Source organism: Lactuca sativa, chromosome 5 (genome assembly GCF_002870075.4).
Source record: "Lactuca sativa cultivar Salinas chromosome 5, Lsat_Salinas_v11, whole genome shotgun sequence".
Taxonomy (NCBI): Eukaryota; Viridiplantae; Streptophyta; class Magnoliopsida; order Asterales; family Asteraceae; genus Lactuca; species Lactuca sativa.
This window is the reverse complement of record NC_056627.2, coordinates 255862031-255934119: the sequence shown is the minus strand read 5'-3', so window position 1 is coordinate 255934119 and position 72089 is coordinate 255862031. Positions and strand designations below refer to the sequence as shown.

General features: G+C 36.0%; 2 protein-coding genes across 2 annotated transcripts in view; both read left to right on the top strand.

Moving 5' to 3' along the window:
• Positions 1 to 13484: 13484 nt before the first annotated feature.
• LOC111913303 (MADS-box transcription factor 23) lies at positions 13485 to 46626 on the top strand. The gene is made up of 9 exons (XM_023909025.2): positions 13485 to 13553; positions 13799 to 14013; positions 19538 to 19616; positions 45398 to 45459; positions 45570 to 45669; positions 45838 to 45879; positions 45959 to 46039; positions 46124 to 46233; positions 46314 to 46626. The coding sequence occupies exons 2-9, from the start codon at positions 13832 to 13834 to the stop codon at positions 46339 to 46341; spliced, it is 684 nt and encodes a 227-aa protein (XP_023764793.1). The 5' UTR covers positions 13485 to 13553; positions 13799 to 13831; the 3' UTR covers positions 46342 to 46626.
• Positions 46627 to 69914: 23288 nt separating this feature from the next.
• LOC111913289 (uncharacterized) overlaps positions 69915 to 72089 on the top strand; it is a 4299-nt gene continuing 2124 nt past the window's right edge. The window contains exons 1-6 of the mRNA XM_023909013.3: positions 69915 to 70305; positions 70450 to 70551; positions 70645 to 70804; positions 71106 to 71285; positions 71593 to 71810; positions 71897 to 71990. Coding sequence (XP_023764781.1) covers positions 70034 to 70305; positions 70450 to 70551; positions 70645 to 70804; positions 71106 to 71285; positions 71593 to 71810; positions 71897 to 71990 — 1026 coding nt within the window. The 5' untranslated portion in view covers positions 69915 to 70033. The remainder of the gene's footprint in view (positions 70306 to 70449; positions 70552 to 70644; positions 70805 to 71105; positions 71286 to 71592; positions 71811 to 71896; positions 71991 to 72089) is intronic.

Below are 72089 nucleotides of genomic sequence, written 5' to 3'. Positions count from 1 at the left end.
AGAGGGTGTGTTGGCCTTCAGCACAAAGCAGGGCCTCCTCAACCCAACCAACAAGCAACTAACCATGTACGCATACTATCATATACTGGCATGTATACATACCAAACATTTCCATATCATTGGTCATCAATCAAAGAGTTCACTCATAACTAGAGTATCGACCTAACAGGTCACTAACCAACCAATCCTCACTGATCATAAAAGCATAACATAATATCTATCCTGATTCTGATCCTATAGATCAGAATCTTATGCAGCATACCATAACTACCGACCTCTAGTATAACAACCATCCTAACAGTATAAATTCCAACAAAGCAATAACATAACACCTATCCTAAACCAGGATGAAATCTAACATGGTAATAACAAAGCAACCATCCCAACCCAGGATGTAATTCATAAAGGACCGGCCTTGGCGCCATAGTCCCTATAGATATAGTGAGGGTAACTCACCTCGCAGATGTTGATAGGAATGCAAACTCCAACTATCGGATCACTTGACACCGGCTCCACCACCTATAACCATAGCGTGATATACTCATATGTTCTTACCCTTATGGGACACCCCATAACCTCATAGAACTTCCTGATCAAGGTCAGAGTCCTCAGTCAAATTCAACAGCCCATGTTGACCTCTACTCGCCGAGTGCACTCGGCCACTCGCCGAGTGCATGGAGGACACTCCAACTCGCTGAGCCACCAGAGTGAGTCGTCGAGTTCCTTCGAATCCCGATCGATCCTTAAGGGCCACCCGTCACGTTTCCCTCCTGCAACTCGGCGGGTACACACACAAGTCTATCCAAGGGAAAAGTCATCTGACTCACCGAGTTGTTCTTCAACTCGTCGAGTTTTATGGCGATCTTCATCGGACTCGCCGAGTTGTTCATCCAACTTGCCGAGCTCAATGACCATATTCATGGGACTCGCCGAGTCACCCTTGCGACTCGCCGAGTCCATTCAGTCCTCTTTCCATACAGATTTGTTTTGAGCCATGCAACGGCTCCAAATCATAGATCCAAGCTTCTAGGGCATACTTATCACGTAAAGTTGCAAACTTTACGTACATGCATGGCTATAAGGGCTCCAAAAATCTATTTTAAGTTCTTAATGGAGCTTCTAGTCCAAGAGGGACTTCTTCTACAGCCAATACAACAACTTTATGACTCTAGCACCTAAGGGGGGTTCAGATCCGAAGTTACAACTTCGGATCTAGCCTATAACTCAACATCCCAACTTGAAAACCCATAAAAAGCCCTAGAACTCAACAAGAGGATAGAAAAGGAAGTAAGAATGGCACTTGGATACCTTCAAAAGATGCTAGCTGAGGCAAAAACCCATTTCCCCTTCCTTTCTTGCTTCAATTTCATTTGCACTCTTAACTCCGTTCCTCCAGGATCCTCTTTTCCAAGCTTCAAAACCACTCCAAGGCACACACACACGAATTAGGGTTTATAAGGGCTCTCAAAGAATGTAAGGAAGCCTAAAGGTGGCTGAGGCTCCTTTAAATAGGGTGCAAACCCTAGGATTTAGGGTTTCATCTGCCAGCTCCTACTCGCCGAATCCAAATAGTGGACTCGCCGAGTAGGTCACTAAACACGCGTTCTCACCCCGCTCCTACTCAACGAGTAAGTTGACCAACTCGTCGAGTAGAGCTTAATCCAGAATATCATAATAATGAAATACCTGAGGATCGGGGCGTTACAATTCTCCCCCACTTGAACTAGACTTCGTCCTCGAAGTCCGCTGAGGCAAAAACCCATCTCCCCCTCCTTTCTTGCTTCAATTTCCTTTGCACTCTTAACTCCCTTCCTTCAAGATCCTCTTTTCCAAGCTTCAAAACCACTCCAAGGCACACACACACACAAATTAGGGTTTATAAGGGCTCTCAAAGACTATAAGGAAGCCCAAAGGAGGCTGAGGCTCCTTTAAATAGGGCGCAAACCCTAGGATTTAGGGTTTCATCTGCCAGCTCCTACTCGCCGAATCCAAATAGTGGACTCGCCGAGTAGGTCACTAAACACGCGTTCTCACCCCGCTCCTACTCAACGAGTAAGTTGACCAACTCGTCGAGTAGAGCTTAATCCAGAATATCATAATAATGAAATACCTGAGGATCGGGGCGTTACAATTCTCCCCCACTTGAACTAGATTTCGTCCTCGAAGTCCGCTGAAGAAAACAATGTCGGGTAGTGTTCGTGCATTTCCGCCTCCGGCTCCCATGTCCACTCGGATCCCCTCCGATGCTCCCACTGCACCTTTACTAAAGGTATTTCCTTATTCCGCATAATCTTCTTCTTCTTTTCTAAGATAGCTACAGGCCTCTCCACATAGTTCAGACGCTCATCGACTTGAGTGTCATCCAACGATACCACTGCCTCCTGGTCCATGACACACTTTCGCAATTGTGAATCATGAAATGTGTTATGGATCCGGCTAAGTTCCTCCGGAAGCTCTAGCCTATAAGCCACCTTGCCAACCCTAGCAACAATCCTGAACGGCCCAATGAATTGGGGACCCAATTTTCCCCTCTTCCTAAAACGGATCACACCCGTCTAGGGTGAGACCTTCAGGAGAATCATGTCACCCACCTGGAATTCCAACTCAGATCGGCGTTGGTCGGCATAACTCTTTTGTCGACTCTGGGTGGTCAGCAGCCGCTGTCTAATCTGCTGTATCATCTCGGTAGTTTACAGAACTACCTCCGTCCGACCCATTACCCTGTGCCCAACCTCGCCCCAACAAACTGGCGTCCTACACTTCCGCCCATACAACAGCTCGAAAGGCGGGGCACCAATACAAGAATGATAGTTGTTGTTGTAGGCGAACTCCACAAGTGGTAGGTGGGAATCCCAACTCCCACCGAAATCGATGACGCACGCCCTCAGCATATCTTCGAGGGTCTGAATGGTCCGCTCACTCTGCCCATCAGTCTGCGGATGGAACGCTGTACTGAAATGCGGTCTCATACCTAGTTCCTCGTGGAACTTCTGCCAGAAACGGGAAGTAAATCGGACATCCCGATCGGAAACTATGGAAACTGGAACCCCATGGCGAGAGATGATCTCGCGGACGTATAGGTCGGCCAGCTTCTTCACCGACGAACTCTCCCGAATAGCTAGGAAATGGGCACTCTTGGTCAATCGATCCTCGACAACCCATATAGCATCGAATCCCTTTGCCGTCTTCGGCAACTTGGTAACGAAATCCATCGTAATCCATTCCCATTTCCACATGGGTATTTCCAGGAGCTGCAACTTACCATGCGGCCTCTGATGCTCGGCCTTGACCATTCTGCAGGTCAAGCACCTCTCAACGTACCAAGCGATATCTCGCTTCATACCAGGCCACCAATAACTCAAACTCAAATCTCGGTACATCTTGGTAGCCCCTGGGTGAATAGAAAAAAGTGACTTATGAGCCTCCTCCATCACTGTCTGTCTAACTCCTCCGGTCATCGGAACCCAGACCCGACCATATCGGGTCAGTAGCCCGCGGCTATCCTGAACAAACCGGGCGCTTTCGCCATTAATCCTTTCCAATTTCCTGTTCTCTAGTTTCATACCCTCGATCTGAGCATCTCTGACCAAACCCACCAGTGGGGAATCCACCGCTATCCTAAGACATCTGGCTGGGGTAGAAGACCCAGCTAACTTGCGGCTCAGGGCGTCCGCGACCACATTTGCTTTACCAGGATGGTAAAGGATCTCACAATCATAGTCCTTGACTACATCCAGCCACCTGCGCTGCCTTATATTCAGGTTCAGCTGATCCATAATGTGCCTCAGACTCTTATGATCCGTGTATATGGTACAACGGACCCCGTACAGATAATGCATCCAAATCTTGAGAGGGAAGACCACTGCTCCCAACTCAAGATCGTGTGTGGGGTATCTCGTCTCAAGCGGCTTCAACTACCGTGATGCATAAGCTATCACCCACCCCCTCTGCATGAGGAATGCTCCCAAGCCTGCGATGGACGCATCACAATATACCATGAAATCCTCCACTCCCTCGGGGAGTGTCAACACTGGTGCCTCGTATAACCGCTGTCGGAGGGTCTCAAACGCCCTCTGCTGCTCCGGGCCCCACCGGAAGTCCACTCTCTTTCTCGTTAGACGAGTGAGGGGTACAGCAACCTTGGAGAAATCACAATTGAATCTCCGATAATACCCTGCCAAGCCCAGAAAACTCCTGATGTCTGAGGGATATCTCAGAGCCTCCCACTGCATAACCGCCTCCACCTTGGCCAGATCGACCAAAATCCCATTCTGGTTAACGAGATGTCCAAGGAACTGAACCTCCCGCAACCAGAACTCACACTTTGAGAACTTGACATAAAGCCGTTCTCGTCGCAGCACCTCCAACAGCTCCCTGAGATGCTCCTCATGCTGGTCTCGGGTCTTGGAATACACCAAGATATCATCTATAAATACAATGACCGAGCGATCGAGCATCAGTCTGCAGACTTGGTTCATTAGATCCATGAACACTGCTGGCGCGTTGGTGAGTCCAAACGGCATCACTACGAACTCGTAATGACCATAACGAGTCCGGAATGCAGTCTTCTCCACATCTTCCTCCCTCACCCTGACCTGGTGGTAACCTTATCTCAAATCAATCTTGGAAAACCAAGATGCACCGTGCAGCTGGTCGAAGAGGTCATCTATCCTCGGGAGCGAATAATGGTGCTTTACCGTTAACTTATTCAACCCCCTATAGTCAATGCACATCCTGTGCAAACCATCCTTCTTCCTGACAAATAGGATCGGTGCTCCCCAGGGTGAGCTACTTGGACGAATAAACTGCTTGCCTAGCAGTTCCTACAACTGAGATGACAACTCCTGCATTTCTGGCGGTGCCAAATCGGTACGACGCCTTGGCGATAGGGGCCGCACCTGGCACTAGATCAACCTGCCTCACCGAAGGCACTCCGGGTAACTCCTCCGGAAATACATCAGCAAACTCTCTAACCACAGGGACCTCTAAAACTGAGAGCTGTTCTCTAACCCGTGTATCTACCACATATGCCAAATAACCGGCACACCCGTGCTGAATACGCTGTCGAGCCCTGGCCGCCGAACAAAACCTTGATCCCGACCTGGTGCCCTCACCATATACCACCAGTTCTCCCCCACTTGGGGTTCGAACCACCACCTGCTAACCCTCACAGTCGATCATGGCGCCAAAACGGCTAAGACAATCCATTCCCACAATCACGCATACATCCCCCATGGGGATAGGAATCGAATCTATCAGGAAAGACACTCCGAAAATCTCCAACTTGCATCCCCGGTAGACCGAAGAAGCAGAAACCCCATCCTCATTGGTGATCAAAACTCGCAACGGGCACTGAAGATCATCTATCAGCACACTGAACCCTCAAGAGAAGGTCTGAGATACGAACAACCGACTCGCCCCTAAGTCAAATAAAACCAAAGCAGGCAAAGAATTTACTAAAAACGTACCTGATCATAGGTACAACCAATAAGCATAACACAACTATAAAAACTGAGATAGAGAACAGAAACATACCAGCAACCACATCTGGTGCTGCCTTGGCCTCCTCGGCCGTGAGCTAGAAGGCGCGACCCTGAGCCTTCGGAGGCTCCAACTTGACTGGCCTCCCATCCCCAATCCTCCAAGTAGATGGCGCGGAACCCTGCGCCGACTTCGCGGCGAGCTGCGGACAGTTGGTCTTCACATGACCAACCTGATGACAATGGAAACAAATCCTCATATCTGCTGGAGGGGCGGATTGGCGACAATCCTTGGCATAGTGCCCCTCCTTGCCACACTTGTGGCACCCTCCTCCTGCTCGACAAACCCTTGCATGAGCCTTGCCACACTTTCCACAAATGCGGCTCTGATGACCCCCGGACCGTGTATCATCGGTTTTTGACCACTTAGGCGTCGGCTGAGACTATGTCGGTGCCTGACGCTGCTCCTTCAGCTGCAGCTCTATCTCCAACTCACGCCGCCGCGTGGCTTCCTGTAGATCCAAGAGGGTATCACATCGCTGAGTAGACACAAACTGTCGAATATCCGTCTTGAGCATACTCAGATACCGAGTCATCTGAGACTGCTCAGAAGCAAACTCCGAGCAAAACATAGCCCTCTCCGTGAACATATGGGTAATCTCTATCACAGACTCCCCATCCTGTCTCAAGGTCAAAAACTCCTGAGCAAGCCGCTCCCGTTTCACGCGCGGAACGTAGCGCGTGCGAAACATATCCCGAAACTGCTCCCAGGTAACAGCAGCCCTCTGGTCATCTGTATACAACCCAGCCGTCAGCCTCCACCAGTCCTTCGCCCCAAGCCTCAGCAGGTTCAGGGCACACCTGACCTTTTGGTCAGTGGGACAGGAACACGTGAAGAAACATCCCTCCACGTCAGATAACCACCTCATAGCCTGAATAGCATCCTGTATGCCATCAAATGTTGTGGGCGTCGTATTGTCGAAGTCCCGGTACTGGAAAGCCCTGCCGACTCCTCCTCCTCCATTCCCTGCAGCAGTTACAGCCGAAGTGGCTGCAGTCTCTGCTAGAGCGGCATACCGCTCATCAAATTACTCGATCATCGCAGTCTTAATTGACCCAAACATCTCTGGCAGCTGCGCTCGGAACGCAGCAACAATCTCATCATGCATGATCTCCCGAATCCAGGAATCCAACTCCTCAGTCCCGATCTGAACCACGGGCTCAGGTGCTATCGACACCTCCAATCCTCCGTCTCCTGACCCTGAACCTGATCCGGATCCTGATCCGGTCCCCGAAGCAACACGTCTCGTCACCACCATACTGCAAACAAACTCAATGTCTCAAACAGATCATATAATGACGGAAGACCAATTACCCTCAAACCCTAGGGGTTGTGACTTCCTTGATACACGTATAGGTCTTGTGCTTTCAGTAGTATGGGCCCCTACTACCTTCCAAACCTACCCATATTTGTGTCAAGTATCACCACAACGCCCTAAACTGTATTTAACATAATCCGCTCTCAACCCTCACTAATAGGGGACATCGCCTAACTAGTAACTGCTCCAGCAGTTCCACACCACTCACATATCCATGAAACTTCCATTGCCCCCTGTAGCGCTAGTGTACACTGGTTGCACATAGTGCAGGACCCGATAGACTTTCGAATATCCGATCCTACACTAAGGTTGAATCGGGCATTCTTAGGCTATAAGATCTTGACTATCACAGCCGTGGTGCATACACTAAACATCTACAGTCATGATGTCAATCCCGTATACAGGAAACCCTAGGCTATTAGGTATCATACAATCAGGCCAATCTATCATGCGATTCCTAAAAATACCTAGCCTAGCACTAGCATGCTGTTCTAATCATATCAGAATATCAAATAACTATATAGTATTTTGGGGCTTACTTATAGGCTCCGGCTGATCGTACCTTCTGCATCCTCCATCCTTTATGTTGAAAGCCATTTTTAAAACTTATTTCCCAAAAATCTCCTCGGTTTGAGACTGGATTCACACGAGTGTTCCTCCAATTCGCTCAAACCAAGGCTCTGATACCAACATGTAACACCCATAAAATTTATGCAAAATTTAAACTTTTAATACTAACAAAAGAGTCAAATAGTAATTGTTTTTACAAAACATTTCCAATTCATTTATCATCAGAGTGTCCCAAAAATAGATCATGAGGATGAGGAGCGGTACGGTTACGTCTTCGCCCTCCCTCGCTGTCCTGAAGTACCTGAAACAATAAACTGGAAACTGTAAGCCCGAGGGCTTAGTGAGCTACCCCCAAAATACCAATACCACACAGGCAGAACCATAGCCATAACAATCAATCAAACAACATACATAATGGGCCATCGGCCGGACTGGTCCGCCCTACTGGGCCTACAGTCTATCCGAATCTATCCCGAACCTTCGGCATGACTGGTCCGCCGCGTGGGCCAACAGTCTCCCCGGACCGCTCAGAGGGTGTGTTGGCCTTCAGCACAAAGCAGGACCGCCTCAACCCAACCAACAAGCAACTAACCATGTACGCATACTATCATATACTGGCATGTACACATAGCAAACATATCCATATCATTTGTCATCAATCAAATAGTTCACTCATAGCTAGAGTTTCGACCTAACAGGTCACTAACCAACCAATCCTCACGGATCATAAAAGCATAACATACTATCTATCTTGATTCTGATCCTATAGATTAGAATCTTATGCAGCATACCATAACTACCGACCTCTAGTATAACAACCATCCTAATAGTATAAATTCCAGCAAAGCAATAACATAACACCTATCCTAAACCAGGATGAAATCTAACATGGCAAAAACAAAGAAACCATCCCAACCCAGGATGTAATTCATAAAGGACCGGCCTTGGCGTCGTAGTCCCTATAGATATAGTGAGGATAACTCACCTTGCAGATGTCGATAGGAATGCAAACTCCAACTATCAGATCACTTGACACCGGCTCCACCACCTATAACCATAGAATGATATACTCATACGATCTAACCCTTTTGGGACACCCCATAACCTCATAGAACTTCCTGATCAAGGTCAGAGTCCTTAGTCAAAGTCAACAGCCCATGTTGACCTCTACTCGTCGAGTACACTCGGCCACTCTCCGAGTTCATGGAGCACACTCTAACTCGCCGAGCCACCAGAGTGACTCGTCGAGTTCCTTCGAATCCTGATCGATCCTTAAGGGCCACGCGTCGGGTTTCCCTCCTGCAACTCGGCGGGTACACACGCAAGTCTATCCAAGGGAAAAATCATCCGACTCGCCGAGTTGTTCTTCAACTCGTCGAGTTTTATGGCGATCTTCATCGGACTCGCCGAGTTGTTCATCCAACTCGCCGAGCTCAATGACCATCTTCATGGGACTCGCCGAGTCACCCTTGCGAATCGCCGAGTCCATTCAGTCCTCTTTCCATACAGATTTGTTTTGAGCCATGCAGCGACTCCAAATCACAGATCCAAGCTTCTAGGGAATACTTATCACGTAAAGTTGCAAACTTTACGTACATGCATGGCTATAAGGGCTCCAAAAGTCTATTTTAAGTTCTTAATGGAGCTTCTAGTCCAAGAGGGACTTCTTCTACAACCAATACAACAATTTTATGACTCTAGCACCTAAGGGGGGTTCAGATCCGAAGTTACAACTTCGGATCTAGCCTATAACTCAACATCCCAACTTGAAAACCCATAAAAAGCCCTAGAACTCAACAAGAGGATAGAAAAGGAAGTAAGAATGGCACTTGGATACCTTCAAAAGATGCTAGCTGAGGCAAAAACCCATTTCCCCCTCCTTTCTTGCTTCAATTTCATTTGCACTCTTAACTCCGTTCCTCCAGGATCCTCTTTTCCAAGCTTCAAAACCACTCCAAGGCACACACACACGAATTAGGGTTTATAAGGGCTCTCAAAGAATGTAAGGAAGCCCAAAGGAGGCTGAGGCTCCTTTAAATAGGGCGCAAACCCTGAGATTTAGGGTTTCATCTGCCAGCTCCTACTCGCCGAGTCCCAATAGTGGACTCGCCGAGTAGGTCACTAAACACGCGTTCTCACCCCACTCCTACTCGACGAGTAGGTTGACCAACTCGTCGAGTAGAGCTTAATCCAGAATTTCATAATAATGAAATACCTGAGGATCGGGGAGTTACAAAAGATCATCACTAGCCCAATAGAACCAATCTTATTATCTATAACACTTTATCTTTTTCTAGAATGCTCTAGAAGATTCTAGAACATTATGGAAGACTTTGGAATAAACCGGAAGAGTCTAGAATACTCTAGAACGACATGGAAGACCTTGGAAGGTTATGGATCATTCTAGAAGACACTAGAGCAACCTAGACCTCTCTAGAACATGGTAGAACATTCTAGAAACATATGGAAGCTTATAGAGTATGTTAGATAGTTCTAGATTTATCTAGTAAGTAGTAAGTGTATACTAGTATGTAGAACCTTCCTAAGAGGCCTATAAATAGGTGTGGAACTCATTTTCTCCAAACCATCCGGGAAAAGCCTCAAAGAAAGAAAAGTGTCCAGTAATCTCTCAAAGTATAAAGTTCTTCTTAAGTGTCTTAATAAAAGTATTGTTGTTTCCCATATAAAGAGTCGTGTTCAACATGTGCTAATGTAAATGTGTTACAAATAGCTTTTTTTATAGTTCATTCCTCTTTTCTCTATATTTAGTGTGATGGCTTTCATCATTGTATTTTCTTCTTTAGCACAAGAGAATGCATTTTGGATCACTTTTATATTTTAACCAAGTCTATTTTTTTCAAAATGACGATTTTGGTCATTTTCGTCATTTCAATGATGTGAAACATATCCGGTTTGTATTATGTTCATTTTGAACTCATCTTCATCTTACAAAATGATGTATTTGGACCTTTTTTTTTTGTCATTTTTACCATTCAACTCATTTTTTGTCATCTTTACTGGAAGGTTTTTTTTTTTTTTTTTTTTTTTTTTTTTTTTAAATGATATTTGAATGTCCTTAAAGTTGATAAAGTATAGCCATTAGAATTGACTTTTTCCAAAAAAAAAAAAAAGAAAAAGAAATAATGTCAATGCATGTATGTAGCATGTTGTATTTCACCATTAGACAATGAATATGATGACTCTATTCTATTTAATCCGTAACAAAATTTTCTAATGCTTTTATATTGGAATCTAGAGTTGTGGTTTTATGCATAATAAAGTCAAGTCCCCTTTTCTATGGGAGGTCGATAAATGTGTTAAATTCGTAACAAATGTTTTTACATTGAAGGGTATATATGGAGAGGTTGAAAAAAGTTAAAATGTTAAAATGTTGACCAAAATGTTGTGTCCGACTAAATGTTATGTTTATGAATGATTGTATTTGATTGGTGATATATAGTAAGTATAGATAATTAAAATTATGTCCATATTGTGAAGCGGATTAGGAATGAAAATGAATAACATCAACATAATTATCTTTGGTTATTATATTTTTATTGGAAAATGGCAATATTTTTTGTTGTTTTAAACCATATTGTGGACCCAAATGAATAAATGAGAACATACATCAGAAAATAAAAACATATTTTTATTTCTAACTTGGTTATTTTGCATGAATTCATAAAAAAAAAAAAAAAAAAAAAAAAAAAAAAAAAAAAAAAAAAACACTAAGTGACCATTTTTTCCATCATCTCACAAAAAATTGGAAAAACGTACATTGCTATATAGCGAAAAAAAACAAAAAAAACTAAGTTGTCTCTTTGTATTAGGTCAAAAAAATAGAAAATGAAAAATATGTTGCTATTTAACGCACTAAAAGAAACTATTTTGTCTTTTTTTAATCGGGTAAACCATTATAAAAATGGAAGTACATTGTTAATTAGCATGAAAAAAAATAACTTTATATATTTCGCATCAGGTAAAAAAAATAGAAAAATAAAAGTATTTTGATATTTAGCAAAGCTAACTTGATTTTTTTTCATAGTATCATAAAAAATATGTTGGTTTTACATTTCAATACATTGAAATCCTCAATCAACATGTTATTTTGTACAAAGGGAAATGTAATTTACTTATTCCTTGATTCTTTGGCTTTTTGTGTTTTATTTATTGTTATAGAGTTTTACAAATTCCTCCGTCTGTCAAAGTTATATCTCTTTATATTCTTTTACCTATAGTAGAAAAATAATACAAGTTTTTACCTTTAATGATAATTTACTTATGATTTTCTTACAGGTAATAAAGAATTTCATCTCCTATATTAGAAGATTAGGTAAAAGTAAGTTGTTATTCTTTGCAATTTTCCCAAAAAAGATGAGTCATATTATTGGACGGTATTATCCCTGTGAGCCATATTATTGTATTTTTCATTAAACTTAACTTTCTTGTAAGATAATTGGTTAACTTTCAAATAAAGTAGGTGGATGTTCACTACAATTAAAGAATTAGTTTAATAATATAACATACAATCTTTTTTTAAGGTTTAACTCATCATTCATGGCGTGTCTTTGAATAACATTCTAATCGTTTTTAAGCTCATAGTAATATGGGCTAAATGTGATTGTGTCTATACTAAACTACATTACTATTTAGTATTTACAATGAATTAAAGCAATGTACTCTTAAAGTATAATTGTTTAATTTGAAATATTTTAAAAATATAAATACTCTTTTTATAATACAAATGTGAGAAATATGTTATTTTAGTAAAAACAAATGAAAGTACATTGTTTTAACACATTTAGCCCATATTTGGGTTAATTACAAGAATTAACAATGTATGTGCATTGGTATTTGTTGTAAGTAACCGACTAATGCGATTGTACTTGAATTTACAATTAGGTTAACTATCAAAAATAATTGCAAAGAATGTAGGTTGGTATAGTGAACAAAAATAAGTTTGTATGTGTTTGTATAGTTGGAACAAATCAACAATATAAATAAAAAAAATAATAACATATGTTTACCTATAATGACAATCTACTTACAATTTTCATACGTGTAATAAAAGTTCATCTTCTGTATTGGAAGTTTGGGTAAAGTAAGTCGTTATTCTTTACAATTTACGTAAAAAAAAAAAAAAAAAAAAAAAAAAGATGAACTAAAAAGCCCATTCAATGATCTTTATGGACAATGTATGCATTTTTGAGTAAAAAAATACATTTTTTACTTATCTAAATATTTTTAGTAAATACGTTAGAAACTACATTCATTTGGTAAAAATAAAATCGTTACATTTTTTTTTGAAACCCGACACCTGACCAACGGGCGTGTATAGTACTAGTTAATTTGGAAAGTTTCAACTTCCAACTAATTGGTTATTGTTGTATATTGTAAGCTTATTTATTAAGTGTAATATTAATACCAGTATACATTACATGCAGTTATGGTGTTTCCTTTTATTTGGAAAGTTTCAACTTCCAACTAGTTAATTGGTAAGTTAATTTGGAAAGTTTCAACTTCCAACTAATTGGTTATTGTTGTATATTGTATGCTTATTTATTAAGTGTAATATTAATTCCAATATACATTACATGCAGTTATGGTGTTTCCTTTTATTTAAATTGTCGATAGTGTATATATAGTGCATATAAATGTTATTTAGATATGTTATTGATGTTGATTATATTACTGCATTGCAAACATTAGAAAAATATTGAAACTAGAGATATAACTTACTTAAAAAAATATGATTATGATAATTTATTAAAGTTATATGACTTTATTATTGATGTATAATACATATTATGATGATTGTTTACACTTAAATTTGTTTTCAAGTTAACTCCAAAATCTATAGATTCATATTTGATTTGTATTTTTTTTCTTCAATTCGCTTAGTTAAAAAATAAACATTGCTAGAAAAAAGCTTACTATATATTACGTTATCTACTCTACTCATATAATAAATGAATTTCGAATTGTGTACGGTCGTCGGTCGTTTAATATTTAATGATTAGTTTAGCTGTCCGTATTCCATGAATAGAACTGCTATCTCACGCCCAAATAAGAACTCCTTCTCCGATCCCTAAGAATCTTCAATACGCTAATTAAGCTCAAATTAGTAAGCTTTTTCTATATGTAATCCACACGTACCCTTTGTTTTCAGAGTATTTTCTTTGTCCTGTTTGCAAAAATGATCTTCCAGACACGTAATCTTTGATATAGCAAACTTTGGAATTACATCTTTTTATAGTTGTTATAAGATGAATAATGATTTCTTGGATTCTCCACTGATATGTATACTCTCAGTTTTTTCCTGATTCTCTTTGCTTCTTGTTTTTAATTTCCTTGATCTAATGTCAACAGATCGAAAGCGGGTTGTTGGAACCCTACTAATTAATGGGGAGAGGGAAGATAGTGATTCGAAGGATTGATAACTCAACCAACAGGCAAGTTACTTTCTCTAAGAGAAGGAATGGATTGTTGAAGAAGGCTAAGGAGTTGGCTATCTTGTGCGACGCTGAAATCGGAGTCATTATCTTCTCTAGCACCGGGAAGCTCCACGAGTTCGCTAGCTCAAGGTTTAGTCAACTTTAATATACTTATTATATATACATCTCTTGCTTGACCTATATATGTAGTTTCGTATATATGACCTTGGTTATGCGCAAATGTTAGTTTGTCATTTCTGCAAATAGGAAAAAACTAGGGCATCTATACCTGCAATTATATAATATACGGTTTGTAGAGTATAGAGGATGTCACTTTACTTTTTTTTTTTTTTTTTTTTTTTTTGATCGACATGTGTAGTAGTAGTACTGATCAATTGATTTGAATAATGTTGTTGTTTAGGAATAATAAATTTAACAGTAGTAAATTGAAACTTGCTTTCTTATTAATTGAATCAGAAGGTATATATATATATATATATATATATATATATATATATATATATATATATATATATATATATATATATATATATATATATATATATATATATATATATATATATATATATATATATATATATATATATATATATATATATATATAACCTGGAAAAGAAAAGAGAACCCTAGATAATATAGGAAACGTTTGAAGCCCTTAAAATAAGGGATAAAGAACAGAAAATAGATAAATTGCAAATAAGAGATAATCTCAACAATGAAAGATGGTTAATATACATCTGCAGATAGACATTATATGCATTCAGGTGTAAGTTTTTGCTATCTCACTGCTGTGATATTTGAACTTTCATGAACCTAAGACACGAAATGCTGGAGATTGGAGTACTCGTGAAAAAAAAAAAGATAAAGTTTTATTAATTACTTGATGCACATCGATCTCAAGTTTTTAGCAAGTTTAGGATTTAGATATCTTTGAGAACACACAGAACTTTAGATTTAGACTATAGAACATAAACTATAGTTATTAAGACTTTCATGCAACGTAAAAACAACATGATTTTTTCCATAATTTCATGGACAGTATGTAATCATGACTAGCTGCTTATTACGCTTACCTTAATTTTAAGCGGAGGTTACTGCTGTATGTTTAATGTTCATTGTGGTGATGAAAATATTATTAGTTTTAAGTAGGGATGTGCATTTGGACTGAATACCCTAACAAAAACCGAAACCCGGACCGAACTGACCCAAATTAGGATCGAATAAGTTATTTGAATCGGTTTGCCGATATCTATTTTAGCCCAATTCTGGTTTTCGGTCTTTCGGGTTAGGTTAACCGAATAACAGTTTAATCAGGCCAAAAGACCAACCCGAAAATTGAATAGTCACTTGATCTCTTTTTTCTTCCTATATATGTCTTTCCAAAAGAAATTACAAAGAAATGAGCAAAGATGCACGGTAGAGGTAATATCAAGAAAATAAACATCAACACTGCATTTTTCTGAATTAGAAAAAACTTAAAGTTACGTATATTTTACTAAAAATACATAAGTAATAAGTTCATCTTGAATATGAGCATACTTTTTAGTTATTTTACATAAACATCGTTACGTTGCCTGCATTAATGAGTAGGTTTCTGGTTAACAACACCAACATAATATGCTAGAGATGAACATGTCTTAAGAAAAAATAGACTGTTTTTGAGCAAAATGAATGAATTAGTGAATGAATGGTCTGCTTCTTCTGATATGACTAGGAGAGAGGTTCTAAACTGTATAACACATTTCTGATTGTTGTTATTTATAAGAAAGTACGTAAGCAGATTGTCATCAACCATTAACGCTCTGTTTTCATGATTTATAAATTTGGGTTATTCGGGTAATTTCGATTTATTTTGGTTATTTAGGTCATTTCAGTTCAAAAGATAATGTATGTGTTATTTCGGTCATTTCAGGTTAATAACTAAACTGAAACTCGTATTATCCGAACCAAACCGGTCCCATATAAGTATAATATGTCCGGTTTTCGGTTCCAAATTTTTATCCAATTTGGGTTTTGAGTTATTCGGGTCCGGTCTGGTTCGGGTCAGTTCCGACCCGAACCACATCCCTATTTTTATGCACTACGTATATAGATTACAATCTCCAAGGAGGCTTAGGTCTCATTGTGTTACATTACTTAAGTTAGAGTAAATTACTAAAATCATTCATATGGTTTGGTCAAAATAACTCGATTGGTCCCTAACTTTTATTTTACACTCGGATCATCCCTATACTATACTATGTTTTTATTGCGGTGTTGGTCCTTGTTATACCTTAAAAAACTAAATTGCCTCTATTAATTAGTTTTTAATTAATTTATTGTTTATTTTTTTAAATAAAATTATTTATAAAATAATAAAGTAACACGTATATCTCCCTCCTCTTCACCTATATATCCCTTGTCAGTTTTAGAGAAATGAATAACCTATACAACCTTTGTTGCCACCGCTTCAACGTTGGAACCATCCACCACTATCGGTTACCAGTTGTCATCGGAATCGACCCTCACCCTTTATCTCTTAACCCTTCATCTCTACATCCCCCTTCATCGTGTATTTAAAGCCACCACCTCCATCCATCTTGACTCCTCCTACTATCAGAATCCACCTCTCTCAATCCTTCCTCATCGGTTAAAAACCCTTCATCAGACCCACCAACCATCGCTACCTTCTCTAAAAAAACCCATAATATTAGTAAAACCCTAGCATTTGTCCTACGGATCCTCCGATGTCGTTCCACCTCTTCGCCCTTAAACCTAGATGCAATTTGGTTTCATCTATGTGCATTGCGTCTACTCCTTTATCATCGTCTCCATTTTTTTGATGGTTTTAAAGGTCGATTGAAGTTCTTCTTTTCTTCCCTCTTTATTTGGTTTCATTGCCATTATCATTCTTCTCTTTTCTCCATTCAAAATATAACTACCACGGTAAAGCTAGATGCAATCTATAGTTTAGGGTTTGTGTTTTTTTTTCCGATTATAGTTGAGCAAATTGATTTTGGGATTTTCGATTTGAACAATCTCATTTTGCCGCATTCTGATTATATTGAGGGTTTGTGTTTTTCTTGGTTGTTTTCATATAGGTTTTATATATGTTTTTTTCTGGATTGTTTGCGTCAAAGTTAAGGTTTGTGTAACGTCCCAAAAATTACAAAGAGATTTTTCACTTGAAATCAGGTTAACCGATTAAAAATCTTTAACTTAAAAGCAGTAAGTAACATTCATTTGTTTGAAACCATATTGTTATCAAAGTTGAATTACAGGACAACGGAAATCGTTACCTTCGATACGTGTGTACCATCCCATCGAGTTATTCTCATGAACGACCTGCAAAACATTTTATCCACAACTATAATAATAAAGTTTACTGAGTTCCCAAGTATACCACATATTCCAACATATATACAATGCATCCATACAAAGTCCTTGTCTCTAAAGCCGACCTACCTGCTCTCCTAATCACAAGCATGCATCAAACATAACGGGCCCAACCCAAAGAGTATAACGGCCCCAACCCTGATCATAAATGGCCTAGCCCAACGTACATAACAAGTCAATATACATGGCCAGATCCTGGTCTTTCATATAGTTGTCAGGAGCTAGATCTTGGTCTTTCATACAATAGATAAAGTTAGATGTAGTCAGAGATCAGATAGACAGTCGAACAAGTGGTCTACCCGAAAGCAATAAATCAGACAAGAACCATGCAATAAGGCGTCAGACCAAAATTTCTCAAGCTATCTAACTTGGACTACATACGACCCCTTAGTATGTCAACTTAACAACAATTCAAAACTAACATTATCCTAACCATTCATAACTATACAAATGTTGTGATCTAACCACAGCCTTTCGTACAAGTGTTGTGATCCAACCACATTCTTTTATACAAGAGTTACAAAAACAGTCTAGCGTAAAATGACACCAAGTGTCGTATACTACACATACATATCAAGGAAGTATTTAAATCAACTAGAATGCTCGTACTCTAACAGTGCTTCTATCTTATTATGCAAAGGATATACAATGGCATATGTGGCATAGTGAGAAACTGACCTTAACTAAAGAACCGAAGAACCACAACAATACTTTCACTCCTTGAACTAATCAATCCCATGAACCGTCTAACACAAAATAAAGATCAATCATCCATTAACAACTAAAATCCTTCAGGTTTGACCCAAGGTTAAACTGGTCAAGAGTCAACGGTCACGGTTAACAAAAGTCAACGATCAACCAAGGTCAACAACCACCATAACATGGAGACTACTTGGCCACATCATGGGCATGTTAGGAAATAATAGTTGACATACAGGACATCGACACATGGTGGGCTCTCGTTGGCCATGTTGTGGGCATGTCAGGACAACATTAACATAAATCTGAACTCCACCATATTGTGAACCCTCATTGGTCATGTCGTGGTTACTTGCAGATCTTTTATTTCTTCATTAAGAGCTTAATCCTTACAGATCAACGCCCAAAACTTTAGATCTAGTCCTTATCAATGACTTAATGGATAAAGTTTCCAACTTTATCCATTAGGACCTCACCCCCAAAGCAAGATCTACAGCCCTAAGTCCATTAAGTCCTTAATATGACTAAAACTTGTGCATGGGATCAAAAACACTCAAACTAAAACCTTTTTCTCACTTAATCAGAAGTCCACGACAACAAGAGTGTCATAATGAGATTTGGAGTTTCCCTAAAATCCAAGAGCATCCAAGAAAGGGCCAAAATTAACCAATAATGACCATAAACATGAATATCAAAAGAACAAGCTCAAGGAGCAAGATTTATACCTCCAAAGGTTCAGAAACGTGAAGAAGATGATGCATCTAGAGTTGCTCTTTGCTTCCTTACACCAAGAAGAAGTTCCTTCCTTCATAAGCTTCAACAAATCAAGAAAACAACCTCAAGATCAAGCCACCAAGATCGTAATCATGGAAATGAGGTTAGGATTTTGAAAAGAGGAGATGAAAGATGGAGGAGATGACCTAATCCAAGAGCTAAAGTCATTAAATATAGGAGAAACCTTAAAAATCTTGGGCTTGAGCTGCAACAACCACCATGTCGTGGCTACCCTCTTACCACATCATGGTGCTCATCAGGATATACTCTTAATTTAAGTCCCATGCCATGTCGTGGTCATCAACACACCACATCATGGCATAAGGTTTTCCCCCAAAACCTTATCGTTGGCCCCCTTTAAGTCTTTAACTGGTCCATTCTAGAAAATTGGTGTTACACTTTGAGTATCTGAAATTGGTTTGTTTTAAATATGGTTGGTTGATGGTAGTTAACAGAAGTGGTGTTTGACAACAGAGGATGTAGTGGTTGTGGTTGTTGGTTCTTTTAGTGATGGTGGTGGTGGTGGAACCTTATACATATAAATCAACATTATTTTTTTAAATTTATAGATAATGAAAGAAATTAAAAATATGAAAAATAAATATAAAAGGTAGTATAGTCTTTTTATGTCAGTGACGGACTAAGAATACAATAAAATCATACAATAAGGACGCTCCGAGTGCAAAAAAAAAGTTAGGGACCAAACATGTAATTTTCACCAAACCATAGGGATGATTTAAGTAATTTACTCTTTAAGTTATAACATACACATGCATATTTTAATCTCCTGATGTATCCTTTTCAGCATGAAAACAGTTACCGAGAGGTATGACAAAATGAAGGAGGAAAATCATCAACTGTTAAATCTTTCTTCACAAGTCAAGGTATTGTCTTTTTAGTTTTCCATCAATTTCATGCATCATCAAGGATAGTTTTTCTTATTATTATTATTATTATTATTATTATTATTTTTCTGCTATATATAAAATGGTGATGCATGTAGTTAACATAATGCAACATAAATAAATAATGACAATCTTATGAGTAACATATAAAAGTAGGCATGAGGATATTAATTGTCACTAATATGATTAAGTTTCTTAGCTAAGTAAGTTGTAAAACATACTTAGGTAGCACATATATAATAGTTTGACAATATTATGTCTGGGTATCAGGAATTTTGTAATAGGATAATCCAAACGAGATATAAACTTTTTATTAAGGCAAAAACAAGAACTTTTTTCTAAATTCGTATAAGGTTTGTTCTAGAACTAGAGATCATGAAAATCCTCCCTAATAAATCAAAATCTTTTTGTCACATATCCTCTTCTTCTTTATTCGGACACATGTCATTTTTTAGAATTTTAGAATTTTCTATTTTCTATTTGTCACTTTATTGTATTTTTCATTTTTATTAAATTAAAATTCCACATTTAATATGTAAGGTCTTTATTAGAAAAGGTTTATATATGTAATGTATTCAATGTGTTAAAGCCTCATTAACTTTAATAATTTTAAAATTTTCTCATTTTTCTTATAAATTAAAACTTCTCAAATTGTTAAAATTCCATATCTATTTTTTTTAAATAAAGTCATGTAATACATGGGTCTCACACCTAGTCTGGTAATAAAATATGATATACTACTAGCTAGTTACCCGAAAACGGATAAGAAACACGATATAACAATTTTCTAAAAGTTGCAAAAAGGTTTCTGAAGAGTTATCTCATCAGCTTTAGCCCTGTTGATCTTTTTTTTTTTTGATGTATAATTGGAATTGATCCCATTATAAGTGAGTTAAGTTGCCCTGAGTTGACTCCCCACGAACTCAGCGTATCACAAATTAGTCGGTTTAGCCCATCACATTTATAGGGACATCGCCAAGCAATCTTGCCCACCAACCAGTCACCATGACCACCATAATGGGATATTTGAGATATCCTAACAACATGTTATAAGATTGTAGTCCAAAATCTTAGAATGTAAAGTGAGAATAATTCACCAACAATTTTTTGAATAAAAAATTTAATTTATTATTTAAATAGGCTAGCAAGCATATGGGGGAATAAGGGAATATAGTCCCTAAAAAGGTTACAAAACCATGCATACCACTGTACCAGCCAAACACATTGCCCTTACTATGACTTTCAACACAAAAAAAAACAAAATAAATTTAGACATAAAAGATTGTGTGGTCTAAGTGAGCAACTAAAAGCTTTATCATTTTGATAGGAGTTGATTCGTACATAATATTTTTTTTCATACATAACAATTTGTGCTTTAAAATATTGTATTTTACAATTCTATACAACATAACTTGTTATATATAAAATCAAATTTTTATATACCAATCACTTTTCTTATTAGGTCCCATAAAGCCCAACTTATGGTGCAAAATGTCACATCAATACACCTAAGAACAACATTATCTTGAAAGGTTGAGATACATCAAAGGAGAAGGGAGTCAAAATCAATCCACTGAGGAACACTTAACTGCCACATACTATATATATATATATATATATATATATATATATATATATATATATATATATATATATATACACACACACACACTAGGTGTAAGACCCATGTATTACATTGGTTCATTTTAAAGAAAAAAAAAATATGAAATTCTAAATATTTTCTTAAGTTTGAATTTATAAGAAAAAAAATAGAAAATATTGAGTTATTAAAATTAAACTGTTTGTTTTTCTTTTAAATTAAACAAATAATTTAGATAAATAAACAAAAGAAGCTAATGAAACTTTAATTTAGAAAATTTGAAATTAGAAAGAAATCAATTAATGAAATTGATATGCATTTATTATTACATTTATTGTAATTATTACATTTAATATTAAGTGGAAATTAATAAAATGAAAAATTCACAAAAATGTCATGTGGAAAAAAATTAATTGAAAATAATCACAAAATGACATGTGGCAAAATCAATGAGAGTGTAACAGGTGACAAAAATTTTTTTATTATATATATAGAGAGAGAGAGAGAAAGAGAGAGAGAGAGAGAGAGAAAATGTCAAGATCTTTGACAAACTTATATTTTCCTACGATCCACTCTTAAAATACAAACTTTTTGTAATAATATTTTTTTAAAAATAAGTGACATAAAACACCAAATTGGTCCTATAAAAAGATATTCGTAAAAAAAATATCTCGAAAAAAATGTGCATATACAACAGGTGCATATGTATGCAAACGTCGAAAATTCACAAAGTTTGGTTAAAATGCACAACAAAATCAATCCCAATGTTTCCCCTTCATGTTGAACATCTAGTTCTCCAAATCAGCAACAATCTCTATAAACTTGGACACATGATTGAAAACATAACCACCTTAAATAAAATGATAAAAATACCAGTGTCGCTTTTAGTATAAGCTCTTCATCATTCATAATTTCTTAAATTTCAACCATACGGTCGTTGCACTAGTCTCTTTCAAGACATTTTGAAAAATATTATTATATACAGACAAACAAAGTTGTAATGATGATGCTTTCAAATCATTTATTTGCTTTTCTTTAATGGACCATGAGATCAATAGGTTCTCGATACGCAACAAAACATGAACTTTATACCACGGGGTGGTACTTTTAGAAAATATTTACTAATTCATAGTACTGTGAATTTTAATTAGAAAAATATGGTAATTTTATATAAACCGACAAGTTTGTTCTTAATTTTATAATTACTGTTTATTTTATTCAAACCACACAACATCCCACACTATAGCTAATCCCTTTCATATTCATAATCTTTTACATGTGAATGATGAATGAATAGAAAATTTCAATTTCTAGAATCTGAATCGGATTTCATGGACTCAAGTTAGTAGATCACAAAGCTTTGTTGATTATTTTAAAACAAAGATGACTAAATTATATTCCAATTAAATCAACAAAGATTTTCAATGAAACAAAACATGAAAGATCATTAATATTGGTCTTGTTAGAACTACAAAAAGATCATGTTTCTTGATGATTTTCCATGCTACAAGTTCCCGTTGAAGTTCCCAAACTATCTTGAGATACCCTCTGCAAGGAAGTTCTAGGTTGTCTCAAAGTTCTGAAGGGGATTTGAATGTACTAAAGCTTCACGATTGGTACGAAGAAACTTGAAGTGTGAGAGGTTAAAAAGAGATTTTTGATAAATTGATGATTGGGGGTAATGGATTATTAGGCATGGGAATACAACAATATTATAGTTGTTTTTAGAGCGAACCGATGATTCTAGAATTCGAGTAAAGAGTTAAAAAAACATAATAGATGCAAAAGGAGACCGAAACGAATGTCATAGGTTGCATATTGACAACGAGTGTGTATGATTACTGTGGATGGGGCACCGATTATAATTTGAGGAAGAAGGTCGATGTTGAAATAAAACGGTAAAAGACAGAGTAACCGATGGGTTAGAAAGAAGACGCTCTAAGAAAGAAGACCGTGTGAGGTAAATGAGATTTGGATTTTTTTTTTAACAAAACTACAATTATCTGTAATAAATTTTAAAATGCCATATGCTGGTAAATACTTTCTCAAATTACAATCTTATGGTAAAAAAAACTCACAAAACATGAGGTTTTAAATCAAGTTGAATCAAATATTTATAATCTTGACTTTCCATAATCGAAATATTCATTTCAATCTAACAAATAAATGACGAATTTCATAGTTGTCGTACTAGTGAAAAAACTTCAATATTGAGATGTCAATCAAACGAAAAAAAACCCTAAAAAGAAATCCCTTGTTAAAACACATGAATAAACAACAATAAAAACTTTTTCTTATTATTAAAGTATATCGAAGATTGATAAAACGAGGTCAAGAGTATAAAATGACTAGCAAAATTAGGTTAGAATATAAAGTCTTATTAGCAAAGATCACTTTTTTATAGCTTTTCCTTGAATATGTTTTTAACAAATTATATTAAACTTGATGTGTATTTTAAACTTCTAATACACTATAATAATATGTATCCAATATATAAACCCTTGTAATAATACAAATCCAAAATATTACCCTATAAAAGTACAAATCCAATACTATTACATATTCTAAACAAAATAACACAATTACACACCACCATACTAGAAGAAAAAATGTAGTATAAAGTGTTAGAAATTTAATGTTTGTGGTAGAGATCTAGATACCAACTTGGATCGTGTAAACACTTTCTGATAATTCTACCATATGTCTGGGTTGTAAGAAATTCAACCTAAGATAATCCAAGTGAATACTTACGATACAAGATACAAAAATCGTAAGCAAAATTGCTAGAAAGATTCGTGAAAATTTGAAGAAAATGAGAGCTAAATTTTGTATGTCTCTTATGAGAAGAAAGAACCGTTTATATAATAAACGAGATTAGGGTTTCATTAGGGTTGGGTCATCATTAGTTTCTTTGGAAGCAAATCAGGGTAATCCAGATATTAATGAGGATTTAGGGTTAACAAAACTAACGTGTTTCGTTAGTTTTACCATAATCACCGTCAATAATCCTAATTTCCCACTAAGCTCTGCCCCTTGGACCCGCTAAGGGCGCTTCCCCCCTTGGAAACCCCGGACCTAGGGGCGCTGCCCACGGACCCTCGATTGTCGTCGAACCGACTTCTGATTTGATCTTATATATGCATGCAATTCGCACAAACCAATACATATATTATAATACAAATTATGAAGCCACTTAGCTCACTTGTTAATTCCAATTATATAAAATGACATGATGATCACTATGTTAATTCCAGTTATATAAAATGTCATGGTGATCGCCAACATAAAGTTGAACATAAAATCATATGCTAACCTGAAATTCTTTGGCAATTAACTCATTGTTTCAAGAAACAAGTTGTTTATCTAAACACAAGTAAATAATGTATTCTCCTCGTGTTTAATCTCCCTCTCCACCTTTCATGGATTCCATTAACGATCCCCTCTATGATACCAACCTTCCTACTTGACGGAAATGACCAACCCTCTTGTGACATCTCCATTTTCACGGCCAGAAAAGACCGATTTTGTTTATGTTTTATAAAAATCAGAGTACCTTTTTAGTGAAAATGTTGCGGAATTTGTTCCCAGTAAACCATGATAAATACGTTATCAAAACATTTCCGAACAAATGTATTTTTATTCATTTTAAAACATTTGGGATGTCATCGTCAATACATAAACATAAGCATAAACAGAACTTACATTCATTTACACTAGTGATATACATCTCTTTAATCTCTCAGTGTAATGTAACTTCGTATCGACACCTATGATAAAAATAAGCTTGAGTGGGTCAGGTTGGGAAACCTAGTGAGTACACAGGGATTTAAATCCCACAATGTTATATCATATATATAATTTAGAACTCACAAAATATACAATTTCACCATATATATATATATATATATATATATATATATATATATATATATCAAGGTTGCAGAAAACGCTCGACGTAGGCTCGGCGGTGGACTGGGATCAAGGGATTAATCGGCTAGGCGGGGATTAATCGGAGGATTAATCGGGGACCATTAATTATTAAAAAATTATTAAATTTTTAATAAATATAACATTAATCCTAAGAATATAACACTAAATATAACATTAAATATAACATAAATAGAACATTATAACATGAAAATATGATTACAAAAAAAACCCCTTTGATTTTTAATACACCACACCTAAATAACTAACTATTACATTGCTTTTCTCAATCACTTGATACATCTTAATAACCAACTTTTAATGAGGTTTTGAATCGATCTCATGCTAACTTTCCAAGCTGTTTTAGTAGCACTTAATGCCATCACAGGAACATTTGGAAAATTCTGCTTTAGACACCCGAGCACTTTGTAATCTGGATGAAAATCATGTCCCCAATTGTTGAATAAACAATAATGAGTATGTATGTTTATATATCATAGTGTAAAATCATAAGAGTAAGTAGAATCGGACATTGTTATACCTTACACAATGTGCTTCATCAACAACAAATCCAGCAAGTTGTCCTTGTAATTGATCGAACAGGTTGTTGCACCTTATCAACTAGTTGTGGCACCTTATCAACATTATCAACATTCACTCAAGCAATTGATCGAACACTCGTGAATTGAATTACCTTCAAGATCAATCACTTCTAATGTCTCCATATCCTAAATTTCAGAAGGGATTTTACCACTCAAATATTTGAAAGGAAGTGATAAAAGAACATAAGAAAGAACAAACTATAGAAAACACAATCTTGAACGCTGTAGCCTCCAACAATTGTGAATCAAATTTCACTGTGACAAAACATCAAACAGCTGGTGTGCACCTTGATTCGCTATCACCTGCACAACATTTTCATAAGAGATTACGAGCTTTTATGTAATCGCTATTCTATTTTCTTAATCTCAATCGATTTCACCATTAGGACTTAACCCATGGTCAACAAACATGCTACCGATAAATGAGAAGTTGGAAGAAGAGTTAGAAGTAAAAATGAACCTGGATAACTCAATTAGTGTTGACAAGAGGAGCTGAAGTCGGAAGAAGAGTTGATTTTGGAATCGATAAAATTCAAGAGTTGATTTTGGAACCGATAAGCTGAAGTCGTGAACTGAAGCTTGGAAGGAGACTGCGGCATCGTTGCTTGAAGGAGATGATGAACCAGGGGCCAGAGCTAAAAACGACGGCGTGAGACTGTCGAAGGTGAACGGAAGAAGATGCGATCGATTTCCCTTTGTTCATTCTTGTTCGTGGTTCAGAGAGACAGAGAGAATGATACTTAATCGATTTTATTTTGACTGCATCAAATGAGAAAACGGAAGCAACCCTAGAAGCATTTGTTACATCTTTTACAATTTTGCCCTTTTTTTTTAAAATTGCGTTGACTTTCGTTGACCGATTTGGGCGCCTAGACCCGCCTAGACCCGTCTTTGACCGACTTTGACCACCTCCGATTATATAGCCCGATTAGCTATAAACATCTACAGTCGAGGACCGTCAAGCGCCTAGGCGCCGATTAATCGGCCGCCTAGGCCGATATTTGCAACACTGATATATATATATATATATATATATATATATATATATATATATATATATATATATATATATATATATATATATATATAAGCAACTCTTACCCCACCCCGTTAATCGTTACAACGAGACTATCCATACCCTCAGACCTTGAATTTTACCTGTTACTTAACCCATACTCTCGGATCTAATTCATGCTCTCGGATCAATAATTGTGTCCATTCCATACTCTCGGATTAGGGACAAGTGTCTATGTGTAAATCCATTCTCCCAGATTAACGACGAATGACTATGTCTTATACATACTCCCAGACTGTGGACGACTGACTATGTCTTAATCCATACTCCTGGACTAAGGACAACTGACTATGTCTTAATCCATACTCCCTGATTAATGACAATTGACTATGTCCAATCCATACTCTCGGACTAGGGACAATGACTATGTCTAATCAATGCTCTCGAATCAATGACATATACTAAAGTTCTACACTCTGAGTATAACTTGCGCGTACTCGTAAGAAAATACTACCCAATATTCCTCATAATTAATTTAGGTTTACTCTTTATCCTAAATCATCATATATAATCAGGTATGTTCTTTAACACGTATTTGTGACATCCCCAAAATCTCGGCCAGAAAAGACCGATTTTCATTTATGCTTTTAAAATAATTTCAGAGTAAATCCATTTGATTTGAAAGAGTTGCGGAATTTGTTCCCAAAAACAAAGTATGATAAAATAATATTTACCAAAGCATTTCATAAAGAAATGTATTTTCATTATATAATCAAAATTCGGGATGTCATGTTCCGATACAGACCATAAAGCATAAACGATAACATTACAAGTCATTCAACAAATATATACATATACAGACTTGTAAATAAAACCACTTGATGGTTCATCCATCTTATGCCCTTGCGCCACTTCCTGTAATACAAATAAACTGAGTGGGTCATGCTTGGGAGCCTGGTGAGCATATAGGGTTTTCAACCCACAATAAATAATTATATTTAATTTCCACCAACCAACAATAACCCAATTACCCATTCCCGTTATTTTCACTTTACGTCCCTAAGACAACTAACATAAGGTACCTAGTCTAAGAATATTTCATCGGGGCGACAACACATGCTTCAGGGGTTCCTCAGCAATATAAGTTAAATAAGGCAACCATGAGGGGGATGGAATACAGCGAATGAACACCCAAGTTCATTAACACCTACAGGTTATGAGCCTGCTAGCGTTCCACTGGACAGTCTAGAAAAGTCCGTGGTCGTCATCTAAATTCCGCTAGATGACTGGATCAAAACAACATCGAGGCCTCTCATCTGTTTATTACACACCAACTATCTACCCATGTTCTACCCAACATATTAGTAGATAAAATATACATTTTTTATACATAGTTTTAAAACCTGTATAGCATGCTCAATCAATACATTTTCCACATAACAGATGAGGCACACACACATAACATGTATTTCATAGAGAAATAGTCAGATCTATAAGATAGAAGAAAGTGAATATACATTCACACACATAACAACAAAATATACACATAACACGTATTTCGTATAAAATACTTCATAATTATATGTTAGAAGAAAGTAACTACACACTCACTTGATCAGAAGATGATCGGACAGCACTACGGCTTGTAGAAGTAGTATTCTTCGGTAGATCTGAAAGATCTTCACAAAAACCGGACTCCTCGCGGGCAGAGCTTCGGCTCGGGAATCTTACTTCTTGGGATCTTCGGGACCTCGGGACTTGCTTCGGGGCTCGGGAATGATACCGGGGCTTCGGGATAATTCTTGCACGAAAAACGATGAAAAAACGCGAGAAAAAGGGAAGAAATGAGCAATGAACTCGGTTGCTCTCGACCTCCTTTTATAGGGGCTGGAACTTCAAATTACGTTGGGCGTAATATGAAATTACGATGGGCGTAATGACGATAAGGTCGCTGACTCCCCCAAGGATAATATCGCTTAATATATATTTAAATTAAATATCGAAAATATTTAATAAACTTCAAAAATTCATATCTTCCTCATATGAACTCCGTTTTCGACGTTTTTTATATCCCCGCGTAGGTGAGACTACGATCTACAACTTTCGTTTAGACTCCATCGGCTAATTTTGACATTATTTTTATTATTTATTTTTAGTAGGCCGGGACAGGAAAACTCCGTTATAAAATCATAACTTCTTCATCCGACGTCCGTTTTCGCCTATCTTTTTATCATTTTACTACAATTAATGAGATCTTCGATTCTCATTTAGATTGTTTCGGCTAAAAACCGCTCGGTCTCAAATCAAGTATTCGGGCTGCATACCGCTAAGTCGAAACTTCGAAAAATCATAACTTACTCATACGAAGTTAGATTTTGGCGTTCTTTTTATGCACGCTCTCGATTTAACGAACTCTACGACTTTCGTTTAGGTCACTAAGGCAAAATATCGCTCTAACGTAAATTTCACTTTTTACGTCATTCAACGTTGCCGGTTCTGTCGCGAAACTTCGACAGGTCATAACTTCTTCGTTATAACTCGGATTTCGGCATTCTTTATATCTTCGAAATCCTTGTTTCGACCACTACATATTTATGCAAAGATATCGGGCTTATCTCATACTTTAATTTTGACGCTTATTTTATTCTTAATTCATTAAATTATAATAATTAAGAAAATAAACACATAATTCACATAATTCATATAATACTCAAATATTTCATCATTAATACTCCAAAAAAAGTTACAAGGGTTAACCTAGACTATTACATCAATGATAATGCCTAGCCTGGAAACGCGGGCGTTACAGTATTTCAGGCAACATCAATTAACTCGCACATAAAGATATAATTAATACTTCAATCAATACTTGTATTAAAATCATGTTCATGAAAGGGACTATGCACTCACCTGCAAAGGTGGTGAATCGGTACTCGTACAACACTTCGTTTACTTTAAAACAAATTTCCATTGACAAAACCTGGTATCATTTCCACTAGAGTTTAGTCTAATGTTCAACGAGACTAATTAATAGTCTAGCTATTATTACTATTATATAAGAGTTAAACAATACTTTTCATCCACTATGTACAGACATGGGCCAGACATGAAACACCGTAGGGCAAGATCATTTTGGCATATAGCACTTCTGAAATCCAACAACCTAGGCAGCCCTTCAAACTGGATTCCCCGTACCGCGAGTGGTTAAAAAGATATTATAATGACACTTATATAACCTATAATAATAGCTCAAATAATTATTATAAGGTCCTAATAACGTTACTATATTTAAATAAAAGCTATATTAAAAATTAGGTAGGCATATCTTACCTACGAGGGGGCTTGGCTAGAAGCCAATCTCTGCAGGGGTAGAATTTCCGAGCCAAAACCTCTTCATCTCGGAGCGGTTGAGCGCTTCGGGGCTTTCTTCTAGCGCTAGGGGAGTTTTGAGAGGTTTAGAGAGAGAGAGAGAGAGAGAGAGAGAGTAGAGAGAGAAGGGTAGAGGTGTGAAGAAATGAGGGTGGAAGGGGTTGTATTTATAGGGTGAAATATGGCTGAAATTGGTGCCACATGTCACCATCTAGTGGCAAGCCTTGGAGAGAAAGCAATGGTCAAGATTGTGCCACATCACCCCTTTTGCAGCAGCACCCTGTCGACTTCTAAACCCTGTAACTTTCACATACGAGCTCCGTTTTTGATGTTATTTATATCCACGCGTAGGTAAAAATAATATCTACAACTTTCATTTTGACTATGTCGGCTAGTTCTTGACCGATCTTAAATTTAACATTATGATGAGATTATACAGTTAAATGTTCGCGTAAAATTCATAACTTCTACATACGAACTCCGTTTTCGTCTGTCTTTTTACCGTTAAGTTCCTGTTAATGAGATCATAAATTCTCATTTAGGTCGCGTAGGGAAGAAACCGCTCGATCTAAAATTCGAGTTTCGGGTCGTGTACTACTATGCCAAATCTTAGAAAATTCATAACTTCCTCATACGAAGTCAGATTTGGGCGGTCTTTTTTTGTATGTTCTCAGTTTAACATATACAGCAACTATTATTTAGATTTCTAAGGCTAAAAAGTCCTCTATCATAAATTCACTATTTACATCTCCCGGTGTCGTGTCGGTTTTGCCGAAAACTTCGACGAGTGATAGCATCTTCATTATAACTCGGATTTTGGCGTTCTTTATATGTACGGAACCCTTATAACATATAATAACACTTGGAAAAGATTAATCCTTCTAAATAATCTTCCATCAAAAACTCATTTTTGATGCTTATTGTCTCTAAATTGACTAGCCGGATCTGCAGGCGTTACAATTATCTCCCCCTTAGGATGATTACATCCCAGAATCATCAACGAAACAAAGCAGTATAATGACTCCATAAGTTATCTCTTAATCCTAGGTAATAATAGTAACTTCTTTATTCCTTCGAATGAGTATCTAGCTCTTGGATTTATTGGCTCCAAGTAGTACTCGATCGTGCACCCACTCTCTATCTCACGTTAGTCTTCCAATCATGACCTTCGACTCACAATATTGATTCCTTATTGGAAACTCCTTCTTGACAAACTTATGATAAGCTCTTTCATTACCACCATGAACCAATGGGGCATGTTCTAATGACATCTCGTCGTATGATGCGACGCTTAGACTCAGGTCTTTTAGAGTCAAATTCCAGACTTGAAGAAAACTTCCTTCATGCTCTAATGTGATATAATCACATTCTAACATGTATCACTTCTAGCTACAAGCTCTTACAATGATCGTGATACTGCTATTGATCGCTTCGATTTTACTTCAATCGTGTGCCTTAAGTCGGATGTTACATCGATCTTGGTTCTCTGAACCATGTAACACACTCATCTTAGTCTGACTCGATATGATATGACCACTAGGGTCGAAACGACAATCATCTTCTTAATCGTTACCGAAACGATGGTAACGATAGACATGAACAAAACAAAATCAATTACTAGTGCCTTGGTAACCTTGTGACTTTCCCTGATTCAAGCGTGAGTCCTGTTCTTCCGGTAGTATAGGCTTGTACTACCATTAACAGCTACTCATACTCATCTCAAGTATTGTCTCGTAGTTTTCCAAGTCATCATAAAAGAAAATCACACAACACCTTAACACATGAGATAGTAAAACGAAGGTTTTATATTATTCCTTGAAACAATTACATGGGTGTTCAAGTTCATCCTAGACTATGCCTCTAATAGGCTACACCTTAAGATACTATAACTTGATCTTCGAATATCCATCCTCACTCCTGACTCCTTGCATTGTCAACTTCTTCGTCTAGGATCATATGGAATGCTCTTGCCTTCGGTTTTGGCGGCACATTTGGCTTTGTAGCTTCTTCTCTCCTTGGGCAGTTTTGCTTGTAGTGTCCTTCTTCACCACACCTAAAGCAAACTTCTCTCTTAGTTGTGCATTCACTGGCATAATGACTAGTCTTCCTGCATTTGAAGCAGGTCATCTCTTTAGAGCATCACACCATTGTGCTCATTCTCCAGACTTTGAGAATTTTCTCTTCTCGTCGGACCTTGTGGATCCTTCAAACTTTCTCTTATCACCAACTTCAACCTTGTTGGCGGCTCTTCCTTTGATCATATCTTCAACAGACTTGGCAACCCAGATAGTTGCCTCTAGAGTAGGTGCCTAACGTACCGGCACCACATACTCCCAAGGTAGTCCCTTTGTGTACTTGTCGACTTTTGTCAGTTCGTCTGGGACAAGGCACAAAGCAAACTCCATTTTGTCTATGAAGTTGTTGGTGTATTCATCGATGGACATGCTCCCTTTCTTCAAAGTTAGGAATTGGTTCTCTAACTCGAGCAGGTTTTGGACTGAGCAATACTTACGCTTGAAATGCACCAAAAACTCTGCTCAAGTCAGTTGCAGGGGCTCATTGGGGCTTAGAGTCTTCCCCAGGGTGTTCCACCAGCGCACAACGCCTCCTCGGAACTGACGTACTGCAAATGTGGTTTGTTACTTTCCTCTGCATCCACACATCATAAAGGCCAACTCCATCTCCAATATCTAATCTATAACTCTGATCGGATCTTGCTTTCTAGTGAAGGTCGATGGCATGCAAGTTAGAAAATCCTTGTACTTGCATCTGTTCCTCTCGTCTCCGTCATCTTGGTTGTTTCGTCGAACTATTGGTGGGTTGGCTTGACCAACTGTCCCACTATAGTTCCCTCCTTCCGACTACCCATCATTCAGTTTGGTTTGTTCGATTGGTTTTGTAGCTTCCTCTCGATTCTGTTGAAGCAAACGTCTGGTTTCCTCCATTTGAGGATCCAACATCATTTGGATCATCGCCTGTACTCCGGCCATCGTGATGGGCTCGGGAGTGGCTACCACAACAGGTATTTGCTCAATCCATGGAGGTTGATTCATGTTTCCGTTCGCGTTCCCGACTCCACTTTGGGTTCCTGCCATTTCAATCTATACACCAATTCAGACGTTCGGTGTGTAATTACGAGAATTAAGATAGGAAAGATTTTATTTACGATCGACGTGTAAATCTCCCTATCACTCCGAAAAGTTATATGTCAGTTCTAATATCGTAATTAAACGTTTAGAAACCTGAACACATAAAGTTTCCAGATCCGGTCGGCAACAGACCATAGATTCGATCATATAATGCATATCATAAATCATTTAGCACATAAAAGCATGTTACGTATTTTCCCTAAATAAGCTAGTGCTTGTGTCTATTCAGGTGAATTACCTAAATTTTATTAGACACACTCCTCACAATTATTGCTTAGCATTCTAAGTTTAAGTCTATAAATAAATTCATATTCCTAGTTCGCTTAAACTAATGCTCTGATACCAAATGTGACATCCCCATTTTCACGGTCAGAAAAGACCGATTTTCTTTATGCTTTATAAATATCAGAGTACCTCTTTTAGTGAAAATGTTGCGGAAATTGTTCACAGTAAACATTGATAAATACGTTATCAAAACATTTTCGAACAAATGTATATAATTTAAAACTCACAAACTATACAATTTCATTATATATATATATATATATATATATATATATATATATATATATATATATATATATATATATATATATATATATATATATATATATATAAGCAACTCTTACCCCACCTCGTTAATCCTTACAACGAGACTATCCATACTCTCGGACCCTTAATTTTACCTGTTACTTAACCCATACTCTCGGATCTAATTCATGCTCTCGGATCAATAATTTTGCCCATTCCATACTCTCGGATTATGGACAAGTGCCCTATGTGTAAATCCATTCTCCCGGATTAACGACAAATTACTATGTCCTATATATACTTCCAGACTGAGGACGACTGACTATGTCTTAATCCATACTCTCAGGCTAAGAACAACTGACTATGTCTTAATCCATACTCCCGGATTAATGACAGATGAATATGTCCAATCCATACTCTCGGACTAAGGACAATGATTATGTCTAATCCATGCTCTCGGATCAATGACATATACTAAAGTTCTATTCATCTCTGAGCCGTTGAGCGCTTCGGGGCTTTCTTCTAGCGCTAGGGGAGTTTTGAGAGGTTTAGAGAGAGAGAGAGAAGGGTGGAGGTGTGAAGAAATGAGGGTGGATGGGGTTGTATTTATAGGGTGAAATATGGCTGAAATTGGTGCCACATGTCACCATCTAGTGGCAAACCTTGGGGAGAAAGCAATGGCCAAGATTGTGCCACATCACCCCTTTTGCAGCAGCACCCTACCAACTTCTAAACCCTATAACGTTCGCAAACGAGTTCCGTTTTTTACGTTCTTTATATCCACGCATAGGTAAAAATAAGATCTACAACTTTCATTTTGACTATGTCGGCTAGTTCTCGACCGATCTTAAATTTAACAGTACGATGTGATTATACTGTTAAATGTCTGCGTAAAATTCATAACTTCTACATACGAACTCCGTTTTTGTCTGTCTTTTAACCGTTGAGTTCCTATTAATGAGATCTTCAATTCTCATTTAGGTCGCGTAGGGCAGAAACCACTCGATCTAAAATTCATAACTTCCTCATACGAAGTCAGATTTGGGCATTTTTTTTAATGTTCTCGGTTTAAGGTATACTACAACTTTTGTTTAGATTTCTAAGGCTAAAAATTCCTCCATCGTAAATTCACTATTTACGTCTCCCGATGTCGTGTCGGTTTTGCCGAAAAACTTCGATGGGTCATAACTTCTTCGTTATAACTCGGATTTTGGCGTTCTTTATATGTACAGAACCCTTGTAACATATACTACCACTTGGAAAAGATTAATCCTTCCAAATAATCTTCCATCAAAAACTCATTGTTGATGCTTACTGTCTCTAAATTGACTAGCCCGGATTTGCAAGCGTTACACCTCTCAACCTCCTTAACTCCTCCATGGCAGTTAACAAAATCACTTTGCTACATCTCTGTCCAAATCCTATTCAAACATAGATTCCTGCCCATGAATCCAACTTCTCAAAAAAAAAAAACAATCGAATATCATAATATTCAATACAACTACTAGTGTTTCTAGATAATTAAAGGAATCAATATTTTCTGAGAGTCAAAATCATAATACGAACTGAAACAACAAACCTAAAATTTTAGAGGAACCAGTGAATACTATCGTCTATTGTTTATCTCGTCTACTCGGTCTCCAATTTTGCTAGATCATTAATCAGCTAACTTGCAATTTCGAAAAGCGGATGAAGGCCTGAACCTAGGGTTAGCTTATGTGATTGCTGCTTCTCTCGTTTTGTCTAACTCTGTTATCGTTGTTTCTAATGGCGTATTTGGGATAGGTTTTCAGTAAAAATATCAAAAACTAAAACAGACTCACCATATATGTTAGAAATAAAAAAAGTTAGATATACCAAAAATGCTATTCTCACACAGATGCCCTCCTTCCTGCACCGGATTTGGGAACGGGTGATGAATTAAAGGATGGCTTTAGTGGGATGAAATCAATGGAAAAAAGAAAGAAATTGAGGATACAGAAACTTATAGCCTGTGAAAGCGGCGGCGTGGAGATGGCATGCAAACGATGGCGATGAGTAATAGTTGATGACGACTCCAACGGAGATGGCAATGGTGGAGGAAGCGGAGGAGTGAATTTAGAAACGAGAAAACGTGAAAGAGCATGCCAATGATTTTTCTCTGGTGGTGGTCGTAAGTAGAGAAGATGGAAACTAGAGATTTTTCTTCCTTTCCTGTCATAATTTATAGGAAAATTAGGCAGTATATATATTCATTTAAGGTGCACAATTTTTCATTATTTCATGAAAATTAGCGGTATTACGGTATATATTCAATTAGCCGGGCTGGATTAAAACCATTTGGTAAAATGACTTTTCTTTTAGCAACTGATCATCTAAAGTTGTTGTATCTATTCCTCATAATTTTTTATAGGTTATCACCTATATATGTGGCCAGTCAAAATAATTATGATGAACACACATATAAAAAAAAGCAAAAAAGATCAAATATAAACATCAATAGTTGATATATCATTTAACTTACTTTTTGTATTCATCATAATCCTTTTGACCGCGGTCAAAAAGGTTATAGATTATACAAACAATAAGTAACTAAATGATATGTTACGTAAAAAAAATTAACTGTTGGTTATCATTCTGAATTATTTTTTCAAACTTTAAAAGTATTCTTTCGGTTTCCGATAGAAATTATTTATTATTATATATAAAATAAAAAGGAAATTTTAAGGATAATATATTTTTTTATCATAAAAGTTTTTTATTTTATATTTTGGTCATAAATTTATTTTCTTATTTTCATTTTTGCCATAAAGTTTTTTAATAATGACATATATGATCCTTAGACTTTTGTACGTTGGCAATTTCCACCCTTTTATTTTGTAGAATGGATTTTCCACATCCTTACTTTGTAGAATGGCACTTTATACCCCCTTTACTATGTAAAATGTCATTTTTACCCCCTCAAAATTGAACAACGACAAATTGTTTCTCCAAAAGAACCCTTGTGGAGAGAATGAGAACTCCAACATATATATAGCCACTTATAAGACCTTGTTGCATCAATGTGGGATACACTAACAACATTGATTTTGGGGAGCATATTGACCATACGGGTTGTTTGAAAACTTTTGAGTCAAACAGTCAGCATTCATTCCGTTTGATATGAACTTACATTCTCTTAACAAATAAGAGGTTGGAATTCTTTAGCACTAATTAGTTCTGTTTGATAATAAAAAGGCTCCATAGTCAATACTTAATATGCATATGGCATATTTCCTCTCAGAATGAAATACCAGAACAACTCAACTTTGGTAATTGTGCCTAAAATGATCAAATGGTCATAAGTAGTTTGCATTTTCCAAACTTCCTTCAAAGATTTAAAAAACTAAACATGGTACTTGAAATCCCCTGCAATTAAATACTGTTACCACAAAATGTAAAATATAATACTCAACAACTTTGTTTGTCTTGTTAATATTATAAGAACAACAAGTAGAACACAAAGTTTCAAATAGATCAAAATTATCAAACCCTAATTAAACCCTTGAGTGAAATATTTCATTGAAACTAAATATTTAACTTATATTTCTAAGACACGTATGTATGACCGCTATAACCCTCCAAGGGACACACGTCATCTAACAATGCAATTTTCGTGCAAAGTTTTTAATATACATGTAAAACTTCATATGAATGACAATCCCATTCACATTGTGAAATAGTTATGAGACGAAACTGGGGAACTACAATGTTGTACTTAATTAAAAAACAGAGGAAAACCAATGAATTTACAATGAAAATTTTTAAATAAAATTAAAAACAAAACTTGATATACCAAAAGACATGACCAATGGTCTACCATACTACCCAAAAACCTAATTTTCCACTCATAACACTTGATAATGCAGTTATCTTTTGAATCAATATTCAACGCTCCTATTTGTTTCTAAACTATAGACTCTAAATGAAACCAAAAAATGATGTATTTTTATTATGGAAGTTACTTCCTTTAAATCCCAACCACATATTGCAAAATTTGCCTCTTATTCCATAATAATGCATATACCTTATACATAGGGGTGGCAATTATTGACACGACACGACAAAAATACACGACACAAAACGAAATTGGGACGAAACTGAAATTCGAATTCGTGTTCGTGTCGTATTCGTGTTAAGTGTAAAAAACACGATGTCGTGTCGTGTTTGTGTTTAAAATTCGACATGAAATTGACACGATTTAACATTTATTTGTCATGTTTTTCGTGTTTGTCGTGTTTTCGTGTTATCATGTCGTGTCGTGTTTGTCGTTTTTTAATCGGTTTGTTTTCGTGTTAGTTAAAAAAAACAGGACATCGTGTCGTGTCGTGTTCGTGTTACATAAAACATTGTCATGTTGTGTCGTGTCAGACAAAAACACGACACAATGACCCGATTTACCACCCCTACTTATACATTAATCTTCACCACATCCATAAATTCCATAAAATAATTTATTTCATAACTTCCATAAAAATATCTACAATATTTATGTAACTTGCATCATTAGATACACAACCATTGCAGTCATCTTTCTTGTGAAATTTGTATGTTTTCCTCTTTTTTCCGTGCATCCGCATTTGCATAGTTGTTACAAAGACTACCCTTTATCAGGAGAGGCTTTCTCTTCCATATTTTTCACTAGACCTATCCAACATATCATCATGAGCTAAGCTAAAAAAGAGTTGATAAAATCTTCATAAATATAGGTTTATATGTCCTTAGATTCACAGATTCTCGAAACTCGCATATAACATATTCATTGCTTATAGTATCACCACTTTATAATTGTATTTATGGGTTTAATAATTATGTATTATTTTTGTGAATATCGATTGGATTTATAGCCATTTACAGAGATATAAAGACCACATATACAGGGGATAATTATGGAACAAACCATTGACCTATATATACAAGGTAATTAAATCAATTAGAATAATTCTGGGAATGAAGCTTGAGAGATGGATCACGACCCAGTGGTTTAGTAAAAGTATCAACCGATTGATTTGTAGAAATAAAATGCAGTACTTGAAGAGAACCATTTGACACCATTTCAAGAATAAAATGATAATCAAGTATAACATGCTTCATATGCAAATGATACAATGGATTGGCACACAAATAAGTGGCTCTAGTGTTGTCACAATATAGCTTAGGAGAAAAGCAATGGAGAGAACCATACAGATAGTAACAAATTTTGTATACAGATAAAGATGTCAAAGTAATCAACGCCATGTTTCTTGAGAAAACCTTTGGCTATGAGGCAAACCTTTTATTTAGCAATGGAACCATCCATATTTCTTTAGACACGAAAGGCCTATTTGCAACCAATAGGTTTGTGATCGGATGATGGAATGAGTTCCAAAGTTGCATTATGAAGTAAAGCATGAAACTCGTTATCTATAGATTTTCTCCATTTTGGATCCTTAAGAGCTTAAGTATGAGTGGCTGACTTTAGGGTACTAGGTAACGGATGAAGGGTGGATGTGTTGACAAACTTATCACTAAAATACCTAGGATTGTGTTTTCTAGTTCAAGGTAGAGGATGGACATTGGAAGGAGCAGGAGAGGCGGATGAGATTGAATGAGAGGATATAATGGTAACAAAGGTGAATAATGCAGGTGAATCTATGAATGCACTAGGCTTTAGGGGTTAGTGGATTGTTTGGTCGAGGAGTGAGAGAAAGGTTGAGTATTGGTGATTTTAGTGTAGTTATTATTAATAATGAGATAGGCTAAGCACTGAGACAGGAGGTGCAGGGGTCCACACTCAGAGTGATAAATTTATACTCGAGAATACGGGGATCGGGGGGCAACATGCATGGGTGCAAGGTCCAACGGACTATGCCCCTGTTAGCGTCTAGGGGCAGCTCTCCTAGCAGGGGTCCAAGGGTGGAGCCCCTGGCGATATTTCAACCATCTTTATTTGGCGCCAAAACGGATGTAAGCCCCATAAACTAACTTTCAACCAATTGCTTACATCTGTATAAGAATGATGAATGTTAAAAAAATTGGGTTGGAACATATATACATAAAAATCATACTTTTTATTTGATCCATCTTTCAAGAACACAAAACAACAAGGTACTTTTATGTGTTTCAGATTCAGAAGTGGTATGACTTCTAAATTGTAATTCTTTGGATTATCCCAAATCTGATTTCATGATACCCTAGGAAATAGGGTCGAAATCACAAATTTTGGAAAGTGATTGCAATCACGATCCTAGAAATATCCAATTAAATTGATATTCTTAAGACCCCAAAATCTAACATGGAGAAGGTGTTTAATTGATTGAAGGGGAGGGCATAGTAGTACAAGTGGTAGGTTGGGCTTGTGGTTTTGGTCTTTTGGAGTATGTTTGAAGTAGGGGTGAGATAATGAATGTTGGTGTGGCAGGCATTGAGGCTTCTAGAGTAGTTATGTGTAGAAAATGAGAGATAGATTTGGTAGATGTAGACCGCATCATGGTTGGTGAGATAGAGGTTGTAACAGAAGTTGGTATAGGGGTTTTAAGGAATTAAACAATAGTAAGTAAGGTTGTGGAGTGGTGAGAAAGAGTTTGATTAGGAAATAGAGTATTTATGAATTACACATGCCTTGAGTGAAAGACACAGTTCTTAGAGAGATCAAGGCACTTGTAAGTTGATTTGGATGACGAGTAGCCAAGAAAGAGGCATTTGGTGGATCTGGGTTAAAATTTGGAGGTGGAATAGGGATGAAGCCAAGGATAATACAAGCATACAAATGGTTTTAATTTGTTGTATGTTATAGGTTTGTTGTACATAAGTTCAAATAGGTTTTATTGTCGAGTACATGTGTAGGAAACTATTGATCTGGTAAACCGCGATTTGAAAAGTATGTGAATGATAGGTAAATGGAAGGCGTGCATAGTGAAGTAAGGCTAAACCAGCTTCCACAATATTCTGATGATGCCTTTCAACAGTACCATTATGCTCACGTGTATGAGGGGGAGTGGTGAAATGTAAGACACCCATAGATTGAAACACGAGATGAGATGTTGATGTTCACCACCATTATCGTAAAAAATAGATATAAGTGGTGTATGGAAATGCTTTTCAACCAAGTGTTCAAAATGTAGGAACAATTGAGCAACATTAGAATTTTTTTATGGGATAGAGCCAAACATACTTACAATAAAAGTCAACAAAAATAATATAATAAACAAAACCATCAATTGAATTTTGTGTAGGATCCCATACATCAGTTTAAACAAGTTGCAAAGGCAACATACTTACAAAAAAAGTCAACAAAAATAATAAAATAAGCAAAACCATTAAGTGAATTACGTGTAGGATCCCATACATCAGTTTAAAAAAGTTGCAAAGGCTTTGTGGTTGTAAAAAAGTTTTTCCAAATGGTAACCTATGACCTTTATTAACTGAGTAAAAGTCACAATGAAAATCAAAAAATAACAATGAATTAGAACAAGGTCCTAGGTGATGTATAAAAGAAGGATAATACAAAGTGTGACATAAGTCAAGCACATAATACTTGAAGGTAAAGTTGGTTTGAGGTAGTGTTTTCAAGATAGCATGATAAATGTCACCTTCATTCACTCCCCATATAAGAAGCGCCCCGTGCACAGATCCTTGACAGAAAATGTGGGAAAGAATCCCATAGAATCATTATTAGATTTTCAAGCTTGGTGAGGAACACACAAAACATCAGGTAAAAAGATAAAGCAAGATGAGGTTGAAGGATATGTGTGTACAATATGAAAAAATGGAGAGACCTTTAATGATTGCGTTGAGACCCCATATTCAAAGATAGATTAAAAAATTGAGTTGTCTGAGGTAACATGATGAGAGGTCCATATGTCAAACATCCAACTAGAGGAGGATTGATTAGGCTGGGAGGAGGTGGCATTGATAACTGGTGCTGATAAAGGGGAATTCATGAATAGGGCTTGGCCAAATGAGATGTTATTGTCTTTAAGAAAACATGAGAGTTTTCGGTAGTCACATGTATCATGACCTGGTATGCTAGAAAATTGATAAAAGGTTGTAGAGCATAAGGAACGATTACCTCCGTATTGAGTGTTGTTGTTGGACCAATTCCCATGGTTGCTTTGTGGCTGTCCACTCGAACCAAATCGAGCTGACCGAGTGTCTAGACTATCGTTGAGTGTAATGTGTTTTTGCAATCAAAGGTGCTGATGAATGAATGTGTCTTTTCTGGCAGTCGTTGCTCACAATCAAATAACATATCAAAGAGTTATGGGAATGAAAAGTGGTCTCACGGACCTTGTGAAACGTCTCAAAAATAATGACATAAAATTTTTGTTTTTAGATTAATAAATCGTTAATACATGACAACTCCATAATACCAAGGTAATCAAGATTTAGCAAAATATCATTAAATTAGGGTAATTCACAGAATGCAGAAACATGTAGTGTGCTCTGCAATCATCCCGAGCCCTTCCATTTTGAAAACCGATGTACCTGAAACATAAACTGGAAACTATAAACACAAAGCTTCGTGAGTTCACCAAGATACCACATACCACACATACATAAATCACATACTGGGCCTCCGCTCTCTATCGAGCCTCACCTGGTCTCGAGTCCTACTCAGCCTCGAGCCCCACTCAGATTACAGATATGTCATTCACCAAGCCCCGCCTGAAATTGGGCCCCGCCCGATACACACATTATCGAATAACCATATAATCATATAAACATATAACCTACTAACACATGCAATAATCAAAATGACTATAGCATTCCATACAGTCATCAAGCCCCTCCTAGAATTGGGCCTCGCCCAGTAATCATAAGACACATACTGATAATTAACATACGATATCCTCCTCAGGCATCGTTGGCATCATGCCTTGCCCAATAAACATATCAGCATATAACGCACACGAGAGTTGAACATACATCTAGCACCCTAACATAGAATAATGGGTCGACATTAGTGCCTTCGACCAGGTAAACCCAGTGAAGAGACTCACCTCGCACTGCCAAAATATACAGACGATCCCTGACTCATAGCTGACAGATTCCGGAACTGTCAATATCAAAACAACACCCAATTACCAATTACCAATTAGGTTCCAAACCATAACCATAAATCCATACTCGAGCTAAAAATACCATTTTACCTCGAACCTAGCTTGGTCCAAAACCAAGGCCCAAACTCATAACCTGAAATGCCCAAAAGTCAAATAACCAACCAAGGCCCAATTATGGCTTAATTTTTCAAATTGGGCCCAAACGCCTTACATGGGCCTTACCATAAAGCTCAACCAAAATTCCTAGTCCAAGACACTCATACTCAGATGGCCCATTAAGAGCTCAAACACCCAAGCCCAAAAGGCCAAAACCCTCCTGACTTAATACGCAGGGCGTACTTAGCTGTACGCTAATGCAATTTGGCTTGTATGCTGCGCGTACAGACTTGTATGCCCAACGCACTCCACCATTAAGCCAAAACTCCATTAAGAACTTAATACTCAAAACCAGGAGTCTAAACCACAGACCTACTTCTTAAAGAATGTCTAGAACCATAAATTCATTGACTTGATGACTTTGCTTTCCCCAAAAGAACCCAACATCAAAATAAAGAATTATACTTCCACCAAATGGACACCATCACATGCATGGGGGATTCCAAACCCTAAAGGAGACAACTTTAAGCATCTAGAACCTCAGAAACACCAAGAGTGGCAACTCATAGCTCCTGGAGTGGTACAAAACCACTAGATCTCATTCTTGGGACCAAAATGAACCAAAAACTCATACAAACTAGATCTAAGCCAATCTTGCATCAAACTCCATCTTCTTGGAAATGACCCAAAAAACCCCAAAATGCACATGATGAGCTCATAATTACAACCATGGGGGCTTAGAGACGATTTCTAGGGTTTTGGGAACTTGGAGGCTGGTAAAGAGGCCAGCCCCAAGGACTAAATGTGTTTATATATGGTCCAATACCAAAAATTAGGGTTTCTTAACTCCCCTCGTACGCCCCGCGTACTCCTCATATGCCCAACATATGAGGCTTCGCATTCGCGATCAACCCTCACACTACACTCAGCGTAATCCACACTACGCCTTGTGTACCCTCCTCCATAGTAGTACGCCCCACGTACTCCCTAGGTACGCCCCACATACTAGGGTTTCCCCTCAAACCCTACATATTCCAAAGGCCATAACTTCTTTGATATACAACCGATTCCGACGATCCATATATCCATGAAAAGGTATCGAGAAGCTCTATGCTTTAATCAACTAGTACCCGCCTTACAATATCCCGAACAAACATTCATTTTCCATAGAAGCTCGAGCTGACACATTACTAAAATACCTTTTAACTCCAAAAACACAATACAAATACCCGAATCCTAAGCCCGCTATTACCCAATCCTTGATCACCACCCCGTAATAGAAACAATCTGAAACAGGGCGTTACACCCTGCTACGATAAGGTTGAACTCATCCCCCAATTGATTAAGAATACGAACTTGGAGGTCTTCCTCATCAATAGCATTTTGAGCAAGCACTAGGCCATTCGAATTGGATTGTATATTTGTAACAAATAGGTTACCTCTTGGATTCTTGGTGCTTGGTCTAAGCGAGATGATACGCGATCAGGAGGAACTGACATTACTTGCAGTGAGATACTCCAAGGCTTCACTAGCAATTTTTATCGGAGCAACTACCAAGGATAAGAACATAACACATAGGGTGATCTGATCTCTATGGTACCAAGGCAGGAAAGCATGATTCGTTTCTCTTGTTTTGGTGTCGAGAAATTGCACATGTTTGGAGAGTGATCCATCAATGAATTTGTCAATGTCAAATCTAATTAGGGTGGATTGGATTTGTTTACGCCGTACCGAAAAATTCGAGGCAGTGAATTTAATCGAAAAATGGGTTGTTTTGTGATGGGGATAATGGTAGAAAATTTTCATTAAACCCCTTTTTGTGTCCTTTTGATTGTCAAATTCATGTTGTGGGAAATTTTCATCATTCGTAGCTTATTGAATGAACAAAAGTCCTTTTGTGTCCTTTTGATTTTCCCTCAACTAAGCATAGGTCCCCGACCTCATTTCCTTTGGGTGCAACATACACATCCTTCTTTAAGCCCCACAATTCTTAAGACTTAATAAGATACTTCAATTATAGACATTAATATGATAATTTTGGTCTGTGAAAGTTGGAATTAAGGGTTAAGATGAAGAATTTGCACCACTTAATCAAAAAACAAACGACAAGCAAACCTTTTATAATACAAAAAAATAAAAAGAAATTTGTCAAATTGGAAACATCAAGAGACACGCCCCTTGATCTACACACTACCCAACTAGCTTACCACTAATAAAAACTATTAATGCAGTTATATTTTGAATCTTTATTCAACACACATGTATCCGATTTTGTGACAAGCAGATAAAGAGCCTTTTATATTACATGCATTCATAAACTAAAGAAGATATATTCACTGCTCATGCACTGTTACATAGAGATGATTGTTCATATATATTTTATACTTAAGCATTTTTTTTCTCATTCAATAGATTTGGAAAGGAGAAGCAGTTCAACTGAGGCAACAACTTGAATATTTGCAACAAAGCCACAGGTTAAAAATAAAGCCCCTAATCTTTCTTTTATGTTCCTAAAACAATATAATATCAATGATAAATCTTAAAATTCGCTAATATTTGTTACCCAATGATACCATTCTTGCAGGCAGCTGTTGGGCGAAGAACTTTTTGGTTTGAATGTCAATGATCTCCAGAATCTAGAAGCCCAACTGGAAAGGAGTCTAAAGGGTGTCAGAACAAAGAAGGTAGGAATTCTCATGTTATTGTCATCCACACAAATATATCAGTTCAGTTGTTACTAAATATGAAGAACATTATTTCATAATCAAACATAAGTATCATTGTGTGTAGAGTGAAGTGATATGAACATTGAAACAAAGCCAAATACTAATTACATTTATCTCTTGCTACAGGAACAAGCATTAACAATTGAAGTAAAAGAATTACACCACAAGGTAAAAAACAAACAATAATTGTTAATTTCCTTAGATTATGCATGAAACAGATTCTGAATTCTGATTCATATCATTTTAGGGGAGTCTTGTTGCTCAAGAAAATGAAGAATTGCAAAAGAAACTAGATCTCCTGCTTCAAGAACAAGCAGAACTGAAGAAGGTACTGATCTAGACAATCTTTCCAAGTATAATTAATAAATGCATTCTAATCACCATTGAGCATATATAATGATCTGAACCTTAGGTTTATGGATTGCATTGCAATAATAATGAGTTACATGCACACGTAAGTCTCCAGCTAAGCCAACCACAACCACAAAAGAACTACGTGCCAACAGAAACAATGATACTAGGGTATGAATATGAGTTTACTTTGATTTATTATACAATTATTATGATTAATGCATGTGAATAAATATGAAAATGTATGCCAGGTTACAGTTGAACTCCAAAACATGTTAAAAACAAAAAGGCAGATATTAATGGGATTTCATATCAACTACCAAGCAACTGCATCATGCTTTGATAGGAGATATGATATGATTGAATGCATGAAAAAGTACTTTGATTGGTATGATGTATTATGTTGAATAACTCGAGATATTGTAAAATAATTCACCATGTAGTAATTTTATGGTGATGCTGTGTTGATTAAAGGTGTAAAATTGTAATAATTACAAGTATAGAGGTGTGGTTTACAATGTACTAAAATGTATACATTTGTGAAATTGATTAGGTCAGTCTTATGTTGTGATGTTTATCAGCAATGTATAGATTTGAGCTGCATTTGGTGATAATAAGAAAACTGGCTATCTGGATAAATCATAAATATAAAGCACAAGTGAATCTAGCAACTAGTGATTAATAGCAGCTAAAATCTTTTCCTATGATTAATGTGGAATAACAACCGGTGGCGGATCCAAAATCGAAATCAACCAGGTGAACGATATAATTAACAAGAGAAAATATCCTCCTACTTTTATTCCTACAAATCCTCCTACCCAATTAAATGATGACATGTGTGATTTTAGTATATTAAATATCATTAAATGCACATTAAATGTGACACATGTCATCACTTAATTTGATTGGAAGATTTGTAAGAACAAAAAATAAAAGGATATTTAATTTATCAATTAACAATGGTCCCTTCACCAATAGTGATTACTTATAGTGGGGGTGGCAGGTGACCCTTCTAGTAACGGTTGAAGCCAGCAAAACAACAAATTGGTGGTTGTTTTTTACAACTTATAAAAATAGATAGAGTTTCTTGAGTTTTTTTTTTGTTTTCAAAAAGAGCAAAACTAAAAGTGAAATGGGGTTAATATATGAAAGGGAGATGGGCATGGGAAACATAATGTCAATAAGAAAAAGCAAGAAGAGTAAAAAAAAACGGAAATTTGTAAAAGAGCGTGTCATCATTTAACCAACTAACTGGGGACAATTTCTACAATTTTATAGAATAAATTAAAATTTTTGTGTAATTTATAAGGTGAAACTCACGTTTAAGTGGGGTGCATGCACTCCAGACTACATCCGCCACTGCTAACAATCGGTGGCAGCGGATCCAGAATCAAAATCAACGAGGGTTCATGATATAGTTAACAACGGTGTCCCCTTCGACAATAGTGGTTATTTCTAGTGGTGGTGGCCCCTTTGGTGAGGGTCCAAGCCGGAGAGACAACAAATTGGTGGTTGTTTTTTTAGGGTAATCTTGATAGGTTAAGTGCATGGAGATGGATCGGGTTATGGGTCATAAATGAAGAAAAGTTAGTGGGTTTACTGATTCTTTGGTTGACCGAGTATTGTGAGATATATATGCATGGCAGGTTTTATGGAGACAATAAAGGTGTATTGTGAGATATATATGCATGGCAGGTTTTATGGAGACAACAAAGGTGTATCGTGGGCTAGGTAGTTTGTTATTTTTATTGTATTTAGCATGTAGTCTATAAATCGATTAGGTTGTCATTTGTTTTAAATTGTAATCAGTTTTTCCTTTAGAAAGTAATATAGCAGTGAAGAAGTCCATATTTCCTTGTTGTGTAAATCACATGAGAGTCGATATATAGTTGCAGGTGGGTTAAAGGAAGGGCTCATTACCAACATTTTTTTCAACATATAAAAGTAGATTGAGTTTCTTAATTTTTAACTTTTTTTTTTTTTTTTTTTTGAAAAGAAGCAAAATGTTCATCTGTTAAAAGTGAAATGGGTTTAACATATGAAAGGGAGATGGGCATGGGAGTCATAATTTTAGTAAGAACAGAATGTAAAAAAATGAAATTTGAAATTTGTACGTAAAAGAGGGTGCCAACATTTAACCAACCGAAGACCTACTCTACAATTTTATAAAATAAATTAAAAAAAACATGTGTAATACGTAATGTGAACCCTAGTTCTAAAATGCGGTGCATGTAGTTCTTAAGGGATCCCTAGTTCTTAACTACATTTATGACGTGCTAATAACCATTTTCCACCTATAATCAATTAAATGCTATTAATTTAACAAAACTAGATTAATTCTGATATTCATTTGATGTAGGGCTTTGCACTTTTCATCGTCAAATAATAGTATTGTTTTTATATATAAAAAGCCCACGTAAACTAGAATTGGTCTTGTGATGCTAATAAAATCATCAAAGGATGGTATTACGGAAGGGGACCTCTTCTCAGTGTGGTGATTGGGTTTATTTGCTTAGTAAATATATATATAAAAATATAAAAAGTTCACAAAGAATTAAAAGATAAATTAAATATTCTTTTATTTTTGTTCCTACAAATACTTCTACCCAATTAAATGATTAAATGTGTCATTTTAGAATACTAAAATATTATTAAATGAACAATAAATGTAACATATATCATCATTTAACTGGGTAGAAAGATTTGTAGGAATAAAAATCAGAAGAATATTTAATTTCTCTAATTAAAAAGAAGGTAACAGAAATAGAATTAGTTTATTGGTAATATTGAAAAAAAAAACAATGAAATATTTGAATATCTATAATCGATTAAGGGCCTCTTTGTAAACAACGTTTTTTGTTTTATTAGTTGGACGATCTTGTCACATATGAGTACCTTCAATACGATATATTTTTAATTTATACTCTTCTTAGGCTCAGGAACCAACGTCAGTTGTCTTTTTTCTTTCTTGTTGATATATCAATTAATGCAATACAAATTGGTGCTGCATTTGGAGTTTTTAGTTCTATTAGTCGATTTATTAATGATGTTCTAGTAAGTTCATGTTTTTTTTCAAAAAAAATTACAAATTTTTATATTTTCTTCGAGTTAATGTTTTATTGATTTGTAATAATAATAATACGATTGGTGTAGGAGAGTCCTCAAACACTTGTGAGAATTACATTTGACTCATTGCAACAGGTTATTATTATTATTATTATTTTTTTAAATTAACCTTTCAAAAAGAATTATTCCTTCAAGCTCTTTTTCATTTTTTATTGCAGCCATTGATTTTTTTAGTTTCAGACATATATGATGTTTACGCTCCTCTCCCCTCTGATGTTATTGTTCAACTTTCTAAGGTGATGAAGTTACCAAAGACTGATGTTGACGATCATTGGACATTAGCAAATAACGTAAATGCTTTTTCAAGAATCCTGTAAGTAAATCTATTTCTAACTCAAGTTACGACAACACCCTTGTGTTTGTCTATTGTGTGTTTATCATAACATTTATTAAGGGTATTACTATCAATTTATACATATCTTCAAATATAAGTCAATTTTAATCAAGGGGCAAAATACTCCTTTTTCTTGAGTTGGCAAAAAACTTTAACCTGGAGAACATGAGTGCGACCTATATGAAAATTGTCAAATGTCCTCTAGAATCTGAAATGTTATAAGTTGTCTTTGTAGTTGAATTCTATGTTATTTTTCATTTTCATTTAAGTTCATTTTGGGATTCTACAAAAGGAAAAAACAACAAAATTTCGTTATATGAAAAAAAATTCGGAGTACAAGGCTACAATTGGTATAAAACCCTAAAATGATAGCTCATGACATTGTCCTAACTCATCTAATTTTATATCATACACTAAAAGAACAAATAAAAGAATTAAAAAACAGTTGCAATGAAAACCTTGTTTTGTGTACCAATAAGTTGGCATAAAACTCAACAGTTCTTGAATATAGGAAGAGTCTACTCTTAAAAAATGAAATTGGAAACTATAATAAGGAAGCAGTTCATGTAAATGTGCAGTCCATAATCAAATCCAACCGTCCGAGTATACCTGAAGGGCTAATTTTCTCATGGAGAGCATGACAAAATCACCGATAAGAAATTCATTTGGTGGCAAGTTAAAAAGCTTTTTGAATGTCGAATTCCTATGAGGTGACTTCATATTGAGTTGTCAAGAAGTTAGAATAATTCGTATAGATGTGAAGTCCATAATCAATACTCTTATAATGCAATAGTTAAAAGATTTTACAAAAAATGAAAATAAAACGCCCTAAAAAGGAAGTGTAAAATGGTCATTTACAAAACTTTAGATGGCTGCAAAAAAGAAACGCTCTTTGTTTATACTTACTTCACACATACATCATTTTAATAATGCAAATGTCAATTTACCTATAAGGAAATTAAAAATAAATAAATAAGCCAAACCTAAGATCCTTTTTGACAACATATGCATCCGACTTAACTATATTGGGTCTTGGAAAGAAAATATATTGGTTAATGCAAGTGAAGGATGTGGAATTGATTTTCCAACATCCATTTTTGGGTAACATCCACTTTCATATCCCTTTTACACATACTTCAGCTCTCATCATGTGCGATTTTTGCTTCTTTTAAAAAATACAAAGTTATACAACCATATATATTGCATGAAAAGATCTATCAATCTTTTTCTGGTCAAGGATTTAATCTTCCTCATCATACAAAAATCATAGTATATTAATGATTCATGATTCATGATTCATCCGAGCCAATTGCAAGGTTTCTAGGATGAGGATCAACATGAAAGAAACTGGTTAGTATCTACATAAAATAGGAAAAATATATTAAAAATTCAGTAAAAAATAAAATCATTTTTATTTTTTTTTAATGAGCGTGTTCATCTAAGTATTGGGCGACTTATTTTAGGAGTTTTTCGATATTCTTTTTTAGTCCAAAAGAAAAGTTCCATTTTATTTTAAAGACAAAATTATAAAATTATTTGACCACTTCTATTTTTTATGATCATAAGATAAATGTTGACCATTTTTTTATATTATTTTACCAACTACTCAATCAATCTGAACTAGGAGTGAGCATTTGGACCGGTGGACCGGATCGGACCGGACCATTTTTTTGGACCCCCGGGCCGGTTCTCGGTTCTAAGATTTCTCGCCGGTCCGGTCCGGTTTTTTTCCCGGTCCGGTCCGGTTTTTACCGGGTTTAGAACCGGTTGGACATGATTAAAATTTTTGTGACGTTTTTTAAACACACATAACTCATTCGTTTTAAATCGGATTGACCTGCGGTTTTTTCCAACATTTAGTTTACAGTTTGTAGATGAATTTAGACTATAATTTTGTTTATTTTGGTATTATATTTACCGTGTTACAATCATTCAAAGTAGAGCTATCAAAGCTGAAAAAATTCAGCTTTTCAGCAACATTTTGTAAGCTGTGACGTTTTTTAAACACCCATAACTCATTCGTTTTAAGTCGGATTGACCTCCTATTTTTTTCCAACATTTAGTTTACAGTTTGTAGATGAGTTTAGACTATAATTTTGTTTATTTTGGTATTATATTCACTGAGTTACAATCCTTCAAAGTAGAGCTATCAAAGTTGAAAAAATTCTGCTTTTTAGCAAGATTTTATAATCTGTGACGTTTTTTAAACACCCATAACTCATTCGTTTTAAGTCGGATTGACCTACGTTTTTTCTAACATTTAGTTTACAATTTGTAGATGAATTTAGACTATTATTTTGTTTATTTTGGTATTATATTCATTGAGTTACAATCCTTCAATGTAGAGCTATCAAAGCTGAAATATTTCAGCTTTTTAGTATTATTTTATACTATAATTCCGAGTCCACGTTTAGCACTTGTGGTAGAGTTGTAAGTGAGTATCAAACTAGTTTATCGACATTGATAGTTGAAGCTTCGTTATGCACCCAAGATTGGGTGATAAAGTTTACAAATCCGATAGTTGACAACGTTGATGACATCTTGAATGATGATGATATAGCTTTGGGTAAAAAAATTACAATCTTTATTCTTTTTTTATACAATTATTCATTTTTATTAAATACTAACAACATTTTCATTTGTGTTTATGTAGAGATTGCACAAGCTTTAAATATGTTACATATGGATGACAATGATATGGGGAAGAGGCCAATGGAAGATTAGATTATGAGTTTATGAAATTTGTTAGTTTGATTGATTTTAAAGTTTAAACTACGATTTTTGTTGTTACGGTAATACTTTTGTATGTTTGTCTTAAAATTGTTTAACTTTTGTTGGTGAACTTGTTTATATGTTAGTTGCTTTTATTTGGAAAATTAATTTTTGCAAATTGCAAGTTATAATATTATACATCAATGTAGATTAGTTAGGTGTGAAACGGAAACATATTAATTTTGCAAGTTATAATATTATACATCAATGTAGATTACTTATTAGACTCTAAGCAATTAAAGTTGTACCGGTTCAAACGGGTCCAAAAACCGGAAAACCCGGACCTGGACCCGGACACGGACACGGACACGGACACAACTCATCCGGTCCGGTCCATGGTCCACAAAATTCTCATTAACCGGTCCGGTCCGGGCCGATCCAAATGCTCACCCCTAATCTAAACTCTGGATAACTCACCTAATATCTTTTGACGACAACTTATTTGTCTATTTTGTCGTTTTATACAACTAAAAGCAAATACAAAAAAGAGATATATTTAACTATCATATTAATTATTCCATCACTAACAATAAAAAAAATCTAGCAAGAAACATATTCGAAGACTAAATTGCTACCTGATGCAAATCGACTCTTTTTTTATTCCCTTTTTTGTTTATCTTCATCTGCTGATACCATAAAAAAAAAATGACATTTGCAAGATGGAGTTAGATATTCTTGAGGTACTGAGTGAAGGCCGGCTGACATCAAGAACACATATCATACTTGTGTTCAACAAAAGCCCAAAATCAACATCAAGATAGCCTTGAAGAACAAAGTAAGCACACAAAAGCTATATATATATATATATATATATATATATATATATATATATATATATATATATATATATATAAACAGAAAATGGTGAAAAAAATGAGGGAAAAGAAGAAAACAGTAACAAAAATCGTATAAAATGCAAAGCAAGAGGTTGGAGTGGTGTAGAAAACAAACCTATGAATAAATCAAAAGGACGAACGCGTTAACTATGTGTGTATGTCCTATTTCTAGTTTCTACAACAGATAGAGATAGAAAGAGGGAGGCGAAGAAGGAGCAGCGATTCCCTTAATTCTTGAAAGAAAGGGTAGAAATTAGGTTTTTTTCATCAAAATTGAGAAATAAACACCAGAAATCGAAACATAACAAATCAATTATAAGTTGTTGTGCGAAGAAACAAATAACTGACTAGAAGAAGGAGAGCCCTAAGGTGAAACGCAAGAAATATGAAGAAAAGGAAGGAGACGAAATAGATGAGTGCTTGCGGTTGTGATCATAAGATGAAAGGGATTCGAGGTTACATAAGGAGGAATCAAAGAGATAAGATTATGGATTGTCTGCGCATAGAGACATGGCAAGAGAAATTGTATCTGGATTCGAGGTTGTAAAAGGGAGAATCGATTGAATCGTTGTGAAAGAAGATGTACGCATCATTGAAATTAGTGGGAGAATCTTTCTTATGTATCTTCCAACACCATTGATCTTCATATTTTCTTCCCTGCAATAAATTGAAAAGAAAATAATGATTGTGTTAATGATTTTCAAACCATAACAAAAGAAACGGGTAATAAGGGGTGGGGTTGACCAAATGATGATGTCATTAATAAATTTCCTAATTTTAAAAATAATTTTATTTTTGGTGAGATTTAATTGTCATTAATAGATTTCCTAATTTTAAAAATAATTTTATTTTTGGTGAGATTTAATTGTCATTAATTGATATCCTAATTTTAAAAATAATTTTATTTTTGGTTAGATTTAATTGTAATAAATAGATTTCCTAATGTTAAAAGTAATTGTCATTAATAGATTTCATAAAATTGGTAGACCAAAAAAAAAGTTGACCAAATGATGATGTCAGCATAACGATCTAATGGTAGAAAATATATGAATGAAAGACAATCAATGACTCTGATTGTTGAAAGTGATGTCACAAATTTTCTCTTTTAATAATATTTATAGATAGGCCAAAGCTGGGGGGAGGGGGGATTTAAGGTTTTTTTTTTTTTTTTGTAAAAAGATTTTTTGATTAATGATTTTTTTCTAAAGAAAATTTCTAAAATGAATTTGTATTTGTTTTTAGGGTAAAAATAACTTTCCAATTAAAAAGTTTCGAAAGTTAAAAAGAGACAGAATTTATGACTTTTGAAAACTCAACTTTTCGTTCTATACAAAAAGTGATTTTAAAAGATCTTTTCATTAGTCAAACATCTTATGGCCATTTTTTGACTTTTTGAAAAAGTTGAAAGTCAAAAATTGTTTCAAAAGTTGAACAAGAAGGAATTCCAGAACCTTCCATGAGGGTGGACGGTTTTGGGAGATGCCAAAGACATCTAGAATATTCCTTCTAAAGATAAAGAAACTGGATAACCACCCAGATTTCAAAATAGTATTATTTTAATCAGGATTAGGGTTTCTAAGATTATATTATCGATTATAAATATGACCTTTTTGGGTGCCTTATTTCCGTCCATGCTGCATACCCCAAGAAGAGTTGAAATTCTGCTTTCCTCTCTCCTCTTGTGTTCTTTTTGCTAGGGATTTGGTACAAACCATTAGAGGCACTAAACTTTTGGTGTTAGCTTCATGAGTCTACACAGGAGGGATTCAAGTAACTTGTTTACTATAACAAGTTTAACGTATGTAACCCTAATTTCTAGTTTTCGAAACTGCTAGGGTTTATGCTAGATTTTATTATTCAAAGTATGTTACTTTAATGTGAAAGACATAGATCCTTTTAGGTTGCATGTGTCCTTTCTTAATTGTTAAGTGATTTTCCGCATTGAGAATTTTGTTGTAACCTAATTAAACCATCACTAGTATCAAAGCTACTTGGTGTGTCTTACATTAAAAGCACATTTGTGAATCGAATAAAAAAATCGTTAAAACTGTCTTCATGAGGTGACAGTGTTTCTATCACGAAGTGAGCTCAGTGCAAATCCAGAATTTCAGGATTTTCTGCCTAATCTAATTTATGTGGTTATTATTTGGTTATTATTTATTTTGATATCTACTAAAATCCGATTTTTGCTTATATTATATGATTAAATAAAACCCTAAATATTAGGAGATAATCTTAGACAAGATAATGATTAATTGTAAGATTAATTAATATTATCTTAATGGATCTAAATAATTAATTTAATTATAAGACTAATTAAAAGATAATTATAAATCCATGACAGGTTTAAATTGATTAATTAATTAAATGTTTAATTCAGATAATTAATATTTAAACTTTGTATTTTGATAAGTTTTAAAATACACCTTATATATTATATAAAATGTTTAATTACTATATATAAGAAAAGTCAGTCGAATCGCTAGTAAACCTTATTCACGAAGCCATGCTTTAAATAGGGTACAAGGAAACGGCCTATAAAATGATCATTGAATGGGTGCCCTTTTCACCCACCCTCTCCTGTACGGTGAATGTCATTAGTTGAACGAGTTTGATAGGACATGATCATGATTAAAAGTATAATGTATAAAGTACTATAACCTTCGTTTAAAAATCTCACTCTAGTTACTTTAGTAAAAATGTGAAAATTATGCTAATCCAAGAAAACACACATCATTCTTTATAAAGTCATTAGTGGAGCGTGCATGTGATACCTGACACACTAATTTGGGGCTATAAAGTTGAATGATGGTACAAATGGTAAATTATCATTGTTAATGGAGCGTGTGTGGTTTACCGACATATTAGTTTGAGATGATAAATTACATCGAGGCTCTCAAGCGTGTTTACATGGTTGTGTACATCTTATTTGTTTATCTTCAGTATCTCAGTCACACATAAAAGAGCATAATCTGATATTAAACATGTCATTGATAAGATTCAATGAATCTCAAAATATCTAGGAATTTCATATTAGATTAAAATTGGTGAATTGTCTTACCTACCTTTATAAATTCACAATAAGACTGTGACATCCCTCTTCTTGATTGTGAATTGTATTTTGAATCCTAGCCTTAAATATTTATTTCAGGTTAAAATATTAAGGATTTGTGTTAACTAACTAAACCTATCTCTATTAATATAAATGTCTACCTCGAATGATCCTTATGTTGCTCAATCCTCTACCAACAACTCAAACTTCACTCTTGTATCAATCTTATCGAAAGAGAAACTAGCTTGTCCAAATTACATGGACTGGATGTGAAATCTCAAAATGACTCTTCGATATGAGAGATAAGAATATGTTCTCGAAAAACCCCTACTCAAATTCGATGTGTCAATTGCTACTCCAGAGGAGCTCGCCACCTACAAACAACACTATGATGATGCAACAAAGGTCGCTTGCATAATGGTTGCAACCATCATACATGAGTTGCAAAAGTTCTATGAGAACTATTGGCCATATAAGATGTGCTTGGATCTTGTTGAAAAGTTTCACAAGAAAGCACATCAAGAAAGGTATGAGGTCGTCAAAGTATTAATGGCATGCAAGTTAAAGGAGGGATAATTTGTGTGCAACCATGTGCAGAGAATGCAGAGACACATGGAGTGGTTAGAAAAGCTTAATATGTCTTTTGATAAGGAGTTGGCCATTGACATGGTCCTTAACTCGTTGACTCCCAGTTATGATCAATTTATTTTAACTTATCATTTGAACAACATGGAGACCAAATTGACCCTACTCCGCAACTTGTTGTAGACAACTAAATCAGGGATGAAGAAAAATCATACCCCTTCTGCAAAAAGTGCTCTTCTTCTAGCCATGGGGCAAAACAATGGAAAGAAGAGGAAGGCTAATCTTCAATCAAACTAGAAGGGCAAGGCCCATGCTGGAGTGTCTAGCAGTGGGTCGAAGTTAAAGCCTAATTTTGATATTCATGTTGTTAGTAATCCCAAGGAGGCGACTTGCTACTATTTATCATACCCCGAAAACCGAAGGCGGAAACATTTCCGGGGCGAACTCCATGTTGAGTATCAAATCCAATGTACATAGTAAGCAAGTAAACAACCATTACATTACATATTAGAATTTACATCTATTCAAAAGTAAAGTGTTACAAGTGTTATACATATGTATATATGAACAAAAGTAGAGACGAGTCTTCTGTACGCTCCGTCTTCTCCAAAAAGGATCGCTGGGTACCTGTCTAAAACGGGCCTGAGAATACAAGCAGTTTGAAAATCAGCATAAAGCTAGTGAGTTCATAAGCGGTTTGTTTTCTGAAAATGTACCGGTTTCCTTTAGCTTTCTAAAAAGGTTTGTTATCCAAGAGAATCCCATATTTTCTTATGTAAAACAGTTTAGTTATCATTTGTTACCAATTCGATTACACGTTGTATGTTACCCCATGAAAATCCCATATTTTCCTACTAGTTTAGTTATCTGAGTTGTTACACGTTTCTGGTTAGATACAAATGTTATCCCAGGAAAATCCTATATTTTCCTAAAAGTAAGTTTAATTATTGATTCCAAATATAATGTTTGATTTCCTTTTATACTTGTTAAATTAGCTAGGTATTCTGATATCCTAATTGTGTTACACTTGAATGTACCTAGATGTATGCCTTCATATTCGTATTCTTATCCTTGATCATATTCGTATTTTATATGTGTATTCGTATTTATGTTTGTAGTCCTATTCGTATTCGTATTCGCATTCGTATTCGTATTCTTGCTCCTAATCCTAATTCTAATTCTATTCGTATTCATATTCGTATTTGTATTCGTATTTGCATTCGCAGTCGTATTCGTATCCCTATTCCTACTCCTAATACTATTCGTATTCGTATTCGTATCCCTATTTCTACTCCTAATACTATTCGTATTCGTATTCGTATTAGTTTTAATCCTAGTTATACTTTCGTATTCGTTCTATTCCTAGTTGTACTTTCGTATTCGTTCTGTTCCTAGTTGTGCTTTCGTATTCGTTCTGTTCCTAGTTGTGTTTTCGTATTCGTATTCGTATTAGTTCTAATTGATGATTAGTATGAATTATTCGTAGATTATGAAATATAATTTAGATTTTAACATTTTATCAAGAATTCTGTGATTAGTCTGAAAGCGAACTTCGTAATTCGAACTATTTGATAAACACAGCTTTTTGATATTAAAACATACAAAATATAGACATTTATACGGAAAACAATAAGTATGAGTACAAGATTTCCTTGTACTTTTGCTTGTATTCCCCCCTGAAAACATTTGAAAAAGGGTATGGGTATGAACTCACCTGTTGAGAAACGCGTCGGTTTGGATCCTAAATGTCAGTTCTAGGTTTGCAAACGCACAAGATTCCTATGTATTATAAAAAGATACACATTTGTATCTAATTAGGACTTGAATAATTTATTTGTTATGGACAAACACTTCTAATCACGAAAACACTTCATTACAAACGTTTGGAGGAACTCGGGTGGCATTTGAGGACACATAAGGCTTGGATATGGAGTTTACTCTTCGAGAGCAAACCCCCTTATGGAGTTTTCGACCCTAAGACCAACTCCACATGAGTTCACGGTCGTGAACTTATGGGTGTGGGATTTATGGTGCTAAATGGCCTTATGTGACTTGGGAAAATTAGTTAGGATTAAATCTAAGGCCTTGGAATGGATCATGTAAGTCCCAAAACTAAGGATCCAATTTAGTAATCAATGAAGTTAATTGCAATTAGATTGAGATTGAGATGAAGAAGAAGTTAATCAAGCATGCACACATCTATATTCAGTAAATGTCAAGTACATCTTGAGAAAAGTACAACTACTGCAGAGTTCTGACACCTAGCCAAAAGTACAGACTGACACAACTCAGTTGCTATAAATACTACTCCTCCTACCAGCACAAGAGAGTGCAGCCAAACACATGTGTGCGGCCGCACACACAGTGTGTGGCCGCACACACATGTGTGGCAGCACACATTACATAACAACACACAAACACTGCAAAATGACACAATTATCTATACAAAATGATGCCTAGCTCAAACCACAAATTATGTTCTTTCAGTCTCCCCCTTGGTTTGAGACTAGCATAGTCTTGTCATCATTCCTTTGGCTCCTCAGCAGGCTTCTCAAACAACCTCAGATCTGATCTCCCCATTGATCCCATCCACAATCTTCCATTTATGATTGTAGCTACCATTGCAGTGTATTCTTTAGCACCAGCTTCCATTACGTCTTTTCTGCAGATTATTTGGTGACGGGCCAAAGTCCGGATATCCCTTTCTCGAAAACGAAGAAGATCTTTTGCATTAATCAGCCTCAAAACATGTTCTTGATCATTGAATTTGATAGCGGCAGTTGCAGTTTCGTCATCGTATGCCCAAAATTCCATGTTGTCAAGATATCCCTCCTGGAAGTGCTGAGGGATTGGAATTTCTTTTTGCTTCTTTGTAGCAGGCCATAAGATAATCTTCATAGGTTTGCATGTTTCTGGGTCGAGAACATGCTTATCCTTTCGATAAAGGGCTTTGGCAGTCTTCATGCTGGGAAAATTTTCTTTGACCTGCCTATCAAGGAACCTCTTAAAGTTTGATGCACTTGGATCTTGCGAGGGATTGTGAAAGGGGACTCTAGATAATTCTGCTAGATCAGTCTTAGTCCAGGAATTGAAATCATGGGTGCTTTTGTAACACTCAGATATTCCTGAGTTTCGCTTTACCACCCACAAATTCGTTTCTAGATCGAAAGCCCACATACGGATACCATATCTATCACCATACTCATCGCCAAACTTTCTCTTTTTCAAATCTGTTACAGTTAGAGCAGGGTCTTTTGCTTTGCGATTCTCATTTGTATTTTTCATGAATAGAAGTCCTTCGCGTTAATTTGCAGTCACAATCCTTTTACCCTGTTTAATTGTGATTCTAGCTCTGCTTCCTTCTGGTTCATTTTCAAATCTGTCGACAATGGTAGTTGTTCTTGGAGCAGGTGGGTCAACAGGTAGATCATCAGTTGCAGGAGGTGATTGAGAAGAAGGAGGATCAACTACTCCATGAGGCTGTTGGAAGAGGGCTTTGACTTTTTCACCAAAAGCATCATAATATACGTTCTTGAGATTAAAATAACTAGCTAGAACGGATCCAAGACTCGTTAGTAAATCTTTGATTTGTTTGGTCTTTTCTTCATCCTTTGCCCTAAGCTCAAAGATATATGCAAAAAATTGATCCATTTGAATTGATTTTTCAATGAGCTGTTGGCGGAGAACTCTAATTTCCACTCAAAGATCAGATGAAGAGAATTTGTCATCATCTGTCCGACCCTCGTTAAATGATATTCCTTTCCCGCGTGAAGAGGTTGGACTAGATTGAGCCAGATGTCTTACTAATCTGATAGAAGCTTCATCTAGAGAAGGTCGAGTTGGAGAATATTCTGGAATAGAAGAGGATCCACCAGTCTCAAATATGGTACTTGGACCTTCATCAGTCTGCTTTGGAGGAGAGTGAGCGGAGGTTGCAGTGATTGTTGAGGTAACTTGAGGAGCACCTTTTACAGTGGGAATCACCAGACTTTCAAGAAATTGGTTTGATCTTATGGAAGTCTGAGAAATCTGAGGTTCTGAAAAGTCAGAAATGATTGGAGCTGATGTAGAGACAAGTGACACAGAGGGAGGAATCTCTGATGTCACATCTCCTTGGCTTGTTGTGACCTCCAAGGGCTTCGAGGTGGAGAGTAGAATTTTGAGAAAGTTTCCTTCATCTCTAGTCTTGGTTGCTAGATAAGCAACTTCATTGACTTTATTTGCACGGCTGCTGGGAATATTGAGAAGAGAATCAAAATCTTCATCACCAAGATCAAACTCTATGTTTGTTGGAATGTCATCATTGATTCCTGTAAAGTCAATTTCTTTCAAGAATTCTACAGCATCATAAAGATTATCGTCATCATCCCCTCGAGAAGATTTTGAATCATTTGCCTTCTTATAATCATGTTCATCAGCTACACAAGCTGTGGGGGAGTGATGAATCTCCTCCACTTTAGGTTCGGAGGGAGAGTGATGAATATCTTCATTTTCAATTGGCACAGATTGATCTTCTGATTCTTCTCTGTCATCCTCTTTAAAAATTCCAAATTTTATCAATGGGAATTTTCCTTCAAATACAAATTTCCCGCCTCTCTTTTGTTTCATTAGCCCAAAGGCACTTGGACCAATGGATTTGAAATCCAATATATCATTTCCTCTCTGCAGCTCGGCGTGATTCACATTGAGGATAATTTGCAAAAATCTTGGATACATCCCGAATTTGTCTCTTTTGCTCCCTTCAAGATTTAGAATCATTTCATTCAGTATGAACTTTGAGAAATTATACTCAAAACCTGCAGCCAATGCTGCAATGGCACTAGTGTTGGCTAGAGAGATCTCATTTGCTCCAGATCTCCTGCCGGAAATACAGCTTACAAACACATGAGCCAAATACTTCCAACACGAAGGAAGCAACTTCTTGATTGTAGGGGGAAATGTTCCCTCATAGCCCATATGCTCCAAGACATCCTGAGTTTGATGAATATCAATCTCCATGGTATACTCAGGTCTGTCCGATATTTGAAGGGATTCTCTAATGATGCTCTCTGTTACTTGGATTTTCTTTTCTTCAATTGTTGCTTCAACAAATTTGTCACCCTGACCATTTTTCTTTACAACAACATTTATCCAAAATTCTTTGATCAAACTCTGGTAGATAGCAGGACTTGTAGTTAGGGCATGAACCAAGCATGATTTCTTCAAACCATCCACAATGAATTTCAAGTCACTGTGGGCTGCAGGAGGGTCTTCAAGAAAAATTGCAGAATTATGAGTTTTAGCAAACTCCTGGTCTCCCATTTTAATCTGAAAGTAAACACATGAAAAATTAGGGCAACAAGGAAATGTTCAGCCGCACACGCAGATACACGCAGCCGCACATGGTCAGCCGCACACGCATGTGTGGCAGCTCACGGTCAGCCGCACACTCTTGTGTGGCAGCACACGGTCAGCCGCACACTCACGTGTGCGGCCGCACACACACAGAGTGTGGTTACCCAAACAAACAAATTTTATGAAAAATTAACAGCAAACAATAGAGAAATTTGTGAAAGTGATAAAAAATTCAGCCGTGTTCATGAGAATTACCGAGTAAAAGCTTGTTTTCACAGAAACTTGATGGAAATTTTCAAAGAGTTTGAGAGAGTAAATATGTGTGTGCGGTTGAGGCAACAGTAAATGACGGTGAAAAAGGCTCACCGCACACACGCTCTTGGCAGCAAACAAGAAAATTCCAGCAAATACAGTAACAACACACACTCAGTCAGCAGCAAACACAATACCAGCAAACCTTCAAAGTCAGCAGCAAACCTTCAACAATTCTTCGATCAAAATTCTTAAAAATAATGAAATTTTGCACTCTCACAAAAAAAAATAACTTCAAGTGATACCAAATTGGCTCTGATACCAATTGTAAGTCCCAAAACTAAGGATCCAATTTAGTAATCAATGAAGTTAATTGCAATTAGATTGAGATTGAGATGAAGAAGAAGTTAAATCAAGCATGCACACATCTATATTTAGTAAATGTCAAGTACATCTTGAGAAAAGTACAACTACTGTAGAGTTCTGACACCTAGCCAAAAGTACAGACTGACACAACTCGGTTGCTATAAATAGTACTCCTCCTACCAGCACAAGAGAGTGCAGCCAAACACATGTGTGCGGCCGCACACACATGTGTGGCAGCACACATTACATAACAACACACAAACACTGCAAAATGACACAATTATCTATACAAAATGATGCCTAGCTCAAACCACAAATTATGTTCTTTCAGATCAACTTCACTTATGGACCATTTATTGGAGTTTACGGTAGTAAACATGGAGTTTACGGCCGTAAACTCCCCCACACTCAATTCTTGATGTTTTTTTGGTCCTTAATTAATCATATGTGATTCCAAATAATTCTACAAGCCTTGTATGGAATTTAGGGTGTCTTTTGACATAAGTTTAGGAGTTTACGTCCCATTACCCCATCTCATGGTTGTGAACTCCTTAGGGGTGTTCTAACATGTTTTAAGGCTTCTAACTCGATTGTGGTTACTTCTAGAGTTTATCCCAAGGCTTATGGTGTGTTTAAATGGCAATTTAACACCTTAGAAGGAGTTTACTCTCCATGATAATGAGTTTATGGCCCAAGCATGTTCTTGGGTAGTAAACTCATGTTTACTCCTCTAAATTGATGTTCAAGGTGTTCCAAGTCCAGTTCCATAATTCTATAAGTCATATCTAAGCCTCAATGGTGTTTTGGAAGGGTTTAAAGGCATAAAAACCCCTTTTATATGTGTTCACGGCCCAAGGGTGTTCCAGGGACATAAACACATGATTTTGGTCCTAAATCATATATAAATCACGAATTTGAAGGCTAAGGATGATATACTAGGAGTTGGGGAAGATACCTTGATGATTTGAAGCTTTAAATTGATGTTTTTGGACCCTTAGATTTGATTTGAGGAGAGAGGAGTAGTGAGAGAGAGAGAGAGGAAAGGCTTCAAATGAAGTCTTTTGATCTTTAAATAGGTCCTAAATTCTGGACACGGTGAAATTCTACCCGATACCGACGTTAAACGGGGCTTTTGGTCGCACCCGATTAAGCTATCGTAACCCGGCGGGATAGAATTTGGAGATTTTCAATTTAATGATTTTGGGCCATTTTCATGAGTTTCTAAAGGATTTGAGTACTTATAAGATTAAAACAAACTTATAAGTTTAAATAACTTAGCCCAAAAACGGGATCAGAACGAACCGCTATAGACGGGTTTTATGGACGAAATGGGTTTTCGGTGATGGACAACTTCGGGTTGTCACATTATCCCCCCGTTAGAGGGAATTTCGTACCGAAATTCAAACTTTAGATGTGGCTTGCGGAATTGGAAAGAGGATACAGATACTTTTGTTCTATCGGGTCATCACGCTTCTAAGTATATTCGGATTCTCGCATGGCATTTCGTGGAACCTTTCACTTATCGGGAGACGGCTTGTTTCATACATTTAACCTTTTGATCTATGATTTCGATTGATTCTACCATGAGTTTCAGACTTTCGTTGATTTCGGTCTCATCAAAGGGAGTACTATGGTTTCATCGGGTAGACACTTCTTAAGGACAGAGACGGGGAATACTAGGTGGATGCTACTAAGTCATGAGGGTAGTCGGAGTTCGTAGGTTACGGGATCAATCCTAATGAGGATTTCGAAAAGTTCTATGCTCCTTGGGATATGTGTTTCAGAATGTAACACACCATCTTTCTCATTGTTGGTTACCTTGATGGAGGACGTTTTGGTTACTAATTGAGGACTATGTTTATGAAGAGATTCGAATGAATAGGTAACAGTTTATCTTTCAGGATTAGAATTGAAAAAGGATTGCAAATAGAAGGGTTGTCGAAGAGGAATATACCTGAGGCAACGGTGGGATCGACGGCTGTCTCACCTTGTCCTATAGCTAGGACTCTTCTAGTGTTGCCAGTTGTTGCTGCAATAGGGCAGTTTCTCTTATAATGCCCAACTTTACCGCAACTATAATAGGCCTGACTGATGCCTGCTCCGGAAGCTTGATTTGTTGGTGTTCTGCAACTCCGCGCAAGGTGACCCTCTTGGCCACAAGTTTTGCAAAATTTTACAAGAAGAGGACCGGGGATGTAGTGGTGGTAACTGCACTGGTTACACCATGGGAGAACACCAGCATATCCGGTGATAGGTGCTTGAGCTGATGAACCGATGACAGAAACAGTGGCATGATAGTGGCAGCACGAACTGCCACTATCTGTTGTTTCTTCGAGAACTCCTGTGAAGGCTGACATTTCTCTTTCGCCTCCCAAAACTTTCTTTTCTCACCACTTCTATTTGTCGGTTCAGGAGTGGTGGTTGCTTCTTCTACGTCCTCACTATGGTCGATCAAGATTTGCGCTAGGCATTTGGCGCTGTCGTATGTATCCAGCTTCGCAGCTAAAACGTTCCCTTTGGTTGGCTGGGTCAACCCCCAGATGAACCTCTCTACCTTTTTGCTTTCTGGGGTAACCATTCCTGGACAAAGAAGTGCCAAGTCGTCAAACCTTGAAGTGTAAGTGGCGATATCGGAACCTTTCATCTTCAGGTTCTAGAGTTCATGCTCCAGCTTCTGAATTTCACCCCGAGGGTAATACTCTGCGTGCAGAAGTTCCTTCATAACTTCCCAACCCATAGCATTGGCTACAGGTAAAGTTTGGGATTTGACTCGGCCGTTCCACCAAGTCAGAGCTTTATTGGTGAGAGTGCATGCGGCAAAATTCACCTTGTCGGATTCCGAACAAGCACAGATCTCGAAGATAGATCCGATCTTCTCTAACCACTGAGTTAGAGCAATGATACCTCCTGTGCCATCGAAGAATGTGGGTTTTGCGTTCATAAAATCTTTATAGGAACACTCCTTTCGGTGTCCCTGGCTACCTTCCTAGTTTTGAGGTTGGGGACCACCTCCTGAACTACCAGGATTCGTTTGCGACATGGCTGCTGAAAATGCTGCAGTTAAAACTGTCTGAAGGGTTACCAGGTCGATTTGAAGAGAAGGTGGTGGTGGATGAGGATTGTTGTTGGTCTTTGAGCTGGGTCTCTTTCTTGGAGGCATCTTGATCTAATAGGATTGTTGTTGGTCTTTGTTTGAATGTGCCTCTTCTTCCTTTGTACCTACTGCCAATTTTTCTCGTAAGGCTCAATGACTGCAATTGTTTTTTGCTCTCCTTGTATACTATGATTACAGGGATTGAAGTTGTGTTTGTGAGTTTTGTAGTGCCTACTCCAGGTATGTTGAAGGGATTATAAATTATTCCACTCATGATCATCCCAAATATAACCGGTGTTGTAAAGATGGAGTTGTTGTACTTCCTTACCCGGTTCCCTGTCCACTGACTTTTATCATCTGTATTGGAATGTTGCTTTCTTAACTAACACCAGGGCTTATAATAGTATGTTCTCTATGACATCATTTGGAGCTAACATAAATGACGATCTTAATACTACCCATGGTCAATATGTTTTTAAATTTTCAGGCCAGATTTATCATCGGATAGGTTCCCTTTGTCCAGAGGATGCCAAAGGTCCTAGGTTTCTACAGTTATATCTTTTTAACGCAGAAAATGAAATTACCAATAGACTGGGGGCCTTTGAAAATCATAAAAAAGAAAGTGTTGGATGCTAATATTGTTTGGTTTTTAACGGAATTTTTAACCATAAACAATGAATATCGTCACACCCCTAAACCAAGATGGCAGAAACGTCCGGGGGTGGGTGACTTTCATGTACAGTACCTTAACAATGAGTATAATAGTGAATAAAGCAAACAAAACCATCATAAATATACTTGAAAATGTTGCATTGTTTCACGAGTTACATGTTTCAAAATCAATTACAATATGATGATAAAAATGATTTGTCTGACGCGTTAGCGTCCCATCCTCAAAAGCTAGTAGTTACCTGTTTTACTGATTTCCTCAGAATACAAGTCGTTTTGAAAAGAGTGTCAACAATTAAGTTGGTGAGTTCATAAGCATTTGTATGAAGAGTTGAAATCCTTTCTTTATAAACATAGTGTTTGTTCAAGGAAAATCCAATATTTTCCTTATAAAATGAGTTGTAGTCTTAAGACCCAAAAACCAAAATGTTCAAGTATTTTCCATGGTTATTATATAAAACCGTTTAAGTGAAAGTATTCTGATAATCTATAAGCATCATTGTTTCCCCATGTGAGTTATTATAATTATGCTAAATGACATAGATGGCCTGTAACGACGTTCTTCAGGCGTCGGATTTTATGACATATGTCACCCCAGACCTGCCCGTCTAGCTATTGCAAGCAGCTTAGGTGCGGGATTGTCAGTCCCAATGTAGATCTATACACAACTATCATGCTCTCTTACTAGAGACTCTGGTTACAATACATGACTTTTTAAGGTACGTGTAGCGTAAATGAGAAACCCTTTTTGTAGTGGAATAATAACCTTTCATAATAAGTTTTATAGTGTAACCAACCCATAAACTACACCAATTATTGTTTATCATAATTGTTTTGTAGTGATGAAAACCTTTATATGCATGATTATCACCTTTTTATGGAAATAAAATGGCATGAAAATACTAAGTATACATTTCCTTAATATTATACACTTTGCTCAACATTTTACAAAGTGTTGATGAATCATAAACCATTTTCCTAGTTAATAACTTTTATGTCCATGTTTTTAGAAAAATTATAGAAAAATCATCACAAGTCGAAATCTAGATCTGTAAACTCTCAGAGCTTAGAAAATGAGTCTACTTTGTCCAGAAGTTTTATCCTGACCTTTAGTGGTCTCTAACCAGTGTTAAAATGTTCATTTTCACTGACTGGTTCGAAAACTGTTTTGAAATGATAGGTAGTTTTCTAAAAATCATCATAAATTGTAGAAAAATCGTATGAACGCGTGTGAGTAGTCCTTAGAAAGGTATAAACCTGAACTACTTGCATATTGTACAGTTTTGAAAAATATTAAGTTTAAGATGAGTAAAACAATTCGTGAACAGATCACAACTTTTCTATGAAAAGCTGATCTTTAAGTTTAGATTATGTTTTAGGGATATAACTTGTATTCCCCCTAAAACTTGAAGAAAACTCGAAAATGTAGGGGTATAAACTCACATTATGTGATTTCTTGTTTAGTGGAAGGTTGAGGATGAAGATTTTCAAGTCTATAACACTTGAAGATGTTTGGAGATTTTGATGATCCTATTAACGTTAATGTGTGAATATGTGTGTAAATGATTCAAGATTGTTATGGAATTATGTAGGATCATTTGAAGTTGGAGGAATACTTACCAAAAATATAATATGAATTAAAGTGTAGTCCTAGACTCGTATCTATGTCAAAGCCATTTACGGTTATAATACATTTATAATATGACTAGTATCGTAGATATAAAGTATAAACATAGTTCTTCCTTTTGTATAGTCGTTCATAGAAAATCAGAATAATTTATAAATTAATAAAAACTAGTAGGTGATTGAGGCTTTGTCTAAAACATTTTTTTTAACTAAAAAAAATCAAAAGTGATTTAAAAGTGGTTTTTGACTTTAAAAAATAGACCAAAACTGAATAAAAAATAAAAATTGGGTCAAAACTGACAACTTTAATAAAGTTCAAGGACCATTTATATCAAAAAAAAGCCCTCCCTCGCATAGTTTACTATACATAAGGCATTATGTCTTTCATATGTATATAAATAGACTAACCTTAGATGGTGGCGTCTAGTTGATGCATGTCTGCTTAGGGTTTTAGGGAAAATGATTTGTAAGAGTAACGAAGTATTAGATTTGTACAAAAAATATCATTGAACTTTTTTTTTGTATACATATCATCAATCAAGTATAGCTTTTGTACACATATGACCATTAAACTTTACCTTTGTTCAAAAAACACCATTATGTTACCGGTAATAGTAGGTCACCAGCCACGTAACATGCCACGTGGCATGCCATGTGACTGCTGACGTGGATTTTATTGTATATTATGTACACATTATACCATTAAACTTTTTTTTGTGTATATTTTCCCATTAAACTTTTTGTACACATTTTACCATTAATCTTATATAATTTATTCAAAAAATATCATTTCAAAAAATACATATTTTTACATAAAATGGGTTTTCCATCACTTATTGTGACTCCCTGATTTTGTAAGGTTTGGGGGAAACGGTTTGTTTTTTACAATGATACTAAGGACTTTTTTTACAACTACATTGTGAATTTATGTTGGTCATACATCAATTGAAACCCACAAGGTTTGAACTTGAGACTTTTATCTGGAGCGGCGAAGAAATACTCAATTATTCATTATTTTAGCTAATGTCTAATAAACATATTCTTATAAGTCATTTTCTTAGGAAACTACGTTTGAGACACACTTATAAACTCATGAAACATTTTGTACATGTTACCTTATTATAATCCTCCCCTTTTCTTGATTATGGTTGATGATTAAAAAATTGTATTTAAATTATGTTGTTGTTTACCGATAGGAAAATGACTTATAATGATAAGTTTACTAAAATTTAGAAAATCAGTAAAATCCACATCAGGTGATGGAAAACCTACTTTTATGTAATAATATGTATTTTTTGAAATGACATTTTTTTCAATAAATTATATAACATTAATGGTAAAATGTGTATAAAAAAAAGTTTAATGGTAAAATGTGTACAAAAAAAGTTTAATGATACAATGTATACAAAAAATAGTTTAATGGTATAATATGTACATAATAAACAGTAAAATCCACGTCAGCAGCCATATGGTATGCTACGTGGCTAATGACCTATTATTACCGCGAATAATATAATGGTATTTTTTGAACAAATGTGAAGTTTAAAGGTCATATATGTACAAAACTTATAGTTGATTGGTGATGTGTGTACAAAAAAAAAGTTCAATGATATTTTTTATACAAATCTAATACTTTGTTGCCCTTACAAGTCATTTTCCCTTTTACAGATAATGACTTGACGCGCTTGTGATGATATATAGGGATGACTTAATTTATTATCTATAAATAGACATTTTAATTGAAATGTTATTTACTATATATACAATATTACTAATATATCTTTTATTCGATTAATTAATATATTTTTTTTAGATCCTATTAATAATAGATGTAAAACAATAGATGTAGAGACCTTTTTCCAGTTTTCCTAAAGTTTTCAATGGGTAAAAGCAATAACAAGTCCGAGGTAATTTGATGGTAGCAAATGACACTCGGACACTCGATCTCACTCGTTGGGAAGAACCGGAGCGGAATCGCTAGATTCCAAGCCACAACATTAGGACGCCCGCAAGGTTTTCGATCAAATGCCGCACTGGAATCACTCACCAAAGCTCGTGAAGAACGTACCCAAAACTTAGTTCTCTACAACTATCCTTCTTTTTCCGGAGCATTCTCAGCTCTATTTGCTCACCTTTTTCATCGCCACCTCAATATCCCATGCCTCATCTTGCCCTTCTCATCCGTCGAACCTTTCAGGTAAAATGATTCTACATTCTCCCACTCAACATTAATAAGTTTGTTGTTGCGATTTGCGAATTCACCACATTATGCATTCTTGATTCGTCGTTCTCTGCATTCGTTACTTTATCATTTTAAGTTGGATGATTATATCTGAAACAGGGTTGAAGATTTGCGTATTGATGGAGTTGAGAAATATTACTTTCTTGATTTTCTTGGCCCAAAAGGATTTGCAGCTGAGCTTTCACGGCGGACATCATGCCAGTATGTAATCAAGTTTCTTCATTCCGCTTGTTTATGCGTGTCCATCCTAATGTGAATCACTTAACTTCTGATTGATTCTTAAAAAATAATTAGGGTGATAGGATTTGATCACCGAAAGTCCACACTGTCTGATATCCATTTGTATGAGGATCATAACAGCAATCTTACATACCATGTCAATTTGGAGAAGAGCAGTTCATCTGCTGTATATGACTATTTCTGTGCCAAGCTATCAGAAACGAGGTCTAATAATGTAAGTAAATCAGGTATCCTGTTATCTCATATGATGCTTTTGTTTGATTACAATTTCATTGCATCTTTGTGGTTGAAGACACACGTGTAGAACAATATTTCATTCAGAATACTGCACTCATAAATGTTATTTGATTAATTACATAGTTAGCTTGGGTGATAGAATGTTTAATCACTGCATTTGGTTGCTGGATCAACTATCACTGCATCAGTATCTGATATTCACAAACCTTCCAATATACAGTTTGAGTCAAATACTATTCATGCTTTTATAACCTTTGTTTACATATTCTCTTAACTAGGGGCATAATGCAAATCTATTGAACAGTGAAGATCAAGAAAGAGTGGAAATGGTCCTTAAATACATTGAGGATGGAGACCTTCGAAGGTGGAGCTTTCCAGATATCAAAGAATTCAATATTGGACTCTCCATTTGGCGTTCAAAGTTGAATTGCATCACAAATCCACATATGTTTGAACAGGTTTCATGCTTTTCTTAACTTTATGCCCTTCACAAATGTTTTTGACTTTTTGTTACCCTCTATTTTGTTTTAAGTTTTGGCAATGCACAATCTGTTAGTGCAACCCTTCTATACAGAAGGGTAAAATGGTCATTTACTCTCATTATGACTGTTTTTTCAGTCCAAAGAACATTCTTTGTTCTTAACCAATATTATCATCCAACACTTTATGCATACAACACTTGTTATATCTTTTTTTCTTAATGTTTTTGAACTTTTTCTATATGACTGTAAACTAAACTTTGCTCAAATTTGTATATCTAAACAGTTGATGAAGATTAACGTGATGAATTTAGTTGCACATGGAAGTGCTACCATAGCTGATCAAGAGAGTTTATCATCTAAATTTATGGAAAAGGTGTTTAGAGTTAGGTTGGGCAGAGGATTATATGGGGAGTGTTTGGGGGTTAGAATCGATGGAAACCCTAATTTAAGTGATGAAATCGGCAAGAAACTCAGCATAAAAAGTGAAGCAGCTGGTTTGAGGTATTTCAGTTTTATAAAAATGTATGTTTTACATAATTTAATTGGATCCGATAAATGTAATAATAACAGAAAGTTTATAAGTTTAGGCCTATTGGAGCAGTTGTTTACATGCAAGGGAAAAATCTTAAAATGTGTCTGCGAAGTAAAGATAGCTCCACTGATACATCTGTGATTGCAAAGGTATGCATAACACACATATATATATATATATATATATATATATATATATATATATATATATATATATATATATATATATATATATATCATTATAAGTAA

What these genes read in the sequence shown, in the direction of transcription:
- LOC111913303 (XM_023909025.2), top strand. Translation starts at nt 13,832, where the DNA reads ATGGGGAGAGGGAAGATAGTGATTCGAAGGATTGATAACTCAACCAAC. An exon ending in TATTTGCAACAAAGCCACAG is followed by an intron (nt 45,460 to 45,569) that starts GTTAAAAATAAA and finishes CCATTCTTGCAG; the next exon opens with GCAGCTGTTGGGCGAAGAAC. An exon ending in AGGGTGTCAGAACAAAGAAG is followed by an intron (nt 45,670 to 45,837) that starts GTAGGAATTCTC and finishes CTCTTGCTACAG; the next exon opens with GAACAAGCATTAACAATTGA.